This window comes from Pseudophryne corroboree, chromosome 2 (assembly GCF_028390025.1).
Source record: "Pseudophryne corroboree isolate aPseCor3 chromosome 2, aPseCor3.hap2, whole genome shotgun sequence".
NCBI classification, from domain to species: Eukaryota; Metazoa; Chordata; class Amphibia; order Anura; family Myobatrachidae; genus Pseudophryne; species Pseudophryne corroboree.
Genome location: NC_086445.1, coordinates 215,613,479 through 215,685,567, shown reverse-complemented (window position 1 = coordinate 215,685,567; position 72,089 = coordinate 215,613,479). Strand labels below are relative to the sequence as shown.

Here is a 72,089-nt window from a genome sequence, read left to right as displayed (position 1 = left end):
TTGATTCTGACTATGCGATATGGACTCTCTTTAAAATGTTTGATATATCTCCCCTACATCTGGAAATTTGCATCACATCGACTAAAGATAGAAAGCATATTTTCATTATTTTTTTAGATATGTACAAATAATTTTCACATTCGGGATAGATATGAAAATATACCGGTAGTTTAATGGAAGCACAGATGGGGGTTCTCCTGCTATTGAGTGTCCTTATCCATTTACTTTATACAGGTTGGAAGTCCATTGTACAAAAATTAAATTCTTAACTGACAATATATTTTCCCACAAAACTGCTCATAAATTGAGGTTATTATTATTACTAAATAGGTATTTTTAATATTAAAATAACTTAGTAAAAAAAATATATCTACGTGGTGTTTTGGATACCCCCCATCCCCTAATGTCCATAGGCACCCATTATAAAAATAACTCCCCCCCCGTGGCAATCGACCCCCCCTCAGTGGTCTTAAATCCTAATAATAGTACCCCCACCCCACCTTAGTAGTAATAAAAGAATCCATGTTTTATAAACCAAACCCCCCCCATTAAAAGCCCCCTTTTTTTGTACCCCCCCTACCCTGTGGTCAGTGTATTATTTTTTATTATTTTAACCCACCTCCAGCATAATTTAACTTTCTGTTACCCAACCCGCACTAGTGATTGATCCCCCCAGTGGGTAGATATAAGCCAAATAGTTCTTGGAGGGGAACTAAGTTCCCCTCCCTTCACTGTGATCCCTGGCACATGTGCTCCATAATGCCCGTAAGGCATTCTGGAGGGCAATTTTGGCAGTGAAGTCGGCGGCCACAGGCCCGGGGAGCCAGAGGAGATCTGTTCTGGAATGGATCTCCCAATCTAAAGTGACGCACACACAGGGGCAGCGTGGTCGCATGTCATGCAACATGACCAGGTAACACAGTCCTGGCTCCAGTCGCACGGCATGGCAAGTGGTTAATAAGTGTAAATATGTTTTTGTTTAATAGGTTCAGCATGTTAAAATGGAAATATCCCGACTTCCGGTTCCGGCATGAGAGCGTGAGCAGCGTCTCTCATCAGCTCCACATCTCACCCCGTCTTTGCCTACTGTTAAAGCTGTCTACCGCACGCACTCATCGCTCCGATCCCCGCGCCGCACGGCGGTCACTATGGACAAGTATTTGGCTGCGTCCCCGGCTCCGAAAACACCGTCTTCGGTCCAGCAGCCGCGTCAGGAGAAACGCCGCGGTGACCACAATATGGCGCCGGGTACAGATTCAGCTACAGGGACGCCAGCGTCTAAGAAGACAATACCAGACCTCTTTTCTTAGTCCCCGGCGGGCGGAGATCGAACGGACAGTTCAGGTACATTAACCTCAACATATGCAGATATGATTGCTGCCATTCAGGCCACTGTAGAACCCCTTTTAAAGAAAGCTGTGACGGATATCACTTCCCAGCTGCACCATCTTAACAGCAGAGTGTCTGATACTGAGAGACATATAAGTAATGCTAAAGATGATATTGATATTCTTCAGAAAGCAGTTCATACTTTAACTGTTGATAATACACGCCTGTCTGAAAAGCTGGATAATATCGAAAATAGAACAAGGAGAAAAAATGTAAGAATTATTGGTCTCCCTGAATCCCTTGCTGGGGCCTTTCTTGCACATTTTGTACGTAATACGCTCCCTAAGATATTACATATTGAAGCTGCCTGTGTTGATCTTATTATTGAGCGGGTGCACAGAATAGGAGGTACAGCGAAAACAACCCCCAAATCGTCCGAGAGCAGTCATTTTCAAGACTCTGAACTATTTACATAAGCAGGAAATTTGGAAAGCATCGCGGAAAGTTAAGTCACTGGAATGGGAGGGTCATTCCCTGTAGATATTTCAGGACTTTTCGGTGGAACTTTCCAAGCTGAGGAAATCATTTTCGCCAGTTTGTTCTGCTTTAGTTGGCAGTAACCGTAAGTTCTTCATGATGTTTCCAGCAAGGCTTCGGATTTTCACTGACTCTGGACATTTAGGGGTATATTTACTAAGGTCACGATTTTGACCGAGATGGTGTTTTTTCTTCAAAGTGTCATCTCGGGAATTTACTAAACTCAAATCACGGCAGTGATGAGGGCATTCGTATTTTTTTGGAAGTCCAAGAAAAAAAATACGAATGAATACACCATCGGTCAAATACGCCTGTAATTTGGTAGAACTCGGTCATTTACTAAAAAGTGTAATTCACAAACACTGCCGACAATAGCCAAACACTGCCGTGAAAAAATACAAATCGTGAAAAAGTGCTAAAATAAAACAGACCTGCTTTATTTTACCGTGTTCTGATAGGCATGCACGGATCCATGATATCCGTGCATGTTTATCAGTGGGAAGGGGTGGGAAAGTGTTAAATTTGCTAAAAAAAAAAATGCGTAGGGTCCCCCCTCCTAAGCAAAACCAGCCTTGGGCTCATTGAGCAGGTCCTGGTTGAAAAAATATGGGGGAAAAATTGACCGGGGTTCCCCCATATTTAATCAACCAGCACCGGGCTCTGCGCCTGGCCCTGGTTACAAAAATACAGGGGACAAAAAGCGTAGGGGTCCCCCGTATTGCTGAAACCAGCACCGGGCTCCACTAGCCAGATACATAATGCCACAGCCGGGGGACACTTTTATATTGGTCCCTGCGGCCCCGGCATTACATACCCAACTAGTCACCCCTGGCAGGGGTACCCTGGAGGAGTGGGGACCCCTTCAATCAAGGGTCCCCCCCTCCAGCCACCCAAGGGCTAGGGGTGAAGCCCGAGGCTGTCCCCCCCATCCAAGGGTGGCGGATCGGGGGCTTATAGCCTTTTTGTCAAAATGTGAATATTGTTTTTAGTAGCAGTACTACAAGTCCCAGCAAGCCTCCCCCGCAAGCTGGTACTTGGAGAACCACAAGTACCAGCATGCGGTGGAAAACCGGGCCTGCTGGTACCTGTAGTACTACTACTAAAAAAATACCCCAATAAAAACAGGACACACACACCTTGAAAGTAAAAGTTTATTACATACATCCACACCTCCAAACATACATACTTACCTATGTTCACACGAGGGTTGGTCCTCTTCTCCATGTAGAATCCATGGGGTACCTGTTGGAAAAATTATACGCACATAATCCAGTGTAGATCGGTCCTCTTCTGTGCTATTTGTAATCCACGTACTTTGCAAAATAAAAAAACGGACACTCGACCACGCACTGAAAGGGGCCCCATGTTTTAACATGGGACCCCTTTCCCCGACTGCCAGGAACCCCCCCTGACTTCTGTCTAAGAGGGTTCCTTCAGCCAATCAGGGAGCGCCATGTCGTGGCACCCTCCTGAATGACTGTGTGCTCCTGTAGTGTATGTCAGGCAGCACACGGCAGTGATACAATGTAGCGCCTATGCGCTCCATTGTAACCAATGGTGGGAACTTTGTGGTCAGCGGTTGACCGAAAGTAACCTCACCGCTGACCACAAAGTTCCTGTGGGTGTGGTGGCAGTTCTTTTATATGCTATTCTATACCAATGTAACCCCTTGTCACGTGAACCTATATTTAGGGTTACTAATTTATTAACTCCTATATAGTGCCTCCACCCAAGTTTATTTTAGATATAAAAATATATTAATGGGGTAAATTTGGGAAAAACCCCAGAACAACCTGTTGTTATTTATTATTATTTTCAGATACCCAAGTACCTCCGATTTCTACGATTCTCTTCTAGCACCATAAATTCAGGTAAGTAATCACAAATCAATAAATTCCGTTTAGTATTAGTAAAATTTATGTATAATATACTTTACATACATATCCTAACTCAATATATTTCTAAATATATTATTTATCTTTCTTTATAACACAAGTCATTAATACTCTATATCTCTATTCTCATCCAAGTAGGATTTATACATTTAATCAATATATATATATATATATGCATATATATCTATCTGTAGGAGCTCCTTCCATTCATATAAATTTATATATATATAACTTCTAAAATATAGCGATGACTCAATTGGTATTACATTACCTATATACCATAACTAACTGTACTTTAAATTTATAATATCACAGTTTATACTTTACTTCTAATAACTGTTTTACTCAATATATTTATACACTCTACAGCTAGTAATATAAGTTCATTAGATCATATTACACTTCAGTTATACATAACATTTCCTCTTGCAATATAAATATAACATCATAATAAGTACAGTTCATATCCCAATCCAGATGTTTATATAAATATGTTCTCCTTTCCTTTGAATTATTGTCTCAAATGTATACTGAATATAAGATATAGCCAAGGAGCTGAATGTAACTGATTCCACTAACAGTATCCTTAGTAGATGTTATGTGCAGGATAAAGATACTTGTATCACTGTCTTCCTGGTCTGCAACAAGATGAAACTAATGTATCCAAATAACTTATTCTTTCAATGGAAGTAATACTATCCAGCAAAGAGGTTATTTCCGTTTCTCTCCACTATCTGTCACTGTCGCTGTACTAATCTTTCTTTTTACAAGCGATAGGCTGTGTGTCTTCATATGCTGTTAGATGTATATATATATAATACTAATCCTTGTAATCCTCAAAGTATGGATTAATACGGTCTTTAAAGTACTATGACGAATTCTTCTTCTTGTTTGTAATATTTATAGTACAATATCTGACAGTCTGCGTGTTGTGTATTCTGTCCCTTTTTTGTATATTTATTACGCAATATGTATTAAATCACCAACCTTAGTTGTCTTCACAATGGGCTCCTGCCCATTGCCTTTGAAGTTCAATACTGGCCCCTCCCCCTTTTCATTCTCATTGGTGGCTCATGAAACCATGTAGGTTAATAATACTACTAGCGAGCCGGATGCTGTCAGTGGCTATAGTTAATTGTAATCAGCATCTGAGGGAAAGTGCGGCCAACGTAGCTGATGAAGCATACTATAAACTATTGTGAACTCTATGTGGGACGCATGCAGGCCGGGGTAGCAGAGGGGGCAGTTCTTCCAAATGCTGCTTGAGCTGCGACTATTACAGGGAGAAGATATATACACGGTGGCTCAGGCTAGCGGGGATAGAAGACTGAGGAGGCGACACCAGGCGGAGCTCCGGCAGAAACTAATAATATGCACTGATGTGGGCAGCGCCAGCGGGAGGGATGTGCAGCGGAGGCGGCTCCTAACTTTGGAGCTCCGGAGGCGGCTTGTCAGCAAAAGTCAATGTGGGCGGCTCCAGCGGGAGGGACGTGCGGCGGGGCGGCTCCTACAAGCGGCTTCAGCACTGGCTGACAGAGGGGTCTGTGACAACAGGAATCTGGAGGAGGCGTCTCCGGCTGACGGGTATCGCATCAGAGGCGGCTCCGGCTACGCAGCGTTCATACCAGCTGACGGCGGGGCTTTGACAGCGGGTCTTTGTCAGCAGGACGACGCGGGAGGCTTAAGTGTCTAAGGTGGGTAATCTTACCAGGATGTACCGAGAGATATCCTTCTTCCACCTTGATCGCCTTCTCCTCTCCTCACTTTCAGCGGCCACCCTCTCCTCGTCTTCTCCCTCTGATCAATGTTGAGCCGCTTCTCCTCCTCGTTCCTCCGCTCATCTTCAGATGCCTTCCCTCCGGACTGAGTCTCCTTCTTCTCCCCTGCTCCTACTGAATGTTTACCTCACAGCTCTTTTATGGCAGGGCAGGGAGAGAAAGAAGATATGCTCACCAGAGCGGCACCAGTGTGTCCTCATCCACGGTGATCCCCTCCCTTTATACTCTTTCAGGGAGTCTCGAGAGCAGTCCTTTTTCCCGCTCAGGTCGCGGGACACCCTCACTGGTCCTGTCTCGTGCTCCCCCAGCTGGGTAGTCATGCATAGGCATATACCAGTCTCGGAAAGAGGGTCGCGAGACAAATGCTTTTCCCGCCCCACAGTAAACAGTGCAGGGCCCAATTTACCTCACCACACTTTTATAATAATTCCCTCAACATCAGCATTATATGTACATATATATAGATTTTTAGTTAGATAATGGTCATTGGTTACCATGTTTGTTAGTATAACCTGCGCATTATACATATATTAACCAGTCAGGGTCACATTCTCCCCCTGATGATCTGGAAAATACCAACATCTACCGGAATTTTGGTTTAATTTCAAAGATCACCACAATATTCTGTTATACAAAAATAATGGGTTATATACATATATAGGTTAAAGAAGGTGTATTTGCTAAATAGTTACAGTTCTACTCTGTTCAGTATACCCAAAATAAGGCCAACTATGTACAATATTGGACTGAAGAGTTAGGGGTTTATGAGTTGGATATCCTAACCGGTCATAAGTAAAAATAGTGGGAGGTCTACGCAGTCTTTGTGGTCTAGGACTGCATCTCTCTCCCCCAACTACTGGGGTTTCCATATCTAACCTAACAGGAGAACGAGTAACTAAGTCACTTCCTTGTGGATCTAGAGTGGGGCTATCATTAAAGTCACTCCAATCATCCTTAACAGCTATATTTTCTACATCTGGAGGTGATATGTCTTTGCATACTGGAGAGAATTGTACTTCTTTTTCAATAGAAGCACTTTCTAGACTTCTAGGACTATAAAAATATCCTAGTTCTGTTGCTGGACATTCATCCATACTATTTTCTTCAAGAGACAGAGGAGACGAAGCAGAAGGGATTGGATTACTATCCTTCAGGTCAGAGCTATTTTCCCTTTCTATGTCACTTGGGAAATATACCTCCTGTCCAATGGGTAACAAATGATTCCGGTGATAGGTGAGTATTTGTCCATCACCTTGTTCTGGAGTAAGTCTATACACCGGAATACCAGGTAACTTTTCCACAATGCGGTAAGGATTCTCACGCCACTTATTCAGTAATTTTTGACGTTTTGGACTTCCAAGTCTTCTAAGGAGTACTCTGTCTCCTGGTAGTAAAATATGTTCAATGACGTTCTGATTGTACAGTCTCTGATTCTTTTCTCCTTGTTTTTTAGATGCCAAGGTAGCAACTTCAAAAGCTTCATTAAGTTCTTTTCTGAGTTTCTTGACATATTGAGTATGCGAGGATGAATTTACCTTATGGGGAGATATTCCTAGACTAATATCGATTGGTAATCGGGCTTCCCGCCCAAACATAAGTACATAGGGGGAATACCCAGTGGCCTCATTTTTGGTACAATTATATGCATGGACAAGGTGAACTATATGCTGTTTCCACTGCAATTTGGATTTATGATCCTGGGTTCCCAACATGTTCAATAGAGTTCGGTTGAACCTTTCAGGCTGAGGGTCTCCCTGGGGATGATAGGGAGAGGTACGTGACTTCCGTATCCCACAGCATTCACATAACTCTTTAATGAGATTACTTTCAAAGTCACGTCCCTGATCCGTGTGAATCCTGGCTGGTAACCCATAATGAACAAAAAATTTTTCCCATAGGGTTTTAGCAACGGTTATAGCTTTTTGGTTTGGGGTCACAAAGGCTTGAGCGTATCGAGTGAAGTGATCGGTTACAACTAGTACATTGCTGTCTTGTCCATTTGGGCCTTGAAAAGATAAAAAATCAATGCATACCAGTTCTAATGGTCCAGTACTGCTTAAAGTTACTAATGGAGCTGCATGCATAGGTAAGGTTTTTCGTAAAATGCAGTTCCGACATCGCTTGCAATATTGTGCAATTTGGGCATTCATTAGAGGCCAATACATTCTATCAGCTATAAGTGCTTGTGTTTTATCATAGCCTACATGGCCATGTTGATCATGTAATGAGGATAAAATTAAAGGAACAAATACTGCAGGAAGGACCAATTGATATTTCACTTCTCCATTATCTCTTAGAGTCTTGCGATACAATATTCCTTGTCGAAATATTAGTTTCTTTCTTTGGTGTATCAATGTCTTTAGAGATTGGGACAGAGAACTGAAATTGCTGTTTAAATGACCTGTCTGCAGATACTTGATTATCACTGATATAGAGGGATCCTGACGTTGTTCCAGTCTCATTTGTTCCTTGGTGACCATGGGCAGATGTTTTATTTCGGCTTTATTTATCCAACAATACATGGAAGGAAGGGCTGTTTCAGATGCTCCCAAGGTGCAAACAGTTGCCTTGTTGGATGTATTTATAGTTAAAATCTGCTGACACAGACTATTAAGGGCTGGTGCAGGTACCTCCACCCAGTCATCATTATCGCTGGTAGTTGGAGAATGAGGTATTCTTGACAAAGCATCAGCGTCTGTATTTTGAATTCCAGGCTTATATTTTAGGGTGAAATTATAGTTGGATAAGGCAGCCAACCATCTATGACCTGTGGCATCTAACTTGGCGGTTGTATTTATATATGTAAGCGGATTGTTGTCCGTATGAACTGAAAAGTTGGCCCCATATAAGTAGTCGTGGAACTTATCAACTATTGCCCATTTAAGTGCAAGAAATTCAAGTTTGTGCACTGCATAATTTTTCTCACTATTAGATAGTCCTCGACTGACATAAGCAATAGGTCGACATTTATCCTGCTGTGATTGATACAAGACTCCCCCCAATCCTTCAAAAGAAGCGTCAATGTGTACTTCATACGGTAACTCTGGATTGGCATAAGCTAGTACCGGCGATGTTGTTAAACAAGACTTTAGTTGTTGAAACGCAGCTTCACACTCAGGCGTCCATCTATTACCAAAATTTTCTTGTGGCTTAAAGTACAATCTTTGAGTAGTAGCACTTTTACTGGTCTTGTTTTTTCCTACAGGGGGATATCCTTTGGTCAATTCAGTGAGGGACCGAGCTATTTTGGAATAATTGGGTACAAACCGCCTATAATACCCACAAAATCCCAAAAAAGAACGTAGATCTTTCAGATTTGATGGGCGAGCCCATCCCTTCACAGCCTCCACTTTGCCAGGGTCGGTAGATATTCCTTCTCTGTTCACGACATGGCCTAGATAAGTCACTGTACTTTGGCACATTTTGCATTTGTCTATTGATAACTTCAACCCGCGTTGTTGTAATCGGTCTAAAACTTTCAAAAGTCTATCATTATGTTCTTCTAGTGTTTTTCCAAACACAATAATGTCATCCAAGTAGACAATCACTTCTCTGTAGCACATATCCCCAACTGTTTGTTCCATGGTGCGTTGGAAGGTAGCTGGGGCTCCTTTAATCCCTTGGGGCATCTTCAGGAATTCAAAGAAGCCAATGGGACAAATAAACGCAGTTTTAGCGCGATCCTCCGGATGCATCGGAATTTGATAATATCCACATCTGAGATCCAGAATAGAAAACCATTTGCTTCCTTGTAGGCAGTCCAACGCTTCTTCTATTTTAGGAACAGTATATTGATCTACCAAAGTCCGATTATTCAGGGTTCTATAATCAATACATAACCGGATATCTCCGTTTTTCTTTCTAGCTACTACAATTGGCGAAGCGTAAGGACTTTCAGAATCAGCAATGATGTTATTCTCCAACAGATGCTTTAAATGCTGCCTAACGTCATCAAAATCAGCAGGAGCCAATCGACGAGACCGTTCTCTAAATGGACTCTCATCTTGTAGTTTAATTCTATGTTTAATGCCGGTAGCTGTCCCTAAATCCCAATCTCCAACTGAGAACACGGATTCACGATGAATGAGACGCTGCAATAGTTGGTCTCTTTCTACCTGGGAAATGTCACTGTCTAGAAAACAATTTTTTAACTTATTTAGGAAAGGTTCATCATCTACCGAGAATGGTATATTATCTTCTGGAACTATCAACGGAGTCGCCACCTTCATTGTTATTCCATGGAAATGGCAGACAGCTCTGTTCTGGATGTCCTCCTCAAGTCTTGCCTGCTCCATACACCAATCAGATAATGTCCTGAATAAATGGGAGTTGGTCCCTACAATAACAGTTACCACCCCTTGATCAGAAGGAGGGTCAGGACAAACTAAAGCCAGAAAGGGGAATGATTGCTTAGGACTTCCTGATTCCACGGGAAATTCAATTTGTGTAACAACATATCCTAAGTAGGGGTATTTTTGATTGCTTAACCCCCATATTACTAGTCCATCAAATGCTAAAATTGGAAGGTGGGATAAATATTGATGATACCAGCTTTCAAAAATAATAGATACTTGGGATCCACTATCCAGTAATACATTGCAGGGCTGTCCATCAATAATTGCTTGTACCATGGGAGCCTTTCCTATAATCCCATCTGGAATTACATTAGACCACTGGGTACTCCCCATTGCACACACTTTTATAAGTTGGGAGTCGATGCGGGGTTCATCGGCGTCCCAGTGGAGTTTTCCGTCGGTATTGAAGATCTTTCTACCCGAGAGGTGTTCCTTCGTATACTTCCTCCTTGAATGCATTCAAAAGCTCTATGACCAAACTGTCCACAATTATAACAGTTGAAGTTGCTGTAATTACTCCTATTATCATTCCTCCTATTGATTCCTCTTCCTCTTCCCATGGGAGATATAACCGGTGAGGCAGATAGATTGGTTTGTAGAGTAATCAATTGATCTATTTTCTTATTTTGTTCTTCCATTAATTTATATAATTTTTCAGATGCTAAATTATTTTCAGCTGTTGGCAATACTACTTTGACACGTTTCACACTTTTTTCCCGATTTTCAATCTGTACTTCCTCCAATTTCACTTCCTTAATCAATTCTCCTAACGTGAAAGGAGGACTCTTGGCCATACTACATCGTAATCTCTGGGCTACCGGATTGCTGGTGAGAGCTCCACGCAAAAGATGTTTCATCCTCCATTCATCTATATCTTTAGGTTCTATTCCCCCTTTATCCAATAGTTTATACAGTATTTTATCTATTCTATAGATATACTTAGTAAGAGATTCATTGGGTTCTTGATAGGTATGATTTAATCTTGCCAGAATATCACCAACATCCTCTAATGTTCCGAATGAGTAATCTAAAGCCTCAAAGTAATCTTTCAGGGTGGAATTGGGATTACTTCTTCTTGTAGCATGGATAATGCCCATAGCTGGACCCCTCAAACTCTCAACAATCCTTTGTTTTTTTTATGTGTTCGGGGCATCGCCATTCTTCCGACTGTTGAGTAGCTGTTTCTTTCCAGGTATCATAGTTTTCCTCTCCTGCGGGGACTGGCATAATTCCCGAAAATATTCTTAACCTTCTATATCCTCCCTCGTAGTGCCATCGTTCAAAATGACTAACTACTTTGTCCATGACTGCATCTACATTCTGTTCAGTACCATCTTCCCCTCTAGGAATGTCTGTCTCTGGCTCTCCAGCTATAGAATAACTACCTCCTGTATTCCCTCCTTCTCCTATATTTGTTCTACTATCACACTCTACTGTGGCTTCTTCACTAAGATCATGGGGAATCATAGGCCAAAGAATTTTCAATCTTCTACCTGGAACGTTCTCTAGCATAATGTTAGCAGGGATTAATGACGGATCTAATTCATTACTGTTAGTTAATAATACAGCAGATATCGTTCCCAAATTACCTCTCCATTTATCACATATGTGTGGGTCCTTAATCCCATACCATTTCTTCACTTCTTTAAGTACCTCCTCATCAGATATATCTACTAAATTTCCTCCAATACCCACACTACACTTAAGATCCACCCTGTTCCTTTTACCCCAGTTATATATATCCTCTCCATTTATACACTCCATGTTCGATCTCAGCAGTGGTCTCCAAATGTAACCCCTTGTCACGTGAACCTATATTTAGGGTTACTAATTTATTAACTCCTATATAGTGCCTCCACCCAAGTTTATTTTAGATATAAAAATATATTAATGGGGTAAATTTGGGAAAAACCCCAGAACAACCTGTTGTTATTTATTATTATTTTCAGATACCCAAGTACCTCCGATTTCTACGATTCTCTTCTAGCACCATAAATTCAGGTAAGTAATCACAAATCAATAAATTCCGTTTAGTATTAGTAAAATTTATGTATAATATACTTTACATACATATCCTAACTCAATATATTTCTAAATATATTATTTATCTTTCTTTATAACACAAGTCATTAATACTCTATATCTCTATTCTCATCCAAGTAGGATTTATACATTTAATCAATATATATATATATATGCATATATATCTATCTGTAGGAGCTCCTTCCATTCATATAAATTTATATATATATAACTTCTAAAATATAGCGATGACTCAATTGGTATTACATTACCTATATACCATAACTAACTGTACTTTAAATTTATAATATCACAGTTTATACTTTACTTCTAATAACTGTTTTACTCAATATATTTATACACTCTACAGCTAGTAATATAAGTTCATTAGATCATATTACACTTCAGTTATACATAACATTTCCTCTTGCAATATAAATATAACATCATAATAAGTACAGTTCATATCCCAATCCAGATGTTTATATAAATATGTTCTCCTTTCCTTTGAATTATTGTCTCAAATGTATACTGAATATAAGATATAGCCAAGGAGCTGAATGTAACTGATTCCACTAACAGTATCCTTAGTAGATGTTATGTGCAGGATAAAGATACTTGTATCACTGTCTTCCTGGTCTGCAACAAGATGAAACTAATGTATCCAAATAACTTATTCTTTCAATGGAAGTAATACTATCCAGCAAAGAGGTTATTTCCGTTTCTCTCCACTATCTGTCACTGTCGCTGTACTAATCTTTCTTTTTACAAGCGATAGGCTGTGTGTCTTCATATGCTGTTAGATGTATATATATATAATACTAATCCTTGTAATCCTCAAAGTATGGATTAATACGGTCTTTAAAGTACTATGACGAATTCTTCTTCTTGTTTGTAATATTTATAGTACAATATCTGACAGTCTGCGTGTTGTGTATTCTGTCCCTTTTTTGTATATTTATTACGCAATATGTATTAAATCACCAACCTTAGTTGTCTTCACAATGGGCTCCTGCCCATTGCCTTTGAAGTTCAATACTGGCCCCTCCCCCTTTTCATTCTCATTGGTGGCTCATGAAACCATGTAGGTTAATAATACTACTAGCGAGCCGGATGCTGTCAGTGGCTATAGTTAATTGTAATCAGCATCTGAGGGAAAGTGCGGCCAACGTAGCTGATGAAGCATACTATAAACTATTGTGAACTCTATGTGGGACGCATGCAGGCCGGGGTAGCAGAGGGGGCAGTTCTTCCAAATGCTGCTTGAGCTGCGACTATTACAGGGAGAAGATATATACACGGTGGCTCAGGCTAGCGGGGATAGAAGACTGAGGAGGCGACACCAGGCGGAGCTCCGGCAGAAACTAATAATATGCACTGATGTGGGCAGCGCCAGCGGGAGGGATGTGCAGCGGAGGCGGCTCCTAACTTTGGAGCTCCGGAGGCGGCTTGTCAGCAAAAGTCAATGTGGGCGGCTCCAGCGGGAGGGACGTGCGGCGGGGCGGCTCCTACAAGCGGCTTCAGCACTGGCTGACAGAGGGGTCTGTGACAACAGGAATCTGGAGGAGGCGTCTCCGGCTGACGGGTATCGCATCAGAGGCGGCTCCGGCTACGCAGCGTTCATACCAGCTGACGGCGGGGCTTTGACAGCGGGTCTTTGTCAGCAGGACGACGCGGGAGGCTTAAGTGTCTAAGGTGGGTAATCTTACCAGGATGTACCGAGAGATATCCTTCTTCCACCTTGATCGCCTTCTCCTCTCCTCACTTTCAGCGGCCACCCTCTCCTCGTCTTCTCCCTCTGATCAATGTTGAGCCGCTTCTCCTCCTCGTTCCTCCGCTCATCTTCAGATGCCTTCCCTCCGGACTGAGTCTCCTTCTTCTCCCCTGCTCCTACTGAATGTTTACCTCACAGCTCTTTTATGGCAGGGCAGGGAGAGAAAGAAGATATGCTCACCAGAGCGGCACCAGTGTGTCCTCATCCACGGTGATCCCCTCCCTTTATACTCTTTCAGGGAGTCTCGAGAGCAGTCCTTTTTCCCGCTCAGGTCGCGGGACACCCTCACTGGTCCTGTCTCGTGCTCCCCCAGCTGGGTAGTCATGCATAGGCATATACCAGTCTCGGAAAGAGGGTCGCGAGACAAATGCTTTTCCCGCCCCACAGTAAACAGTGCAGGGCCCAATTTACCTCACCACACTTTTATAATAATTCCCTCAACATCAGCATTATATGTACATATATATAGATTTTTAGTTAGATAATGGTCATTGGTTACCATGTTTGTTAGTATAACCTGCGCATTATACATATATTAACCAGTCAGGGTCACACCATTATTATGCTGGTGGTGAGAGGAGGAGCTGTGTCAGTCTTTCTTATTTTATTTGTATGTTTATGTTGAATTTCCCTATGTCTGGGACCCTGGAGGTGCAGACTGGGGATGGTTACTGGAGGTCCTATTTGACAATATTGTTATTCTGCTCATGCTATTTCTTTACTGATATGATCCTGTTTGTCTATGTGATGTTTTGTTTTTGTCTCCTGTTGTTTTTTCCTTATTCTTCCCCTCTATATCTTTTCTATCTGGCTCCACGATTCAAGAATTTATTTCATTATATATATACTAATTGTACTAATGTCTTTTAAAATTGGATCGCTAAATATTTGTGGTATTCATACACCGGCCAAACGTCGGAAACTATTGATGTATCTAAATAAATTATCTGTGGATATCATTTGCTTACAAGAAACCCATTTGTTGGCCCCTGAAGTCAAAAAACTACAAATGTTGATTTGGGTATTACTGGGTTCATCCTCTTATACTAAATACTAAATCGAGTGGAGTGGCAATTCTTGCCAAGCACTCTCTCAATCTCCAGGTTACGGATTTAGTTACAGTGGTTACGGATTTAGAAGGCCGTTATGTTATAGTGGAGACTGTATTTGAAGGTACCATATATAATATTTGTAGTATATATGCCCCTACGCCTTATAAAAAATCATTTATGACAAAACTGCTAGCCAAGCTTCATTCCTATGATCCATCTACACTGATAATTTGTGGAGCTTTTAATTTGATTGCTTCCTTTTTAGATCGATCTCCTCCTCCTCGATCCTCCTCTTTATTACGACTTCCTAGGTTAGTTATCGATTCCTTTACTAAATCATTGAATTTGATAGACTCTTGGAGAGCACTCAACCCCATAGAGAGAGAGAGTATTCTTGTCTTTCCATGACTCACAACAGATGGTCACTTATTGATTATATTTTTGTTGCTAACTCCTTATTTCCCAGAGTTCAATCTGCGTCTATTGAGCCCCCGGTTTTATCTGATCATGGCCTAATTTGTATTGTTTTGCGTTTTAAAAAATCAGATAATATTAGCCCTAAAGCAGTTTTAAGGGGTGAACTTATACAGTTTCATTCCCAAATGGTAAAAAAGAGAAATTACTCTTATATTAGTCTTCAATCTCAACTTTCTAATGCATTTCAATTATTTAAGCAATCCCCTTCCCCTCTTACTAAGACTCAATATATTAATGCCCAAACACATTTTCATGAATTACTTCAAATGAGTGGAGATAAATATTTGTTTTATGTAAACTCTAAATTTTACAAATTCGGTTATAAGACTGGAAAGCTTCTTACTAATCTTCTGTAAGGTTCTAGACATAAGACAGTGGTGCACCCTTTAAAAACCTCGGATGGCTCTCTTACTACGTCGGATCATCACATAGCGAATACTCTGAAGTCTTTTTATGAAACTTTATATTCTTCTCCTTCAATTACTACCGTCTCTAGTTCTTCTTCTTCATCCCTTTGGGATTTTCTTTCTTTGCCTCAGCTTTCTGATTCTTTCTCACAAACTTTGATAGCTCCGATTACCCCAGAGGAAGTATCTAAAGTTATTAAACAGTTGAAATTGGCAAAAGCTCCTGGCCCAGATGGCTTTTCTACTGAATTCTACCACTTGATGAGTCCGCTTATAGATAAACCATTAGCGGATTGCTTTAATCATGTCATCGAAAGTGGAAAACTCCCTTTACATTTTTCGGATGCGATTATTAAGGTTTTACCTAAGAAAGGCCGAGATTTAAATCTTCCTGGTTCATACAGACCTATTTCACTCCTAAATAATGACTATAAGATATTTACAAAAATCTTAGCGGGACGTTTAAAACCTATTCTGCCTTTGTTGATCCATAAAGATCAAACTGGATTTATTACAGGACGTCACTCGGTGGTAAATGTGCGGAGGGTTCTAGCTGCGATACATTTGTTCTAATGCTATTTCTCCATCTTCGTCTCATATTGTGGTTACGCTGGACATGGAAAAAGCATTTGATTTAGTGTTATGGCCCCACTTATTTAAAACTTTGACTAATTTTGGTTTTCCTTCCCAGTTTATTAATATTCTCCGCATTCTTTACTCTAACCCTAAATCTCAGGTGGCTTGCAACAGTATTCTATCTTCTGCTTTTTTCTTAAATACGGGAAATAGACAAGGCTGTCCTTTGTCCCCTCTCCTCTTCGCTATTGCGATTGAACCACTAGCGGTTGCTATCCGAGGGTCACCATTAATTAAGGGTATTAAAATTAATTCAGAGGAATTAAAGATAGGATTATTTGCTGATGATGCCCTTCTTTTTCTCACAGAACCTTCCAGTTCCTTGCCAGCTTTGTTTAATTTGATTGATTCTTTTAGTATAGTATCAGGGTATAAAATTAATATAACAAAATCAGAGGTGCTACTTTTGGGTACTACTGATTCGGACTTTTTAAAATCTTTGAATATTCCTTTAGATCTTGCCCCTTCCCGTATTAAGTATCTAGGAATACAAATTTGTTCGGACTTATCTCTGATGTATTTGGCCAATTTTACTTCAGTAATATCAAAAATAGCTGTGAAGCTTGAGTCATGGAAAGACTTGCCTCTCTCTCTCTTGGGCAGATTGGCTGTTGTTCAATCTATATTATTTCCGAATTTGTTTTATTGTATGCAAAAAATACCAATAGCTTTATCTGTTTCAGATTTTAGGAAATTAGATGCAATGTTTTCCAAATTTATCTGGCAGGGCAAACGCCCACGAATTTCTAGGGCAAAAATGGTTGTACACAGACGAAAAGGAGGCTTAGGGTATCCTGATTTGCCAGCCTATTCACTTTCTATCTTTTTTAGATATATTAATGCTTGGATTTTAAATAAATCTGAATATGTGGATTTATCTTTAGAATCGGCAATATTTTTTCCATATGTTCCAGGCGCTCTTTTACAATCTAAATTATCATTACTTCCTCATTGGATTAAGACTCATGTCCTTTTTGTAGATACCTATAAAGCATGGCTTGCCATCAATAATCATTTAAAACTAACCCTTACGTGACCCAATGTGTACCTTTATGGGGAAACCCCTCTTTCCATCCAACATTATCTAATTCAAGATTTACAGTGTGGAAGATGAAAGGGTTAGATTTATCATACAAAGTTTTTGACCCAGGAGGCTCGATCTCTGCATTTTCTGATATTTGCCTTACTTATTCTATTCCACGAAATCATATGTCCATGTATTTCCAAACATGTCATTTTTTGACTTCTATTGGAGCGTCAAAGCCTTTTATACCTAAGACGGGTGTTCATTTATCCCAAGTGAAATCTGTTGATATGTTGTTTACTTTTCTCTTGACTAAAAATTACAAAGTTAAATATTTGTATAAACTAATTGTGGGCGATAATGAACATGTACAATGGGATATCTTGTTGCGGAAATGGAAAACAGATATTCCCTCTTTAATCGATTTTTCATAATTGACTGAATTATCTGTTATATCTTCGAAGGTTCTGTCTTCTGCATATTTGCAAGAAGTGTATTTACGGATGTTACATAGAGCATATATCACTCCATATCAAAGGAGACATATGGTTAAAGAAGAACAGGGTTCATGTATCAAATGTGGGACTGCAATTGCAAATTTTATACACTGTACATGTGATTGCTATAAATTGAGAATCTTTTGGTGTAAGACGATATGTTTTCTAAATTCAGTGTTTGGTTTGCAGTTGAGTCCGGATCCGAAGGCTTGTCTTGGGCTTAGTTTTTCTGCTTGGTGTTTGGGAAACAACAAAAAACATATTTTACCACTTCTTAATACTATTCTTACTATATGAAAGAAATGTATATTACTTCATTGGACTAAGAAATCAGCCCCTTCAATTTTAGAGGTCAAACTTAAATTGACGCATATTTTATATTACGAAAGGAAATATGCCTGTTTAAATTCAGGTACGACTGTGCAAAAAATTAATTTTAAATGGGCTCCATTTATAGACACTTTGGATCCGGATGTTCAGATACATATCTATAGAGTCTTTGGAGATTTTTCTCTTTAAGATTTTTTAGACTTGTGTCGTTTTGATTTGAGACCCAATTTATTTTTGGTGGTCTTACTAGGTAAATGTACAAATATACTTTTAGTTTTTTGGAGAAAAATTTGAATCGTGGAGTATTATCTACTATCTCTTTTTTCTATCTTTATTCTATTTCCATCTTACTTCTTCTTTTCTACATCCTTCCCATCCCCCCCTCCCAGGTATTTTATTTTATGTTTGTAGCCCAAACTTAGTCAAGATGTTCTATTTGTTTCAAGGTTGTGTCTCGCAATTTTTTGTAATATGATAGAGGGTGAGAAATGTGCCATTGTTAGGCGTTAAGTATGTATAATCTTTGAATAATCCTAGTTCTTTTTAATACTGGCACATATTTGGCGTTTTGTATTATAACGAGACCATTGTTATGACTTTGTATATTATTTTCCTTTTTGGAAAGTATGTTTCTACTAAACTTCGTCTGTTTTCAACTCTTCTGATTTGTATGATGAAAAATTTTAAAAAAAATATCTTTCAAAAAAAATGAAAAAAATGGAAATACCCCAGGGTAAAGTAAAACAGATAATTGAATGTTACGTGTAAGATTTGTAGTTCCCTGGAAAGTATTCCCAGAAAGTGAGAGGAGCCCAGAATAAGAGGGAATAAGGTAAGAGAATGGGGAAAATTTGCATATAGGTGGAATGATTAATCACTTAACTGGTGAATTTTTGTTCCAAAAATCGCTCAGATTTTTTTTTTTTGGGTGGGGGTGGGTTAGGATTGAATTAGGTCAAGAACATATATTTAAAACTTATCTAAAACGATTTTATTTTAAAAGAAAAAATTTACATTTGCAAAATATTGTTCCACCCAACAATGGACCACCGGGGGCCATCTGAGCAGCCACCAGGTACACACAGGGAGGCCGAGGGGGGGGGGGAGGGGGTCATTTACATTTCCCGTAAAGCTGCTCCACTGTGCAGCCACCGGGTGGGTGTCCTGCTGTGCTGACCAATCAGCAGTGATTGGTAGCACAGCAGTCACTGGGGAGAGTACAGGGATGCAGAGGAACCAGAAGGAGCCTCTGTGATTAGCGGCTACTAGTAGGATCTCTTCTGGCAGCCGGCCACTCTGTTTCTGATTGATGGCATTGTTTGCGAATAGGTCAGATAACGCAGATAACGACCATGTCAGGCAAGTGGTTGAAGATATCCCAGGGGAGATTTTAGACACTGTTTGGGAGTAAATAGGACACAGAAGCAAATACATGTAAGCTGTGATGAAATAATGGAAAGACGGAGAAAGTAAAATAAAAGTAGTGGAGCAAAAACTAAAACATAGCACAGTGAGGACGATACTGACCAGACAGGTAACAACTGCAACAGAGAGTAACAAACATCAAGACTTGTACGCAAATAAAAGACAGGGAGCAGAGCACAGAGAAGAGACTGTGAGAGGGAGACAGATGTTGGAGGCAAAGGTGAAAATGGTTACTGCTAGGAAAGTAAAATAGCTTGAGAGCGAAGGGGGGGGGGGAGCATTAGAGAGTCACTGAGGTTATTAAGGAAAGTTAGAGATGTCTCTATGTACAGTACAGACTGTTCAGAGCAAATGAATTCAATGAAACATGAGACCCATTTTGTACATTTTGTCAAAGGGATTGATAGAAGTGCTGAAATGTTATCAGGTTTCCATGATAATGTTCTTATAATAACATTTTTCCAAGTGATTTTAAGTGGGTTTCACGAAAAAAAAAAATAATTAACAATAGTAAATAACTACATAAAAAGCTGTCAAATTGAAACAGAAATGGGACACAAGCATATGCAAATGGAACATATCAATATCAATAAACCAATAAGGCTCCTGGGGCTAGAAACACAGCGGCATGAGAATCAAAAGCCGACCAGCACATCATAATTGCCTGGAAGAAACATGCAATTATGAATTATACATAAATGAAGCATACATACATGATGTTTGGGGTATAGAAAAAGGAATGGGACAAGGGTTGAACTAAGTAGGATAGTCTAATGCAAGCCTGCCTGACACCAAAGTGAGCCCAGCATGCGGCGTGCGCACTGCGCATGTGCAGCCAGTGAGATGCGATCGTCTCTGCCTGATTGACAGTCAGAGGCGGTCGCAGTTAAAACGCTGTTGGTGGGGTGCGGTCCGGACAACGCAGGCATGTCCGGACCACTGCGGGGGCTGGCCGTGGTGATTGCGTGCAGCAGCTGCGACCTAGAACGCGAAGTGTAGCTTCCTGCCAGCGAAGCCAGGCTGCGCAGACAGGGAGCTACTTGGCGGGTGTGAAAGAATCGCTGCCGTGTGATGCTTTCGCACCCGTATGTGTTTGTGTGGGGGGGGGGGAGTGTAGGGCCTCTGACAAGTGGGGCGGACTAGCTCTGTGCTGGGCGTCCCACCGCATGTCAGAAACTGATCGTAGATGTGCTAAATTTAGCACATCTACGATCAACTCTGAATCAACCTCTGAGTTTGGTCAAATACAGGCAGCCCATGTAGGGACTGACAGAGCAGAGCAGTAGAAGAATAACATCTCGACAGAAAGATCAGTCTGGCAGCAGCATTCAAAATAGATTATGGGTGGGATGTAATGAAGTCCGAGTTTGGCAGTAGTGCAGGATGCCGGTCGAACTTGCACATTTTTTTAAAGGAGCAATCATGTACAAGGCATTTAGGGGTCTATTTACTAAGCCTTGGATGGAGATAAAGTCGCTGGAGATAAAGCACCAACCAATCAGCTCTTAACTGTCATTTTTCAAACACAGCCTGTGGCATAGCAGTTAGGAGTTGATTGGCTGGTACTTTATCTCCAGCGACTTTACCTCCATCCAAGGCTTAGTAAATAGACCCCTTAGCATTGTACATGATTGCCCCTTTAAAAAAATGTCCAAGTTTGGTCGCACAATCGCTGAACTCAAACTCCCTTACATCGCGCCCTATAAATCAAGAAAAAAAATCACCCACAGCAAGGGAAGAGACTAATGTGTAGGTCCATTTAATAATAACAACAAGTGGTTCATCCAAACTGCTGTTGGGTGGTTGCATCCACAGCAAAAAGATCAAACAAGAAAACCACAATGCTGCAGTCTAACATATGATAAACATGAGAAACAGATGTGTCCTCATACACTCTTGCTGTAGTCACGCCATGCCAGGCGCACCAGGTTATTTTTTTTTGCTTGAATATGCATCTTAGTCACACAATTGAAACCACTGTATGCAACAAAACAGCTTAAAGAGACTGCACTGATTAATTTGATATGCAACACGTCCTAAAGCCCTGGGTGTAGAGTATGATGTTTCCAAAGTGCAAATAACAGGGGTATGATCCAACCACATAATGAAACCTGGAAACTACTAGAATCTAGTCTTACACGGAGGTGTCTATGGCCAATAAACAGAGGAAGATCATTTTGAATATACTCGATTATGAGGGAAAAGGTTAAAATTACTTTCAGTTGGGTGTTGCAATCTCTAATTGTCAGTCATCTGGTGGTTATGGAAAGCTCGTCTCACCTTGCGATGCATGTGAAGGTGATACAGAGAAACAGTTCAATGAGTTCATGAGAATGATGAAATAGAAACATACCATGGTTTAACAAGTTTGTAAAGGAAACAGTCATTTGCAATCTTGCACTTTGAGATACTGTGGCAGGTTGAGCTCAAGCTAATTACTGTGTCTTGGTAATGTGGCACTGCTGTGTATGCAGCCTTTGTGGCTAGTTTCTGCACATTGAACTAGCCCCTCCTCTCTTAATGCAACTCTGCACTGGCACCCGGGGCACTGATGGCAATGTGAGCTGGGTGCAGGGAATCAGGCCCTGAAAGTGGGCTCCTGAGATGCTGGGACCTAAAATAATGGCACCCCCTGCACCAACTATTGTTAAACTATTGCCTCTGCAAAATGTTGCACCACAAAAAATGCACTCAAGTTTATACTAGGGGACCAGAGGCCAGATAGTTGTTGGTGTCCTTATCTGCTCACATTCACTACCAACACCCCAGTCCCAGAAACACTTGTCACCTAGGGCAAAGATTCAGCCACCTCTTCACCCAGTAGATAGAAGTCATCGTCTACATATATGACCCCTCTATACAATGCCGAGAACATCACAATGACCACCATACAACACATACAGCATCGCAGTGAGCATCGCATTGTAATCTTTGTAGTGTACTCAACGTGGCTGCCTCACCTGGTGTACTTGTAGATGGGATGGAAAATACATGGACCTGACAGTTATGTTGGGACCCTACTCTTAGCAGGTATCCAGTCAGATGGTCGACAATGTTAAGGTCGACACTCATTAGGTTGATCACTATTGGTCGACATTGACATGGTCGACATGGGCAAATGGTCGACACATAAAAAGGTCGACATGAGTTTTTAAAAATGTTTTTCTTTTTTGGAACTTTTTCATACTTTATGATCCACGTGGACTACGATTGGGAATGGTAATCTATGCCGAGCGCAGTGGTAGCAGAGCGAGGCACCTTGCCCGAAGCATGGCGAGTGAAGCGAACCATGCTAGGGGACACGGTGCACTAATTGGGTCTCCCCGTCACTTTACGCAGAAAACGACACCAAAAAAAGTAAATAAAAAACTCATGTCGACCATTTTCATGTGTCGACCATTAGTCCATGTCGACCACATCAATGTCGACCAATAGTGGTTGACCTAATGAGTGTCGACCTTAACATTGTCTACCATTCATATCGGAACCCTCTTAGCATTAGGGCACGGCAACCACCCATTTTGTATAGGGGTATATGCAATAGCGGGCGAATCGCGTCATTAGATCCGCCTCTGTATGATTCGCCCGCTATCGCCAGCCGCAGCCCTGTCGCCGGGACCCTGAATTCGCAATATTCAATGAAAAACTGATTCGCCCCTCCCGCAGGCGGATTCCGGCCAATCGGCGAGCAGTGGGCGTACTGAATTCGCCTTCCCGCCCAAAGCAGCACTATATTAGGGCTTGTTTGTTGCATGTGCTCTGCAGCCATTTTGTGAACCTGCAGAGAGGTGTGAGGAGGTGCAGAGCTAGCAATTTGGTTGTTTGCTGTGGATATCTTTGGACACCCCAGCAGGCTTTATTCCAGGACAGTCAGGAGGATTCCTGTTACCCCGGAGCAGAGCCATTTTAGGAGCTTTTACTACAGTTGTAGGTAAGTACCACATGTGTGTCTGGTGTTGCATGTATGTATGTGTTTGTGTAGTGGGGGTTGCCATGAGGTGTACATGGGGTGTTTGTGTATGTGTGCAGGTATGTGTATAGCCCCTTGCTTGTGTTGCTGCATTTTTAGGGGGAGACTTGTGTTTTGGGGTAGTTTTTCACGTTTTTTTTTTTTCTTTAATTGACTTTTTTGGGTCTTCTATTAGCATTGGTGTACCCCCTGAGTGTGTTGGGATGCTTTCTGGCCATTTTGGGGTGATTTGGAGCAAGTTTAGTCGACAGCCTGGTCGACATGTGCTGCTGACTGTTTTGCAAACATGTGTTTTCCCGCCTAATTTTGCTGTGGGGTGCCTCCTGAGTGTGCAGGGATGCTTTCTGGTCATTTTGGGGTGATTTGGAGCAAGTTTAGTCGACAGCCAGGTCGACATGTGCTGCTGACTGTTTTGCAAACATGTGTTTTCCCGCCTAATTTTGCTGTGGGGTGCCTCCTGAGTGTGCAGGGATGCTTTCTGGCCATTTTGGGGTGATTTGGAGCAAGTTTAGTCGACAGCCAGGTCGACATGTGCTGCTGACTGTTTTGCAAACATGTGTTTTCCCGCCTAATTTTGCTGTGGGGTGACTCCTGAGTGTGCAGGGATGCTTTCTGGCCATTTTGGGGTGATTTGGAGCAAGTTTAGTCGACAGCCTGGTCGACATGTGCTGCTGACTGTTTTGCAAACATGTGTTTTCCCGCCTAATTTTGCTGTGGGTTGCCTCCTGAGTGTGCAGGGATGCTTTCTGGACATTTTGGGGTGATTTGGAGCAAGTTTAGTCGACAGCCTGGTCGACATGTGCTGCTGACTGTTTTGCAAACATGTGTTTTCCCGCCTAATTTTGCTGTGGGGTGCCTCCTGAGTGTGCAGGGATGCTTTCTGGCCATTTTGGGGTGATTTGGAGCAAGTTTAGTCGACAGCCAGGTCGACATGTGCTGCTGACTGTTTTGCAAACATGTGTTTTCCCGCCTAATTTTGCTGTGGGGTGCCTCCTGAGTGTGCAGGGATGCTTTCTGGCCATTTTGGGGTGATTTGGAGCAAGTTTAGTCGACAGCCTGGTCGACATTTTGTGAGGGGCAGCCATTTTGTAAGGGGCAGCCATTTTGTGAGGGTCAGCCATTTATACATGTATGTATTTTTTTTTTTATAACCGAGATGTCAAGGGACAAACAAACCCGATCCGCCCCTTCCCCCACCCCCTCGGATCTATCCCTGCAAAGCAATGAGGAGTGGGAGCCAACCCAGGAGGCGGATGCGACCGACCAGGCATCTAGTGACCAGCCGCGGTCGTCAAGGGCCCATGAGAAGTCCAAGAAAAAGCCTAGTAAAAAGGTACTTAACCACACCTGCAGACACAAATAGCATCAAACTTTACCCACTGTAGTTTGTGCAATGCCATGCACACCTACTGTAATAGGTGCGCAATGCCAGGGATACTGACACTCACAGGTACATACCGATCTTAATAAAATTTATTTTTATTTTTTTTAATCCCTAAAGGCAAGAAGCCAGCCAGAGGAGCAGTCGGAGGAGGAAGCCTCTGGTGAAGAAGCAGGACAGAAAAAGCCGCGTGGACCCAGATACACTGAGGCGGAAAACTGTGTCCTAGTGGATTGCGTCGACAGGTCCTACGACGTTTTGTATGGATCAAGGGCACAGAAAACAGCATTTAAGGTAAAGCGGAACATCTGGGAATCCATCGCCAGTCAAGTAACTGCAATTTCTGGAAACCGTCGGAGCACCCAAAATTGCTTGAAGCGGTACAGTGATTGCCGCAGACAGACCAAGAAGAAGATGGGGATTCAGCGCCGACATGAGACAGCTACGGGAGGTGGCCCGGCTCTCAATTTGAAGTGGCTACCCTGGGAGAACGTTATTAGAAGGCGCTTGAACCCTGCCATGGTCGAAGGAGTTCGCGGAGGTGTGGACTCCAGCCGTCCTGCTGGCTTTCTCGAGGAGGAAGAACCGCCCAGAAGACGGAGGAAGGCGGGAGACCAGCCGTCCAAAAGGAGGTCTGATGGTAAGAATACATTCACATGAGCTGTAGTTCCCTTTAAAATTTTTGTATGTGCTAATGTGTTTTTTTTTTTTCAGACAGACCTGCCCAGAGGACATCACCTGCGCACAGGACATCGCCAGCGCACGGACCGTTACCTGTGCAGCAGGCATCGGCAGCAGCGCGCGGACCATCAACTGCGCCGCAAGCATCGCGAGCACACAGATCGTCACCTGTGCGCCACAGTTCGTCATCGCGCAGTTGGTCACCTGTGCACCAGACGACATCAGTGCACAGACTATCACCTGTGCACCAGACACCGTCGGCGACCACACCACAAGATGGGCGCCAAACTACAGCTCCTGCGCGCAGGCCATCACCAGATCGTCGTCTCTCCAGGAGCTCTGGGACTGTGACTGAAGAGCCTCAAGACACAACCCTTGTGGACCCATCACTCGATCTGTTTGAGTCTACAGGGTTAACTGACGAAACTTTTCTTGGGTTTGAGGACAGCCGTGCAGATGTATCCAGCCAGACCCTTGAAAAGTCTTCCGAAACGAGGACAAGTGGAGCTCCTGGAGCAGCGGCATCACAGGATGGAGAAGGTTTGTTTGTTTTTTTTGTGGGGGGGGGGGGGGGGGCAGTAGTTGTGTAAAGTTTATCAACTTTTCCAAAATTTATTTTGCAAACAGTGGTGCCACGAACCAGCAGCGGACTAGCTTCGGGGATTGGTTCGTACTTCAGGCCGGATCTCCTACAGGGGTCGTCAGAGGATGACGAGGTGGAAGTGCAGGATGATCCAGTTGCTACATCCCTGCGTGAGTAAATTGAATTGTGAACCTTCCAAAAAATGTATGATGAATGTGGATAATATTGTCTAATTTTCTTTTCAGCTGCCCAAATGAATGTGGTGGCAGACATCCAGAAAGGGCAGAATCCCTCAACTGTTCAGAGGGTTCACACCCTGGCATCAGAGATTGGGACACGCCAGGATACATACACAAATGTTGTGGGAAGCAGACTGGACAACATTGAGAGGACAATGGAGAAAATGTCCAACAATCTGCATGAACTGCAGAAGACTATTTCCGACAGCACGGCCACAATACTACAGATCATAATTGAAGATCGTAGGGAGAATAGGAACATACTTAACATCATGTCCGATTCCTTGGTCAAGCTTGTGGAAAAAACCACATGTTTGGCAGAAAGCAATAAGAACATGTCGGATAGTCATCGACACTCCTCTTCCAGCCAACAGCTCATCGCAACCACACTGCAGATGATCTATGATAAGCTCCCAGTACCAGCTCATCAACACGCTGGTGATCCACCATATCCGCCGTCTCAAGCCACAAGGACGCATCGTACCCTTCCTCAAGTCCCATCCCAGTACAGTCAGTCACAGATGTACCAGGGATATACAGGGATGTACCCCACCCCCCAGATGCCTCCACCACCAGCCGCACATTCTTCAGCAGCATGGGCACCGAGGGCCAGTCGACATACTCCCCAGCCTCCCAGGACATCCACGCCCTATCAGGGGGAAGAAGAGGATCCGGACAGACTTCCACCATAAACCCGGTCGTATTATTTTATTTTATTTTAAATGTTTTTCATGTATCCCTGTCTTCCCCTCCCATTAGTTTGTTGTTTTTCTTACTATTGTTTTTCTTTGTTGGGCTTCCCCACCCGTGACCGGGTACTACCAAGGAGCTTTGTGTAGGCATACATGCGCGGGCATGTATGCGGGCGCGTGTGGTAACGGATGAAAGCTCCTTGCGGCTACATGTATGATGGGCCAAAGAGCTATTCTGATACCCCCTTTTTCTTCAAAAAATCCTTTTTGTAATGATGTACAGTAGACTTTCGTTGTGTGAATTTACTATTCACTAGTCTGTGTTTTTGACTTATTCATAGGATTTGTGAGGAAAAATGAAGTGGACGGCATAAGATTGTGTTGAGCGTACCAAGGTGAGTAGAACCATGTTTAATTCAAGAAACTTTGAACCGCATGCCTTTGTAGAACAACACCGCCCAGCAATGGCTCATGCTGGGCTGTGTTGTTCCACAAATGTTAGCATGTCAAAGTGCTGACCACTGACGCCACTCTTTCACTTTGAACCGCATGCCTTTGTAGAACAACACCGCCCAGCAATGGCTCATGCTGGGCTGTGTTGTTCCACAAATGTTAGCATGTCAAAGTGCTAGACCACTGACGACATTCTTTCACTTTGAACCGCATGCCTTTGTAGAACAACACCGCCCAGCAATGACTCATGCTGGGATGTGTTGTTCCACAAATTTTAATTGGAAAAAAATGAACATGAATTTAGTGTGTTTTTACTTTAATATACTTTTTTTTCTTTTCCCCACAGATATCTATATACACAAGAAAAGAATGTAAAGAAGAACAAACTACTTTTTTGTTTTAATTAACTTTCAAACTTTATTAAAAAAAAATTTTCTTCAATAAACTTTTAAAAATAGAAGTTTCCTGTGGTTTTTATTAAAATTTGTAATGCAGTTGAATTGTATGTAAGTAGATTGCCCAGGGAACATCAGGGGATCTGTCTCTTCACATCCACGCCACTTGGGAAGATACACCGCAGGACCTGTGGAAGAGAACAGTATGAGCTACCAGATGTGGGTAATAGTGTCACCCTGGGACTGGAAAGAAGAGGTACATACAGTCCACACAACACAAGCGGGGAACAGTGGGTCCAAATGCAAACCTCCAGCACTTGCGTCACTACACATCCAAACATTCCCTGACCAGCATTGCTGTTTCATGGAATGTTTGGATGTGTAGTGACGCAAGTGCCGGAGGGCTGCACTTTGGGCATGCCAGGGTGATTTTGGATAAGGGAGTTTTGGGCAATACATCTCACCTGAGGGGGTTGTCTGCTACATGGCGGAGGGTCAGGTCCACATCACCAGTAGGGTCTCCCATGGAACATCAGGTGAAATGTCGTGTCTCCTCACATCCACGCCACTTGGGAAGATACAACGCAGGACCTGTGGAAGAGAACAGTATGAGCTACCAGATGTGGGTAATAGTGTCACCCTGGGACTGGAAAGAAGAGGTACATACAGTCCACACAACACAAGCGGGGAACAGTGGGTCCAAATGCAAACCTCCAGCACTTGCGTCACTACACATCCAAACATTCCCTGACCAGCATTGCTGTTTCATGGAATGTTTGGATGTGTAGTGACGCAAGTGCCGGAGGGCTGCACTTTGGACATGCCAGGGTGATTTTGGACAAAGGGAGTTCTGGGCAATCCATCTCACCTGTGTTGACACGCCGACTGCAACGATCTCCGACGAACCGAGGGTACCTGTCAAAAAATCATACTCACCTTCCAGCGTCCAGAGGTACATCCAGGTCCAGAGAGATAATCCACGTACTTGGCAAAACAAAAAAACGCACACCGATCCAGCGGACTAATGAAAGGGGTCCAATGTTTTCACATCAGACCCCTTTCTCCCAAATGCCGGGACAAATTTTAAACATGTTTTTATTGGTGTTTTTTTTTTTTTGGAATAGCAGATCTATTTATATTAGAAGGGATTAGGAACTTTTTTTTTTTGGGGGGGAGGCACAAATATTATTTATATATTTTTTAAAATAAATTTTTTTTATTTTTTTTTTATTGCTGGAACGGTAAAATCAGGAAAAAAAATGACGTGGGGTCCCCCCTCCAAAGCATAACCAGCCTCGGGCTCATTGAGCTGGTCCTGGTTCTAAAAATGCGGGGGAAAAATTGACAGGGGATCCCCCGTATTTTTAAAACCAGCACCGGGCTCTGCGCCTGATGCTGGTGCCAAAAATACGGGGGACAAAACGAGTAGGGGTCCCCCGTATTTTTAACACCAGCATCGGGCTCCACTAGCTGGACAGATAATGCCACAGCCGGGGGTCACTTTTATGCCGTGCCCTGCGGCCGTGGCATTAAATATCCAACTAGTCACCCCTGGCCGGGGTACCCTGGGGGAGTGGGGACCCCTTCAATCAAGGGGTCCCCCCCCCCCCAGCCACCCAAGGGCCAGGGGTGAAGCCCGAGGCTGTCCCCCCCCATCCAATGGGCTGCGGATGGGGGGGCTGATAGCCTTTGTGATAAAAAAAAGATATTGTTTTTTCCATTAGTACTACAAGTCCCAGCAAGCCTCCCCCGCAAGCTGGTACTTGGAGAACCACAAGTACCAGCATGCGGGAGAAGAACGGGCCCGCTGGTACCTGTAGTACTACTGGAAAAAAAATACCCAAATAAAAACAGGACACACACACCGTCGACAGTAAAACTTTATTTCACACTACCGACACACACATACTTACCTATGTTCACACGCCGACATCGGTCCTCTTCTCCCTGTAGAATCCACGGATACCTGAAAAGCAAAGTTCAATATACTCACCTTAACCAGGGTCCAGAGATAAATCCACGTACTTGGCAAAAAAATAAAACGCATTTACCCGCACCAAAAACGGACTGAAAGGGGTCCCATGCTGACACATGGGACACCTTTCCACGAATAAGACCTGTCAGTGACAGCTGTCACTGACAGGTCTCTAAGCCAATCAGGAAGCGCAACTTCGTTGCGCTCACCTGATTAGCTGATCGCTGTGACAGCGCATCGCACAGCTCCCTCCATTATATTCAATGGTGGGAACTTAGCGGCTAGCGGTGAGGTCACCCGCCGGTCAGCCGCTGACCGGCGGGTGACCTCACCGCTAGCCGCTAAGTTCCCACCATTGAAAGTAATGGAGCGGCTTTGCGAGGCGCTGTCAGAGTACAGACGGCGTCCAACCAATCAGGTGAGCGCCACGGCAGTAGCGCTTCCTGATTGGCTGAAGGGACATCAGTGACAGGAGTCACGTGATGTCCCGGCATTCGGGAGAAAGGAGTGTAATGTGAAAACATTGGACCCCTTTCTAGTCCGGTATGGCTCGGTGATCGTTTTTTTTTTTTACAAAGTACGTGGATTTACCTCTGGACCTGGACCTCTGGACGCTGGAAGGTGAGTATAATTTTTTGACAGGTACCCTCGGATCGTCGGTGATCGTTGCAGTCGGCGTGTCAACACAGGTAAGTATGTGTGTGTCGGTGTATGAAATAAAGTTTTACTGTCGACGGTGTGTGTGTCCTGTTTTTATTTGGGTATTTTTTTTCCAGTAGTACTACAGGTACCAGCGGGCCCGTTCTTCTCCCGCATGCTGGTACTTGTGGTTCTCCAAGTACCAGCTTGCGGGGGAGGCTTGCTGGGACTTGTAGTACTAATGGAAAAAACAATATCTTTTTTTTATCACAAAGGCTATCAGCCCCCCCATCCGCAGCCCATTGGATGGGGGGGGACAGCCTCGGGCTTCACCCCTGGCCCTTGGGTGGCTGGGGGGGGGGGACCCCTTGATTGAAGGGGTCCCCACTCCCCCAGGGTACCCCGGCCAGGGGTGACTAGTTGGATATTTAATGCCACGGCCGCAGGGCACGGCATAAAAGTGACCCCCGGCTGTGGCATTATCTGTCCAGCTAGTGGAGCCCGATGCTGGTGTTAAAAATACGGGGGACCCCTACTCGTTTTGTCCCCCGTATTTTTGGCACCAGCATCAGGCGCAGAGCCCGGTGCTGGTTTTAAAAATACGGGGGATCCCCTGTCAATTTTTCCCCCGCATTTTTAGAACCAGGACCAGCTCAATGAGCCCGAGGCTGGTTATGCTTTGGAGGGGGGACCCCACGCCATTTTTTTTCCTGATTTTACCGTTCCAGCAATAAAAAAAAAAAAAAAAAAAAAAAATTATTTTAAAAAATATATAAATAATATTTGTGCCTCCCCCCCCCAAAAAAAAAGTACCTAATCCCTTCTAATATAAATAGATCTGCTATTCCAAAAAAAAAAAACACAAAAAAAAACATGTTTAAAATTTTTTTATTTGTTTTCACCCTCCAAAGTGTGGCGGATTGAAAATCGCGAATTTGCTGTCTAAAAGCACTGCAGGCGAATTTCCAAACTTGAATTGAATATGCTGGAGGCGAATTGCAGCATCTGTACCATTGCAGAAAAGGCGAATGCGGAAAAAGGCGAATTGAGAAAAGGCGAATTTTGACGGTCCGTTTTTTTGCGAAAAAGTACTGCACTGCATAGGCGAATTGATTTTTTGAGGCGAAAACGTTCCGGAATTCGCCTTTTTTTGAAATTCGCCCGCTATTGCATATACCCCATAGGGGTATATGCAATAGCGGGCGAATTCGCGGCAATTATCGCCGTTTTTTCAATTCGACCAAATTCGCCAGGTGAATTCCGGAAGGTGGCTTCCGGAATTCACCATATGCAATGAAAAACGGATTCGCCAGAGTCGCGGGCGAAAATCGGCCGATTTGGCGGATTTTGCCGCGATTTTAAAAAACGGGAAAAAACGGGGAAAAACCCGAAAAAAAAATGGCGTGGGGTCCCCCCTCCAAAGCATAACCAGCCTCGGGCTCATCGAGCTGGTCCTGGTTCTAAAAATGCAGGGGAAAAATCGGCCAGGGATCCCCCGTATTTTTAAAACCAGCACCGGGCTCTGCGCCTGATGCTGGTGCCAAAAATACGGGGGACAAAAAGAGTAGGGGTCCCCCGTATTTTTAACACCAGCATCGGGCTCCACTAGCTGGACAGATAATGCCACAGCCGGGGGTCACTTTTATGCCGTTCCCTGCGGCCGTGGCATCAAATATCCAACTAGTCACCCCTGGCCGGGGTACCCTGGGGGAGTGGGGACCCCTTCAATCAAGGGGTCCCCCCCCCCAGCCACCCAAGGGCCAGGGGTGAAGCCCGAGGCTGTCCCCCCCCATCCAATGGGCTGCGGATGGGGGGGCTGATAGCCTTTGTGATAAAAAAAAAGATATTGTTTTTTCCATTAGTACTACAAGTCCCAGCAAGCCTCCCCCGCAAGCTGGTACTTGGAGAACCACAAGTACCAGCATGCGGGAGAAAAACGGGCCCGCTGGTACCTGTAGTACTACTGGGAAAAAAATACCCAAATAAAAACAGGACACACACACCTTGATAGTAAAACTTTATTTCATACGCCGACACACACATACTTACCTGTGTTGACACGCCGACTGCAACGATCTCCGACGATCCGAGGGTACCTGTCAAAAAATTATACTCACCTTCCAGCGTCCAGAGGTCCAGGTCCAGAGGTAAATCCACGTACTTTGTAAAAAAAACAAACCGAACACGATCCACCGGACTAATGAAAGGGGTCCAATGTTTTCACATTAGACTCCTTTCCCCGAATGCCGGGACATCACGTGACTCCTGTCACTGATGTCCCTTCAGCCAATCAGGAAGCGCTACTGCCGTGGCGCTCACCTGATTGGCTGGACGCCGTCTGTACTCTGACAGCGCCTCGCAAAGCCGCTCCATTACTTTCAATGGTGGGAACTTTGCGGCTAGCGGTGGGGTCACCCGCCGGTCAGCCGCTGACCGGCGGGTGACCTCACCGCTAGCCGCTAAGTTCCCACCATTGAATATAATGGAGGGAGCTGTGCGATGCGCTGTCACAGCGATCAGCCAATCAGGTGAGCGCAACGAAGTTGCGCTTCCTGATTGGCTTAGAGACCTGTCAGTGACAGCTGTCACTGACAGGTCTCATTCGTGGAAAGGTGTCCCATGTGTCAGCATGGGACCCCTTTCAGTCCGTTCTGGAGCGGGTATTTGCGTTTTCTTTTTTTGCCAAGTACGTGGATTTATCTCTGGACCCTGAGGTGAGTATATTGAACTTTGCTTTTCAGGTATCCGTGGATTCTACATGGAGAAGAGGACCGATGTCGGCGTGTGAACATAGGTAAGTATGTGTGTGTCGGTAGTGTGAAATAAAGTTTTACTGTCGACGGTGTGTGTGTCCTGTTTTTATTTGGGTATTTTTTTCCCAGTAGTACTACAGGTACCAGCGGGCCCGCTTTTCTCCCGCATGCTGGTACTTGTGGTTCTCCAAGTACCAGCTTGCGGGGGAGGCTTGCTGGGACTTGTAGTACTAATGGAAAAAACAATATCTTTTTTTTATCACAAAGGCTATCAGCCCCCCCATCCGCAGCCCATTGGATGGGGGGGGACAGCCTCGGGCTTCACCCCTGGCCCTTGGGTGGCTGGGGGGGGGACCCCTTGATTGAAGGGGTCCCCACTCCCCCAGGGTACCCCGGCCAGGGGTGACTAGTTGGATATTTGATGCCACGGCCGCAGGGCACGGCATGAAAGTGACCCCCGGCTGTGGCATTATCTGTCCAGCTAGTGGAGCCCGATGCTGGTGTTAAAAATACGGGGGACCCCTACTCTTTTTGTCCCCCGTATTTTTGGCACCAGCACCAGGCGCAGAGCCCGGTGCTGGTTTTAAAAATACGGGGGATCCCCTGTCAATTTTTTCCCCGCATTTTTAGAACCAGGACCAGCTCAATGAGCCCGAGGCTGGTTATGCTTTGGAGGGGGGACCCCACGCCATTTTTTTTTCTGATTTTACCGTTCCAGCAATAAAAAAAAAAAAAAAAATAATAATAATATTTTTAAAAATATATAAATAATATTTGTGCCTCCCCCCCCCAAAAAAAAAGTACCTAATCCCTTCTAATATAAATAGATCTGCTATTCCCAAAAAAAAAAACACCAAAAAAAACATGTTTAAATTTTTTTTATTTGTTTTCACCCTCCAAAGTGTGGCGGATTGAAAATGACGAATTTGCTGTCTAAAAGCACTGCTGTCGAATTTCCAAACTTGAATTGAATATGCTTTGGTCGAATTGCAGCACTTGTATCATTGCAGAAAAGTCGAATTTGCAAAAAGTCGAATTTCAAAAAGTCGAATTTTGAAAGTCCGTTTTTTGGTCGGAAAACACTGCATTGCATAGGCGAATTTTTTTTTTTGGTCGAAAATGACCCGAAATTCGCCAATTTCGGGAATTCGACCACAATTGCATATACCCCTTAGTGTTAACCATATGTTTTAATTCTTGGACAACCTACACCTTGTATGGAAAACCATCTGAGCTGTTCCTAAGCTTTCTTCTGCCTCCTCTGCCAATTTCCTTACAGGTTCTTATCACAAATTTTGATTAGTTTTTCTATTTTAACTAGAGATGAGCTGGTCCAGTTCTACGAGAAGTGGACCCACCCAAACATAGCGTTCTGGGACCCGAGTCTGGCTCGGGTTTTCCTACCGGATTCCGAATCCAGAACAAGGTAAAAGTCATCTTCCCACTGTCGAATTCTATAAAGGTCCCCAGTGACAAGGGGCTGCCGTGTCCGTCCAACAAGGGGCTGCTGTGTCCATTGAGGGGTGTTCTGTCAATCTGGGGGTGCTCTGCCCCAGTGTAAAACAATAAAAGCTAAAAATATAATTAAAAATATATATATTTCTTTTGTGCTATACCTCAGTTCACTAAACTATTATTTTTCAATGACACTGCCAGCCAGACTGCAGTGTATAATCATACACGTATTGTGAGACTGTATGTGGTACCCCAACTGTAGATGGTCCATCCACAGGGGTGCTTTATTGTACATAAAAGGGTGCTGTGTCCAGCCATCAAGAGCTGCTGTCCAGGGGTGCTCTGTCAATCTAGGGGTGCTCTGCCCCAGTGTCTATATATATATATATATATATATATATAAATTTAAAAATATATATTTTTCTTTGTGTTATACCCCAGTGTACTAATTTCTGTGAAACTGCCGGTCAGACTGCACATGTATTGTGACACTGTAGGTGGTATCCCAACTGTAGGTGGTCCATTCCCAAGGTTGCTTTGTTATAAATAAAGGGGTGCTGTATCATACAAGGGTCTGCTGTGTCCATCCAGGGGTACTCCTGACACAGGGGCTGCTGTGTCCAACAAGGGGCTGCTGTATCCATCCGTCCAGAGGCTTTGACCTAGTGTAAAATTAAAATAATAAAAACTGTACCCCAGTGAACTACTGTATACAATCTTTTTTATTTTCATAAGTACTGTGATACTGCCAGTCATACCGCAGTGTAATATTCTTTATCATACACGTATTGTGTGGCACTGTATGTGGAAGTAAACCGCAGTGTTATATTATTATTTCTGACTCATACACGTATTGTGTGACACTGTAGGTGGAAGTGAACCACAGTATTATTTTAATATTTTTGACTCAAACGTATTGTGTAACACTATAGGTGGAAATGAACTGCAGTGTAATATATATTCTGACTCATACACGTATTGTATGGCACTGTAGGTAAACCACATTGTAATATATATTCTTTCTTATACAAGTATTTTGACACTGTAGGTGAAACTTCAGTGTAATATTTTTTCTGACTCATACACGTGTTGTGTGACACTGTGGGTGGAAGTAACTGCCATGTAATATTATTATTTCTGGTTCATACACAAATTGTGACACTGTAGGTGGTACATTTTTTGTGCATATTGTGGGGTGTGCTGTACCCCACTTCATTTGTGTTTGTTGATAGTTATGGATGATGAACAATTGAGAGGGGAGCAGGATACACATACTAGTGCTGTAATTGCTGCAACCAGTCATGATGATACAAGTCTGTCAACATCATCAACTAAGGCCAAGAGCATAGAGGACTTAAGTGGGGGCATGTAAAATCAAAGACGCAATATAATTTCACAGTGGTAAAGAAAAAACCATCATAAGTAAAGTTAGCTACAGAGAAACATTAAATTGGCAATATGCTATTCACCACATGAAGTGGCAAGGAAAGGCTAAGGCCTTGGCCTTTATTTATGACTCACGGATCTGCCTCTTATCATGATGTAAGTCATTTTCCCTGTAGATGCGTTCAAAAAATTAAACTCGTTAAGGCACTGGAACCAACTGTTTGCTCAGAAATATCACAAATCCCTGAGGAGAGTCTAAATGTGTCCGCAGGTGCAATGTGTGAGACTGACCTTTCCAATACTGTACTCAAAAAGGAGCCTCCTCCCACCATTTGTGCTTCCTCCAAATATGAGTTTGAGCAGCATAAGTCAACATGCTGATCTAGAAATTGAGGATGCTTCTGTGAAAGTGCACCAGCATGAGGAATATATTTGTGTAGCTGATGCTAATAAGGATGTTGATGATGAGGATGTTGTTTGTGTAAATCAGCCACCATTGGAAACAGTTGTTGCCCATGATATGAAAAAGCTCATTGTCATGCCTCAATAAAAGGCATGACTGTGACAGCCTACTGGGTAGGTGTATTGCCTTCAGCAGCCCAACATCAGTAGCAGCATATAACAAATGCCATCTCATTCGGAGACAGGTTACTCTGTATATCACTGGTTTCACTAAGAGGCATACCAATGACAACCTCTTAGAAAAACTCAGGAAAATTATTGCAAAATGGCTTAACCTGCTTGGACTCTCCTCTGGATTTGTGATTTCAGACAATGGCACCAATATTGTGAGAACATTACATCTGGGCGAATTACAACTTGTCCCTTGTTTTACTCACACAATTCATTTGGTGGTGCAAAGCAAAATCTTTTAAAAAATGGCAGGGGCATACAGGCAGTGTTGGACTTGCCCACCGGGATTCAGGGGGGGGGGGGGGACCTGGTGGGCCCCAGGCCACCTCCTCCTCCTCCTCCTCCTCCTCTAAGGTTTAGGTTCCAGACTGTGCACTTGAATTATACATTATACATGTTACCTTATACTGCACAGGACTATTGTGAATTTTCTACAGTGCATTGCTGTTACTAATCTTGTACATTATCATGCATGCACTAGCAGTATTGTATATTTATCAAGGGTCCCAGACCATGCACTCTCTAATGGTTAGCCAAACCTCTGTCAGGGCTAGCCACACACCCTCTGGAGACTGGCCACTGCCCTAAGCAAAGGCCCCTACCACTGCATCCCTACGGTGGGCCCCTTATGCCCCAGTCTGACACTGCATGCAGAGGATGCTCCCTGTGGCCCAAAAAAATTTTGGAACATTTTCGACATTCAACAAGTGCATGTCAAAGATTACAGCTCCCGCAAGTACTGTTGAATTTGCCCTGCCATCAGCTGAAGCAAGAGGTAGAAACTAGATGGAATGCTACTCTTTATATGCTTCAGCGGATGGAGGAGCAGCAAAAGGCCATCCAAGGCTACACAGCGACCTATGACATAGGTAAGGATGGAAAATGTACCTTATTCAAGTGCAGTGGAGAATACTTTCCATGTTGTGCACGGTCCTCAAACCCTTTGATGTTGCCAACTTCCTCCCATGTCTGCGCTGTAGAAAAATCTACCTGAGGGCGGGTCCAAGCGGTCACATGACCTTTTGCTCAGAGAGCAGATTCTTGGCCCCGCCCTCCTATGTAGGATCAAGCTAAGCGATTCTTTCATTTTCACTTTACCTTGTTACAGCGATAATCGGGAGGCTTGCTCACCCACCCAACAGCTGTTGCTAGGTGGTAATCCTATTCTGTAGAACAAAGAAAGTTTGCAGGTCATAGATTCCTGCTAACTACTGTGTTCCTCAGAAGCAACGTAAAGATGGAATAAGTACTGTAGATTTATATTGGATGACAAAAGGGGGAAATGGCACTAGACTAGGTCTTTAGGATGTACTAAGGTCTTTGCTGGTTATGCGATATATCACCACAATATTACTGTGACATGTACAGTACCTCTTTTCCGCATTTGTCATCGCCGGTATGAACTATCAGTCATAGGGCTGCTACACCATAGCTGTCACGGATAGGCTGGCGATGCGCTCTGTCCTCTCTCCTCCTATTTGCGCTTACGCCATCTCCTTGATCTTGCACATGAGCGGTAGCAAAATACAGGACACCGGAAACAGATGCATTCCTCCACCATTATTAGCAGAGGCAGCTGCGGTGAGAACAGCCTCCGGCTGTAACTGTTTGATTGCTTGCATATTTTGTTTTTTTTTAATGTTCAAAAATAGTATATTTATATATTTATATTGATTTGCTAAGAAACAAATTAATGCTGAATTTTTGTCAGGCACAGGGATGTGGCGTGTCAGTCATTGTAATTCTATTTTATTTGTTTTCTGACTTCCATACAAATTGTAGGGGTAATTCAGACCTGATTGCTAGGATGCGTTTTTTGCACCCCTGCGAACAGGTAGTCGCCGCCTACAGGGGGTGGGTATATTTTGTGTGCAGGTGTGCGTTCGCATTTGTAGTAGAGCTGCACAGACATCAGTTTGTGCAGTCTCTGCTCAGCCCAGGACTGATGTCAGAAACTCTTCCTGTCAGTCACCTTGCAATCGCCCGTGCAATCGCTTTTTTCACACCATCCCGTAGCTATGCACCGATGCCTGGTGCAGATATCCGACGCGCCAGCGCATCGCAGTGCATACGCATGCACAGTACAGACCTGATCGCCCACTGTTCAAAAATGCACAGCAGCGATCAGGTCTGAATTACCCCCTATATTTTTTGCTGAAAAAAATTGCTCCGGGGATTCTAGAACATAGGCCCTCATTCCGAGTTGTTCGCTCGTTGCCGAGTTTCGCTATATTGCGATTAGTCGCTTACTGCGCATGCGCAAGGTTCGCAGAGCGCATGCGGTTAGTTATTTTACTAAAAAGTTAGGTATTTTACTCACGGCATAACGAGGATTTTTCATCGTTCTGGTGATCGGAGTGTGATTGACAGGAAGTGGGTGTTTCTGGGCGGAAACTGGCCGTTTTATGGGTGTGTACAGAAAAAAACGCTGCCGTTTCTGGGAAAAACGCGGGAGTGGCTGGAGAAACGGGGGAGTGTCTGGGCGAACGCTGGGTGTGTTTGTGACGTCAAACCAGGAACGTAAATGACTGAACTGATCGCAGTGGCAGAGTAAGTCCCGAGCTACTCAGAAACTGCAAAGAAATTTCTATTTGCAATTATGCGAATCTTTCGTTCGCAATTTTGCTAAGCTAAGATTCACTCCCAGTAGGAGGCGGCTTAGCGTGTGCAATGCTGCTAAAAGCAGCTAGCGAGCGAACAACTCGGAATGAGGGCCATAATGAACTAATACCAGTCTGCAGCCCAGCACAGGATTACCATTGAGGCACCATTATGGTCAAGAATCCATGGTGCAAATTTTCCTGCATCAAAAAGATTAGATAATGGTGTTCCTAAATCTATTAAGACTGCATCACAGTATGTCAGCAAACAAGCTGCAGAGCATAGCCCTGTACGGGATTGAAGATTTTCAGTCACGACTTTACATATATCTGACAACACTAATAGAATATTATTTTTAGATGCAGAATATTTTTCCCGGGTAATCTTGATCATAATGCTGTAGAATTTATAGCTGCCTGAGTTCTCAGGACAAATGGGCAGGCGTTTTGATATTATTCCTATCTCTAAGTGTGTCTGCTGCTACACAGGGGCGTAGCCTGAACGTTGTGGACACATCAGCAACATTTTGAATGGGACCCTGAGGCAGGGATGTTCCAAATGAGAAAGGGCGGGATCAGTGCCGTAACTAGACATTTTGGTGCTGTGTGCAAGAAACAGCATCGGCGGTCCCCCCCCCCCCCCCCCATACATTTAAAAGAGGGCAAGTGTGCACAACAAAAATATAGGGGCGTGGCTTCACGGGGAAGAGGCGTGGCCACAAAATAATACCAGTTCATATTACACTGCACAGTAGTCTCCATTACTAAAATTACGCAGCACAATAGCGCTACTTACACACATTACACCAGGTAGAGCCCCTGTCACACATTATGGCAGGTAGAGTCCCCTTTTACATATTACAGCAGGCAGAGCTCCCTTTTACACATTACGGCAGGCAAGTGCCCTTTTACACAGCACGACAGGCAGAGTCCCCTTTTACACAGTATGGCAGACAGAGTCCCCTTTTGTGTATCAGGATGCCGGCGTTTGGGGGTCCCGGCAGTCAGCATCTTGCTGATCCTGGTCGAAGAATACCGGTGGGGGGAGAGCACAGCAAGCCCCTTTCAGGCTCAGTATCATGGACACCCAGGATTGGGAATAGTCCCTGCTGGTCTGATGTAGAGGTCACAGAACTATGTCCCTGTACGTAAATAAGCGATTAGTATTGCAATGCGACGTGTGAGCACCCCTGCAATCCCTATAGTGCCGGGTGAGAGGGTTGGCATGGGTCTCCGTCACTTACCAGCCTCGGGGCTGGCGTGGACACCCAAAAGGGGGCATGTCCAGTGTAGTAGAACCCCTAATACTATCTAGTACTGGTGCCCCTTTCACCTTATAGCACACGGTACGAGCTGAAATTCACATTATAGCACACGGTACGAGCTGAAATTCACATTATAGCACACGGTACGAGCCGAAATTCACATTATAGCACACGGTACGAGCCAAAATTCACATTATAGCACACGGTACGAGCAGAAATTCACATTATAGCACACGGTACGAGCCGAAATTCACATTATAGCACACGGTACGAGCAGAAATTCACATTATAGCACAATGAATAAGCCAAAATTTTTCACATTTTAGCACACTGAATCAGTGCCGTAACTAGGCATTTTAGCGCTGTGTGCAAGAAACGGCATTGGCGCCCACCCTATGCAAGACCTGGGCAGTGCGCGCCGCAGGCGCACGGAAAATATATAGGGGCATGGCTTCATGGGGAAGGGGAGTGGCCACAAAATAATACCAATCCACACTGCGGTGCACAGTAGTCTCCATTATTCAAAATACGCTGCACAGTAGCGCTATTACACCAGGTAGAGCCCCTTTTACACATTACAGCAGACAGTCCCCATTTTTACACATTACAGCAGACAGTTCCCCCTTTTTACACATTACGGCAGACAGCGTCCCCTTTTTACACATTACGGCAGGCACAGTCCCCCTTTTTACACATTGCGGCAGGCACAGTCCCCCCTTTTTACACATAAAGGCAGACGAGAGAGAGAGAGAGAGAGAGACTTACCATCTCTCCCGCTGTCAGTCAGGCTCCTCGTGCTGGCAGCTCCAGAGGCAGGGGAGAAGGAGGAGGAGGGAGGGGGACTGGAGCTGCAGCAGCGCTATTTCATTGGTAGTAAGCGCCGCTGCAGCTGTCTCCTCTCCTTCCGTATTGGCTGCCCGGCGCTGCTGTGGATGCTGGGATGAAGGAACTGCATCCCAGCATCCACAGCAGCCAATACGGAAGGAAAGGGGACTGCTGCAGCGGCGCTTACTACCAATTACATTGTGCTGCTGCGGCTCCAGTCCCCCTCCCTCCTCCTCCTTCTCCGCTGGCCGGTGCTGCTCTCTCCTCCACAGCGCTACGGCGGTGCACGGCGCTCACAGCAGAGGCGGCATGTAATGAGTCAATTTGACTCATTACATGCCGCTGGACGTTGCGCCCTCAGGGCAACTCCGCTGTGTGCCAGGCACACAGGTAGTTACGGCCCTGCACTAAATGAGCCGAAATTCACATTATAGCACACTGAATGAGCCGAAATTCACATTATAGCACACTGAATAAGCCAACATTCACATTATAGCACACTGAATGAGCCGAAATTCACATTATACCACACTGAATAAGCCGAAATTCACATTATAGCACACTGAATAAGCTGAAATTCACATTTTAGCACACTGAATAAGCCGAAATTCACATTACAGCACACTGAATGAGCTGAAATTCACATTATAGCACACTGAATGAGCTGAAATTCACATTGTAGCTCACGGGATGAGCCGAAATTCCCATTATAGCACACTGAATGAGCTGAAATTCACATTATAGCACACTGAATAAGCCAAAATTCACATTATAGCACACTGAATGAGCTGAAATTCACATTATAGCACACTGAATAAGCCGAAATTCACATTATAGCACACTGAATAAGCCGAAATTCACATTATAGCACACCGTATGAGCCGAAAGTCACATTATGCCATACACATGTACATACTCACAGCCACATACAGTATACTCACACACATATATACATATATATATATATATTGTAACACTGTAAGCGAACAAGGTGCCGTTTCGTGGGGTAAATGTTAGCAAGCAGCAGCTGAGGAATCACACAAGTCCAGTGTGTGGTGCAACTGGCCACGACCAGTTTTATTAGGCAGAAAACAAAACAAACATCAAAAGAAAAAACCTTGCCTGTCCGGCACTAACTAAACACAAGACGTTCCTAACTGTCTCTAAACAAAAAAAAACACAGAGTTTTCCAGTCAACACTGTATGGCTCACATGTATAAGGAAGCATACTTCTCTCACAGAGATCCTGCAGTCTTTCCAGGCAGTCTGCCCACACTAATCAGGCTAGCAGCCCTATAACCCACTTACACAGCTGAAACCCTGATTAGCCCTCTGTGAGGTCAAAGACCCGAACTGGGCCCAATGTCTGGAACTTGCCCTATCTTTCTTTCAGGGCCCTTATCCAGTTTTTCCAATAAACTGAAAAGGTTCTGAACTTCTGACAAAACAAAACATTTTCCTAATACAGGTTAGACAAGAACCTGGGACAAACATACCTGCCCTCAAACACTATTCCAGTGTTCTTGTCACATATCCCCCTCCCCTGTTTCGACCTAGGGGCCGGAACACTTGTAGCCCCCAAACAGAAGATGCGGGACAATCCATCTGCGTTGGCCAATTGTGTACCCGGTCTATTTTCAACAGTAAACTTAAAATCCTGCAATGCTAGAAACCATCTAGTTACCCGAGCATTCTGACCTCTATTTACATACATCCATTTTAAAGGGGCGTGATCTGTCACTAGTCTGAATTGTCTACCCAAGAGGTAATATCTCAAGGTATCTAGTGCCCACTTAATGGCCAAAGCCTCCTTTTCCACAATGGCATACCTTTTTTCATGCTCATTGAGTTTCCTACTCAAATAAATGATAGGGTGGTCGTCCCCATCTCTGGTTTGGGACAACACAGCCCCTACCTCTGAGGCATCTGTCTGTACAACAAATTCATTTGAGAAATCTGGTGTCATCAATACCGGTTGTGAACACAAAGCCACTTTTAATGTTTGGAACGCTTTTTCTGCATCAGGGTTCCACTTCACCATATTTGACTGCTTCCCTTTGGTAAGGTCTGACAACGGCACTACTGTGGTCGCAAAATTGGGAATAAACCATCCATAGTACCCAGTTATTCCCAAAAAAGCCCTTACCTGTTTTTTATTCACTGGACGAGGCCAGTTTTGAATAGCATCAATTTTATTCAATTGGGGCCTAATCAGACCTCTGCCTATGGTGAAGCCCAAGTATTTGACCTCCATTGCGAGGCAGCACTTCTTTGGGTTAGCAGATAACCCTGCCTCTCTGATTGAGTCCAGTACTGCTTGCACTTTAACCAAATGGGACCCCCAGTCTGTACTGTGAATTACCACATCATCCAAATAGGCAGCTGCATATTTTCTATGGGGCCTCAAAATTTTATCCATCACCTGTTGAAAGGTTGCTGTAGCCCCATGCAACCCAAAGGGTAACATCTTATACTGGTATAGCTCCTCCGTAACCGAAAAGGCTGTTTTTTCTTTTGCGCTATCAGTTAAAGATATTTGCCAGTACCCTTTGGCCAGGTCCAACGTGGTGAGAAACCTGGCTGTTCCCAGCCTTTCTATAAGCTCATCCACACGGGGCATGGGGTATGCATCAAATTTGGACACCTCATTTAACTTACGAAAGTCATTACAGAAGCGTATGCTACCGTCTGGCTTCGGGATGAGAACTATGGGACTGGACCACTCACTGTTAGATTCCTCTATGACTCCAAGTTCTAACATGGTTTTAACTTCTTTAGAAACAGCTTCTCGCTGAGCTTCAGGAATCCTATATGGCTTTAAATGGACCCTGACCCCTGGTTCTGTGACAATGTCATGTTTTATTATGGTCGTTCGGCCAGGCAGCTCTGAAAATATCTCCCTATTTTGGATGAGAAATTCTTTAACCTGATTGTTCTGTTCAGCTGATAATGTCTCTGACACCTTTACTGCGGGAAGCAACCGAGGTGAAGACACCGAAGGGCAAGGCTCCGCTGACAGAGACATCTTTCCAGGGTTTGATTAAGTTAACATGGTAGATTTGTTCGGGTTTTCTCTTTCCTGGTTGGTATACTTTGTAATTAACCTCATTCACTTTTTCCCTAATCTCAAATGGACCCTGCCATTTAGCTAGGAACTTGCTTTCCACAGTGGGTACCAAAACAAGAACTCTATCTCCGGGAGCAAATTCCCGTATCTTGGCACTCCGGTTATATACCCTCTGTTGAGCACTTTGGGCCTGTTCCATGTACTCTCTGACAATAGGTACCACGGCTGCAATCCTATCCTGCATTTGTGTTACATGTTCAATAACGCTTCTATAAGTGTTAGGCGCCAGGGTCCGCTCGTCGGTGCGGCCCGGCGCCTAGCAACCAGGGACGCCGTACGCGGACAGCCGCCGGCTCCCTGGCAACGCTGGACGCCGGGCGCACTGAGCCGCACGGACCCTAGCAACGGGGACGCCACTGACGGACCGCGTTCCCCGTTGCTGGGTCCAGGGTTTAATGAACCTACACCTGTTTCCTGGCCGTGCAGCAAGGCAGCTGCACGGCATGTAGGTAATTAGCCCTGTCAGCACCTGATTGGAGGACTCCTGTTCATATGCACTCTCAGGGCTTCTCACAGACGCCGGTAATAGCTTCCTGCATGCTGTCTCTGTTTGCTGAGAGTCTGTTCCAGTCTTGCTGTATCCAGTCATTCCAGTATTCGGAAGTCCTGAACTCGGAAGTTGTCATCTTATTCCTGGAGTCCTGACTAATCACCGTATAACATCCAGTGGTGTTCGTGAGTCGCGGCTTTGCCGTGTGTTGCGGCTTGTCCGCTTTATTATTTATTATTTGTGTTTTGGAGCATTTCGCGGAGGGTTCCGCTTCCACAGGTCCACTCTGGTATCCAGCGGTGCTGGGTAGGAGTATTGGACAAGTGGATTTTGGTTGTCCTTTTCCCTGGCGGGTTTCCGCACATACTTCAGGTTTTGTTAGTTAGCTTGTTGCCCCTGGCCTGTTGTCAGTCAGAGGTCCTCTTGTTATCATCCTGCCTCGGATTTCCCTTTGTCTCTCACTAAGACCGGGGGGCACCGGAGTTGGGCAGACATAATCCGCCCTTCAAACGTGGCTGCCAGGGGCTCAAGAAACCATAGTCTCGCAGGGGATTTCCGATAGCACGGGTGAGACAATAGAGTTAGGGCGCCAGGGGCAACTAGTCTTTCCTGCTCCCGTTACCTGCATTCCATTCCAGCGCTCTGGTCCTTGTCATAAAATCTCCTCCGGTCAGGAGTGCTGGAATCATAACATTATTACCGGCCATACCAAAACTTAAAATTAAACGGAGTTTAATTTTTTCTTATTTAGTTTTTGTAAGAAATTGTCGGCCTCATGAATCCAACAGGGTTAGGACCAAATCCTGGTCAGCTCTTAGTCAGTCAGATTCAAGAACTTACTCAGATGGTTCAGGATCTTTCCCTTCGGGTGAAGTCGCAGGAAGATCTTTTACGAACTTCCCCGAGGGTAGTTCCTGAACCAAAAATGCATTTGCCTGACCATTTTTCTGGTGATAGAAAAGAGTTTTTTAATTTTAAAGAATCCTGTAAACTTTATTTTCGTTTAAGACCGATCTCCTCGGGTACTGAATCTCAGCGGGTCGGGATTATTATTTCTTTGCTCCAGGGGGATCCCCAGACTTGGGCATTTGGTTTAAAAGCAGATGATCCGGTGTTTTTGTCAGTAGACGCTTTTTTTGGGTCTTTAGGACTGTTATATGATGACCCTGATAGAGAGGCATCCGCTGAAGGTCAATTGCGCGCTCTCAGACAGGGTAGGAATCCTGCAGAGGTTTATTGTACGGAGTTTCGCCGGTGGTCGAACGACTGTGGCTGGAATGACCCAGCCCTGCGCAGTCAGTTTCGCCTCGGCTTCTCAGAATCTATTAAAGACAGTCTCCTCCAGTATCCCGCTCCTGAGACTCTCGATAAACTCATGGAGCTTTCTATTAAGATTGATCGTCGTCTCAGAGAGCGGAAGGCTGAAAAAGGAGCATCGGTCAGGTCATCTCCATGTGTATATTCCATCCCTGAGGACATAGAGGAGCCCATGCAGATGGGTCTCTCCCGGTTGTCTCCTGAAGAGAGAGCCAGAAGGCAAAACTCTGGTCTTTGTTTGTACTGTGGGGGTAAGGGACATTTTGCTCGTAATTGTCCGAATAAGTCGGGAAACGCCTTGACCAGGTGAATTGTGAGGGGGTTCACCTAGGTCTGCAGCTTATCTCCTCGAATAACTCCCTTTTAGTCCCAGCTAAGGTTTCCTTTGGCAGCCTCAGTTCCTCGGTGTCGGCTTTTGTCGACAGTGGAGCCGCAGGAAACTTTATGGATTTAACTTGGGCTAAGGCCTTAGGCATTCCTCAGTTATCTTTGGGTAGGTGTGTCACCATGCATGGCTTAGATGGGAGTCCACTGTCCAATGGGGTTATTTCCCTCTGTACACCCCCTGTACTACTTACGGTAGGAGCTCTTCATTCTGAAAAAATCGAGTTCTTCCTTACCCATTGCCCAGCAGTTCCAGTGGTTCTGGGTCACCCTTGGCTGGCCTTTCACAATCCCACCATTGATTGGCGGTCAGGGGAGATTTCTCAATGGGGTGCCCTCTGTGATAAGGAATGTATTTCGTTTCCAGTCAGAATAGCTGCTGCCATTCCTGAACTCATTCCCGTGGAGTACCAGGAGTTTGCTGATGTGTTCTCCAAGGGCAATGCAGACATTCTGCCTCCCCATCGGCCTTATGATTGCTCCATTGAGCTAATTCCTGGTGCCGCATTGCCAAAGGGAAGGTTATATGCTTTATCCAGGCCAGAAACTGCGGCCATGAATGACTATGTTAAAGAGAGCCTAGGGAAAGGATTTATTAGGCCATCTAAATCTCCTTTAAGTGCAGGCTTCTTCTTTGTGGAGAAAAAGGATGGCTCGCTCAGACCTTGCATTGACTATAGAGCCCTAAATAAAATCTCAGTTAAAAATACTTATCCTCTGCCGCTGATTTCTGTCCTCTTTGATCAGCTGCGTTCGGCTGTGATTTTTTCCAAAATTGATCTAAGAGGAGCGTATAACCTCATCCGAATCAGGTCCGGAGATGAGTGGAAGACAGCCTTCAGTACTCAGTCGGGTCACTACGAGTACCTAGTGATGCCGTTCGGCTTGTCTAACGCTCCAGCAATTTTCCAGGACCTCATTAACGATGTGCTCCGTGACTTCCTAGGGAAATTCGTGGTCGTTTACTTAGACGACATCCTGATTTATTCTGACTCTATTGAACAACATGTTACCCAGGTGCGTCAGGTTCTTCAAAAGTTACGTGAGAATCATCTATATGCCAAACTGGAAAAATGCGAGTTTCATGTCACGGAGGTATCTTTTTTAGGGTACATTATTTCCCCTCGGGGATTTTTCATGGAACCAAAGAAGCTCCAGGCCATCCTTAGTTGGGCGCAACCCACCAATTTAAAAGCAATTCAGCGCTTTTTAGGGTTTGCGAATTATTACAGGAGGTTCATTCATTCTTTTTCCGACCTGGTTGCTCCCATTGTGGCCCTGACAAAGAAAGGAGCGGATCCTACCAACTGGTCGCGTGAAGCGGAGTTGTCCTTTCGGGCCTTGAAACAAGCTTTTGTCTCGGCTCCAGTCCTCAGACATCCCAATCCAGGATTGCCCTTCGTTGTGGAGGTTGATGCCTCGGAGGTCGGAGTAGGGGCTATACTATCTCAAAAGGATCCAGAGTCTCTGGAACTACATCCTTGTGCCTTTATGTCCAGGAAATTCTCCTCCGCTGAATCCAACTATGACGTTGGTAACCGGGAATTACTGGCAATAAAATGGGCTTTCGAGGAGTGGAGGCATTGGCTGGAGGGAGCAACACATACCATTTCAGTATTAACTGACCATAAGAATCTGCAATACATCGAATCAGCTAAGCGGCTGAATGCCCGGCAGGCTCGTTGGGCTTTGTTCTTTACTCGTTTCAAATTTATTATAACTTTCAGGCCAGGTTCCAAGAATACCAAGGCAGATGCTCTGTCACGCAGTTTTCTTCCGGTTCATGATAACAGTCCTGTTACTCCCATACTTCCATCTTCAGTCATTTGGGCAGGCCTCACACAAGATTTATTTACCCAGCTAAAACAGCTTCAACACCAAACTCCTGGAAATACTCCTGCTGGTCGTCTTTACGTCCCTGAGTTCTTGAGAGCTACTGTTTTGACTGAGTTCCATGATAACAAAGTTTCCGGGCATCCAGGGATCTCTAAGACATTGGAGTTAGTCTCCCGCTCAGTATGGTGGCCTGGTCTTTCTAAAGACGTTAAGGAGTTTGTTTCTTCATGTCAGGTTTGTGCACAGCATAAGGTTCCCCGTTCCTTGCCTATCGGGCAACTTATGCCCTTGAATGTCCCTCTCAGGCCATGGTCTCATATTTCCATGGATTTTGTGGTGGACCTTCCCCTTTCAGCTGGATGCAGAGTCATTTGGGTGGTAGTAGACCGTTTTAGCAAGATGGCTCATTTCATTGCCCTTCCCCGACTGCCATCTGCCCAAGGATTGGCAGTGTTGTTTCTCCGCCATGTTTTCAGACTTCATGGGTTGCCCACTGATATTGTTTCTGATCGGGGTCCACAATTCATTGCACAATTCTGGAAGTGTTTTTGTGCTTCATTAAAGATGAGATTGTCATTAACATCTGGTTACCACCCACAGTCCAACGGGCAAACCGAGCGAGTTAACCAATCATTGAAACAGTATTTGCGTTTGTACTCAGCCAAACTCCAGAATGATTGGTCTGAGTTTCTTCCATTGGCGGAGTTTGCTTACAATAATTCTTGTCATTCCTCCACCAACGTTTCTCCATTCTTTTCAGTTTTTGGTTTTCACCCCAGAGCTAATTCTTTTTTTCAACATTCCTCAGTTTCCTCGCTAACCTTAACCTCCCATCTCAGAGCCATTTGGAAAAAAGTGCACCTTGCTCTCAGAAAAGCGGCCTTTCGAGAGAAAAAATTTTCTGACCGGCTTCGACGTCCTTGCAATTTTAAGGTGGGAGATAGGGTATGGTTGTCGACTCGTAACATTAGACTTCGACAATCTTCAGCTAGGTTGGGACCCAAATTTATTGGACCATTTCATATCATTAAAAAAGTTAACCCAGTTGCTTTCCGGTTACGTTTACCAAAATCTCTTCGGATTGGTAATACGTTTCATTGCTCCCTGTTGAAGCCATACATTTCTTCCAATAAATTTCCTCGGAAGATCTCTCAGGGAAAATCTCCAGTGGATGTACAGGGACAACAGGAGTTCCTGGTGGAGAAGGTTCTCGATTCCAAGTTGTCCAGGGGCCGGCTTTATTTTCTGGTTCACTGGAAAGCTTATGGTCCAGAGGAAAGGTCCTGGGTCCTGGATAAGGATCTTCATGCCCCAAGGCTCAAGAGGGCATTTTTTCGGGAATTTCCTTGGAAGCCTGGCTTTAGGGTTCCTTGACCCCTCCTCAAGGGGGGGGGTACTGTTAGGCGCCGGGGTCCGCTCGTCGGTGTGGCCCGGCGCCTAGCAACCAGGGACGCCGTACGCGGACAGCCGCCGGCTCCCTGGCAACGCTGGACGCCGGGCGCACTGAGCCGCACGGACCCTAGCAACGGGGACGCCACTGACGGACCGCGTTCCCCGTTGCTGGGTCCAGGGTTTAATGAACCTACACCTGTTTCCTGGCCGTGCAGCAAGGCAGCTGCACGGCATGTAGGTAATTAGCCCTGTCAGCACCTGATTGGAGGACTCCTGTTCATATGCACTCTCAGGGCTTCTCACAGACGCCGGTAATAGCTTCCTGCATGCTGTCTCTGTTTGCTGAGAGTCTGTTCCAGTCTTGCTGTATCCGGTCATTCCAGTATTCGGAAGTCCTGAACTCGGAAGTTGTCATCTTATTCCTGGAGTCCTGACTAATCACCGTATAACATCCAGTGGTGTTCGTGAGTCGCGGCTTTGCCGTGTGTTGCGGCTTGTCCGCTTTATTATTTATTATTTGTGTTTTGGAGCATTTCGCGGAGGGTTCCGCTTCCACAGGTCCACTCTGGTATCCAGCGGTGCTGGGTAGGAGTATTGGACAAGTGGATTTTGGTTGTCCTTTTCCCTGGCGGGTTTCCGCACATACTTCAGGTTTTGTTAGTTAGCTTGTTGCCCCTGGCCTGTTGTCAGTCAGAGGTCCTCTTGTTATCATCCTGCCTCGGATTTCCCTTTGTCTCTCACTAAGACCGGGGGGCACCGGAGTTGGGCAGACATAATCCGCCCTTCAAACGTGGCTGCCAGGGGCTCAAGAAACCATAGTCTCGCAGGGGATTTCCGATAGCACGTGTGAGACAATAGAGTTAGGGCGCCAGGGGCAACTAGTCTTTCCTGCTCCCGTTACCTGCTTTCCATTCCAGCGCTCTGGTCCTTGTCATAAAAACTCCTCCGGTCAGGAGTGCTGGAATCATAACAATAAGGAGTGGGCTGTCCTTCCCACGTCTCTTTGGCAATGTCCAACAGCCCTCTGGGGTGTCTACCATACAACAAATCAAATGGAGAAAACCCCGTAGAGGACTGAGGAACTTCTCTGATGGCCATTAACAAGTAGGGCAACAAACAATCCCAGTTTTTCCCATCTCTATCAACAACCTTTTTTAACATACTTTTTAATGTTTTATTGAACCTTTCCACCAACCCATCAGTTTGGGGATGGTAGATGGACGTCCTGAGGTGAGTGACCTTAAATAATTTGCACAATTCTTTCATGACCCTTGACATAAATGGAGTACCTTGGTCAGTCAAAATTTCTTTTGGTATTCCCACTCTACTAAAAACCTGCACCAGCTCCCTAGCTATCACCTTGGTTGTGATAGTGCGTAAAGGGACAGCCTCAGGATATCGAGTGGCATAGTCCATAATTACCAGGATATACTGATGGCCCTGAGCGGACTTTAACAAGGGCCCCACGAGATCCATGGCTATTCTTTCAAATGGGACCTCTATAATAGGCATGGGAACTAGTGGGCTCCTGAAATGGGGTCTAGGGGCATAATACTGGCATTCAGGACAGGAAGAACAATATTCAGACACTTCTTTATAAAACCCTGGCCAGAAGAACCTTTGTAAAACTCTTTCAGTGGTTTTTTCTGCCCCTAAATGTCCTGCTGTAACGTGACTATGAGCTAAATCCAGTACCGTTCTCCGATAAGGCTGGGGAACTACCAGCTGTTCCACCACATCCTCACCCTTTTTGACAATGTGGTACAAGAGCTCATTACAGATGGCCATGTGGGGATACGTAACCCTGTCACCTGGTACCACAGGTTCCCCATTAACAATCTTAACATTCTCTCTAGCCTTTATCAAGGTAGGATCCTTTAACTGTTCAGATGCAAACAGATCCTTCTTTACCTCCAGGTCAGGCACGCTTTCAGTTCTAACTACTATGTCTCTTTTCCCAGCAAGAGGGTCCTCACTCATTGTGCTATATGAAATCTGCCACAGCCAATCAGTAGCGCCGCTGTCAGCTTGATGCGGCGGCGGCCTGGCGGGGAACAGTGCTCGAATAAGTGCCGGTATACCATACCATTGTATAACGGCCCACTTCGAGCATGGTACACAGTATATATAATAGAAGGTTTGCACAATACAAATAAACATTAAAAAAAAACCACCGGGCTGGAGACACACACACACACGTCTGTGTATCTCCCTCCCTCTGTCCAGGGGCAGCAGCCTGTAATGTCTCCCCGTACAAAGCAGATCACGGAGCTGTCCGCCTGTCCGCTGTGTGTGCAGGGCTGACAGTCTCCTGGAGCAGCAGCCGCAGCTTCGTGAGGGAAGCCGGCTCTGAGATCTCGCTCCCCGTCTCTCCACTGACAGCCTGTCAGACACGCCCCCGCATGGACGCGCGCATACCAAGCTCTTGAGTGGCAGGGGTTGCTGCAGGGAGCGTGTGTCGTCCGGCGTTCCGGACTCTGGTCCAATCCCGGAGGAGCGCAGAGATCCCGGCGCTGAGCGGCGCATCCCGGCCTGGGAGGGGGAGAGGAGATTGCGGGGAATATACAGCAGTGTGCGCTGCCGCTGCTGCACTACAGTGCTCTGAGTCCTGCTCCTCTCCCTGCAGAGCGCAGGGAGCAGGAACTTCTGCTGTACCGGTGGTCGGGTGCCGTGTCACAGCATGGCACCCGGCCACTGGTACAGCAGAAGCTCCTGCTTCCCGCGCTCTGCAGGGAGAGGAGCAGGACTCAGAGCACTGTAGTGCAGCAGCGGCAGCGCAACTTACTTGGTGTATGCGAAGCGGCAGGACCCGGGCAGCCTGGGCAGCCCCTGGGCCCCTGACAGCCTGGGCCCCATAGCAGCCGCATCCCCTGCACCTATGGTAGCTACGCCTATGGCCCTAGCCTAGCATCTGTGTCCTTCCTTCCTCCTGTGTCCAGCTAGAGCTGGCCTTACCCTGCGTGGTGGAGACCCAGTGAACAGAGTTAAGTACATATGCAACTGTGGTAAACACCCTGAATAAGGGGCGTGTACCACATTTTCACATTAGTACGTCCCACCCATGTCCCCAGATCATATTGTGCCATATTACAATTTTGCCCCCAGTTCATAATATTCCACACTATAGTGCCTCCAGTTATTGTACCACATTTACTTGCTAATCTGGGTGAGACGGTGTGCAGGGGTGTTCTGCACCTCCTACCCCATTGGAGGTGTGTCTGCAGGGAGTCCTGGGTTTCCTACTCCACCTCCCTGCTGCCGGAAGGACAGCTGGTTGTGTTGCGGGGGTGGAAGAGGTTTTGGGGACCTGGGAGCATGTTGGACAACTGCAGCACAAAGGTGAGGGGGGCTAGCATAAGCAAAGCCGAGCGACGGGATGCGCTGTCGGTGGTAGGATGCTCAAAAAATACTATAGGCCTGAAAAAGCTGGCGTTACCCACCGCATTAATATTCGGGTGGCCCAGGGGTTAGTAATTTCCGAAAATACGGTAAAAATCCAGAATATGGGGGTTTTACAACATTTTTCCTTTAGTACATCCCGGCCTGTGTCACATTTCAATGCCTCAGTTCATATAATGCAACATTACAGTGCCTTCCAGTTCATTTTAGACCACATTGCAATGGGCTTGTCCAGGGATATATACTATTGTTGGCCAAGGCAAAAGTGTGTAAGGGCTCCCACATATCACCCAATGCTGTAAAATGTACATAACACATGAAACTTTAACGGGGAAAGTGACCCCTTACAGCTCTGGTCCCCATTGCAGTTACACTCCCTGCTCCTATAGTAGCTACGCCCTTGTGTATAAAACATGTAACTGTGATTCGGAAGGTGGTCCCTCTCACCTCTGGTCCCCATTGAAGCTGCTCTCCCTGCACCAATGTTAGCTATGCCCTCGTGGAGGGCAGCAGAATTTGTTTAATTATCAATGAATCAAAAATGTAATGGTCTCTTAACACTATAGATTGCTTTAGTTCAATGCAAAATATAGGCTTGATTATCAGCGATTATGTTGCCGAAACTAGCCCCGGCTGCTGGCAGAGAATTGGGAAGCAATGGACATCCCTTCCATCTCCACACTGATCTTCCCGTTGCTCCATCCTCAGATGGTGAACCTGAAGTCCAATTCCTTCATGTAACGCACACACTGTACTAAAGTAGGGTGATGCGAATCAGCATGGAGCGGTGGTGCCGCAGGTGAAGTCAGGAACTTCTCCGCGGTAACTGGCTTCGGGAATAGCAGAAGGCAGAGAAAAGTCCTGTAATCCTCAAAGCAGGACTTTTCTTTTCTTGATGTTTAGGCGGTGGAGATAGGTGTGTTCTTCTTGCTTACCTTTTGCCTGCAGGAATCTATACATTTGAATCAGCTGTTGGATTAAGTATTCTCCTACTTACATGGTCCAGTGAATAGATAACATTATGTCCCAATTTTAGTTAGTAACCACGATCAATAGCAATGCGTCTGGAAATGTAGAATGATGCTGGTGTATATTGTGTTTCGGGATGATCAATATATTTACCTTTTTTGTTTCATCTTTTTTTATCTAGATTTGTTTATATCCCAAACCTGAATCTGAGACTCAGTAGATCTGACCCTGAAAATAGAGGCTGAACAAATAGTAGCGACTGGATTCCAGTCGTTTGGCATACTGAAGGTAAATATGTATGGAGACCTTGAAGTTAAATTTTTAATTTAGCCTTTAGCTAGATTTTCCCTTTTTCAAGATGATCAGATTAATTGTAGGGTAAAGATAAACGTATTATATGTTGTTTTTTATTTTTTAAATCCAGAGGTGGTTCTACTAGTTGTTGCTGGCTAGGTAAACATATGCAGCCTACGGATATTACCAGAGCTTGCGGGCCCATTTTCCCCCACAAAAATTGTCCCAGTACAACCCAATTTCAAGGGTTAGCCGCTAATATGCATATCCGCACAGTAAGAAGGAGGCATTGCAGCATGGTATAGCTGATACCATGCTGCGATCTCTCCGTTGCTGCCCGCAGCCACATCACCCGCAGGTTTTTATGGGGGATGCGCTATCGCTAGTTTTTCCGATATCCAAAATGTGATGCATTCTCGTTAATAGCTTCCGATGCTTCCTCAATCTTGTCTTTCTGGTAGTCCAGTGCTAGTCTACGGCTTACAATTTGCAGGATGTAGTTCCTGCAGGGTGTACTACGAATGGCCTGCTGTCGGGATCCCTGCACCCAGCATACTGGCACCAGGATGCTGACAGCTGGAATGCCGGCAGCGGGGTGAGCACAAAAGAACCCCTTGCGGGCTCGATGGCGAGTTACGCGTACCACACAATTTTTCTCCCTCCAGCGGTGTCGTGAACTCCCCAAGAGGGAGAATAGTTGTTAGCATACCGGCGGTCGGGATCCTAGCGCCGGTATGCTGAGCGCTGGGATCTTGACAGCCGGTATATTGAGTGCCACCCGTTGCTGCATGGTTCCCCAAGAAACACTCTGATGTAATAGAACCAAAAGCATGGCGATTTCCATGACTGCACTTGCACAGTGGCCCCGTCTCCACAAACAACGCTTTGCAAGGATAGACTCCTTTTGGATCCTCTTTCCTTACCTGTGCTGGGCGTTAAATGCACTCAGTGATGATGCATTAATCAAAGCGATCTGGGTACATTATAAGCAAACATGTTTGTATTGTATTTGCGATCAGTGATAAATGGCTCCCTAAAGATGATGGTACTTTTGATGATAAGTGATTATAAGACTAATCTTACAGAATGTTTTGTTGTTTCCAAGATAGATAGATAGATAGATAGATAGATAGATAGATAGATAGATAGATAGATAGATAGATAGACAGACAGTATGGTCCACACTCATGTTTTCCATTCAATTTGCTGGGGTGACATCCAATGAGGAAGAATTGACCCCACTCCAATGTAGATCCAAAAAACGGGAGCACTCACCAGTCTTCAATATCAAAAAGTTTTAATCAGACCATCAGCAGGTAATGATATGCATCAACGTTTCGGTCCTAGTGCAGACCTTTGTCAAGATAACAATCAAGTGAGCCTGTACTGTATAAATACCATACATAGGCCCTATCACCAATTAATCACAAGCAACACCCCCATCACCCCACAACTGACATAAATCAAATAGCAGCAAACATTAAAAACATACCCAAATATCACAGTGTAAATCCAATTAGGTGCGCCTAGTTTTAAGTCCAACCAGGACAAGCTGCCGCCTGTGTAAATTCAAATAGAGAGTGCATTCCACAGCCTGCCACACTTCCTATCAGTGGAACGCATCTTCCGGTCAGCAGACCGGAAGTCCTGCGCTCCATAGTAACACACAGAGCGGTTCTTGGTGCATGCGCTCGGGGCACTGCGGCCTGCGGGCACAACCGCAGTCACCCTGCAGGCACCCGCACCCCGCATCCCGCTCCCCGGCTGCAGCAAGCGCCATGGGCTGTGTGGTCGCCCGCTGCAGCCGGCTCCATCGTCAGACACTAGAGGTCATAATTGACCTCTAGTGTCTGTGCGGCGCTGATATGGGAGAGACGTCATGATGTCTCTCCCATAGAGAGGACCTGGCGGCCAGACGGAGCAGCAGAGGCAGCAGTGGTCAGGAGCGGGGCTGGTAAGTATTGTTGCTCGTTTATTTTTTGTGTTTGTAAGTGGCTACTAGGGGGCACAGCAACAGGGGGCACAGCAACAGGGGGCACAACCACTGGGGGCACAGCTACAGGGGGCACAGCTACAGGGGGCAAAGATACTGGGGACACAGCTACTGGGGGCACAGCAACAGGGGGCACAACTTCTGGGGGCACAGCTACAGGGGGCACAGCTACTGGGGGAACAACTACTGGGGGCACAGCTACTAGGGGCACAGCTACAGGGGCACAGCAACAGGGGGCACAGCTACAGTGGGCACAGCGACAGGGGCACAACTACTGGGGGCATAACTACTGGGATCACAGCTACTGGGGGCACAACTGCTGGGGGCATTTTTTTTTTTTTTTGGACATATACTAGTGAAATAACACACTGTCACGTCTCTTTGGACAACATGTAGTTTTCTATGGGATTATTATTGATACACACCAATTATCCTTGTCAGGAAGTGATGTCATCTACCTTTTGCTACCTATTTGTGGTCACCTCTCTCAGTATTACTCTGAACTTTGAGAGGACCACAGTGTGTTGAACTTGTAAGTATCATTGATACTATTCTTGCTTCCATATATGGATATTGGGAATATTTTGATATAGATATATATATATATATATCACTAGCTTTATAATGGCACTCACTGTCAAGCAACAACCACTGGGGTGCCCTCCTCCACTGCTGATATACCAACAACGGCTCTTTAGGGTGGATTGCAACTCCTCTCCCCTCAGCTTGAAGAACCAGGCGGCACTCCTCGGGTTTGTTCAGCCATGCAAGGCGTGTTTTAAATCACATCAAAAAAAAATATTGTATTATGGGCTACATGTAAATATAGGGGTCCACCCTCCTTTCCGTTTGGCCTTCTCCTTCTTTTTTCTTCTTTCTTGGTTCCTGGTTCTCCCAGCTAATCTCTTTTTCTCTTGTTTCTTTTTTCCCCTTCTCATCTCTTCTTCTTCTTCTTTTCTCTTTCCCTTTCTCCTCTTCTTCTTCTTTTTCTTTTTTCCTCACCTTTTCCTTCTTTTTTTTCTTCTTCCTCTCCCTCTTTGTCTTCCTCTTCAGTGTCCTGAATCTGTGTTCTTTCCTTTGCTACACTTCACCTTTTCAATTTTTTCGTCTTGTTATGGTTGATTATAGTGCTCACTGTTCGGGGTGTGGTGTTCCCACTTGGGTTTTCTAGTTTTCTTTCCCTCCTTTCTTTCTTCCTTTTTGTTTTCCTTTTCCTTCCCTTCTCTTTCTCCCCCCACTTTTTTCCCCCCTTCCCCCCTCTGTTGGTCCGTTCTGGTTCCTCTACTCCCTGGTGTGTTTCCTTTCTTCTGCCTTTCACCCCCATGGTCCTTACTTTTCTCCCTTCTTCTGGTTTCTTTGGCCATTTTTCTTAGCAGTACTGTATATAGCCTCCTAGGATATGGTTGGCCCATGTATACAGGTCCAGCCACCTCAGGGTAGGGGGCCACACAGCCTTGCATGCATTGTGATTACCCTGTCTTAGAGGCCTAGTGTATATTGTAATATATTATAATATATTATAAAATGTAATATAAAATATAAATTATAAAAAAGTATAAAATACAAAAACTCACGTTACGTGCATGCCATCACGCCATAGTTCGTACTAAAGGGGGAAGATAAGGCATAGTACTCAGGTTTAGTACCTGTGTGGTACGCCGGCATGCCTAAACCAATCTTGTGTAGGACACTCAACAGTATATGCATCAGCCAGTAGTGTAACCACTCCGGCAGCGTTTCCCAGCAATGTTTTTAGTATATATATGTTTTTATACTAGTATAGTGTTACAGTCACTTGATCTTTGTATTTCACTCGTTGTCACTATTCACAGAGCTTAACAGCCCCTGATATTTATACCATGTGTTAGTTTACTTTCACTCTATTTTCCGCCTTCTGTGTCCTTAGCAACAGAGTCCCAGGCAACGGACGGCTGGCGGCAGCGGGCGAATGGGAGAGCACGCAGCGCGTGACGTTGTCACGCAGACCGCACCCCCCGGAAACACCGCAGCCCGCGGCCCCCGGTCCCAGGAAGACGCCAGCAGGGACGAGAGAGGGTGGTCTTATCCACATACTTTAAAAGGTAAGACTTGCTGATGTGAGGTTTGGTTGTTGTCTTTCACTATTTTTCACAGCATAGCACCTTGAAAAAAACGCCTGTGAGGCGTTGAAACGTTGGTGTCTCACTATGCCTGTCACTGTTGTATTTTTTTTGATGTGATTTAAAACACGCCTTGCATGGCTGAACAAACCCGAGGAGTGCCGCCTGGTTCTTCAAGCTGAGGGGAGAGGAGTCGCAATCCACCCTAAAGAGCCGTTGTTGATATATATATATATATGTTCCATCAGCGACAGGGGCACAACTACTGGGGGCATAACTACTGGGGGCACAGCTACTGGGGGCACAACTACTGGGGCAAATCTACTGCTGGGGGCATTTTTTTTTTGGGGGGGACATATACTAGTGAAATAACACACTGTCACGTCTCTTTGGACAACATGTAGTTTTCTATGGGATTATTATTGATACACACCAATTATCCTTGTCAGGAAGTGATGTCATCTACCTCTACCCAAAAGCCAATGATCATCACTGAACTTATCATCACTGAGTCTAATGTAAAGAAAATATTCAGAGATAATCTGCGCAAGAACAATCAATGGTGCAGCTGTAGTCTATATCTACTAGTGCTTCCCCACTGCACTACAAATCTAGACAATTTCAAAGAAAAATTCAGAAAATAGAGCACAAGCGCTCCAAAGATAAAAACCAATTCACCACAAAGTTGGGAAAAATAAGAGGATAATACCGTCTTTTTAAGATGTGTCAACTTCACAATTAGCTGATAGTATTTTCCAAATACATCTTTAAGGTGCAATCTGCAATAGAATGTGTCCCCTTCGTATAGTACAAGCGCTTTTTTTTTTGCTCATAAAGGGGAACACAATAAGAAAGATAATAGTGCAAATTATCGTTTTTAAAAGCACACAGGTTTAATGACAAAAACACACTTACAAACATAGAAGATAAAAGCGCATGTCAAACAATCCCTCTCAGGCAATAACAGCAACACGTTTGGAAAATCCTCTTTTAGCCCTCGTTGTAATTGGGTTGGCTGTTCCGAGCTCCGGAACAAGATGACAGCAGGATATCCAAAGTAGCAACCCTGAGATGGGATGGTAACAAGTGGGAGAGCAGTACGCTTAACGCGTTTCAGACAGCATCGTCCTTCGTCTATATATAAAAAGACAAGTCGCACGCCCCAATATTATCACATAACACTTAGGGGGAGATTCAAATGTTTCAAAAGTCATTTGGGAGTCTGTTTTTTCCTATCTAATAGACAGGAAAAAACAGACACCCAACCGATATTTCACACATTTGAATCTCCCCCTTAGAATTGCTTTAATTTCACTTCTCCATACCAGAAGGATCCGTTCATTAGGTCATAATTTTCACAAAAGACCAGCAAACACATATTTCAGATATATATAACCATACATTCACAAATGGTGGTATTATCAACATCCCAGCACTTTTTAGTGCCTTAATCAGAACATATAGTCCATTGCACTGTTTGTTATTGTCCATCTGTGATAACACAAATCCTGTGTTGCTGAATCAAAAAAACATTTATCCATTAAGGTCAGTAGTCATCACACAGTGTCTCTAGCATAATCACCAAACGGTGTAGGTGTCGGACGACTTCGGCTGCCTGCTGCACCGTTCAAGACAGTAAACCTGTCCAACCTGACCCATGGCGTGCATTCCACACCAATGCGTATCTCTGCAGACATGCGCATACTGATGTGTCCACGTTTATCTTGACCTTTAAAAGGATTAACTGAGACTGGCCAGTCGGACTTAATCCCCTGCTGTAATGACTTAATCCCCTGCTGTATTGTTGTCTGTATTGTATTGCAGCTGAGAACAATAGATGAAGGGTTTATGCTAATAAATCATGTTGTGCCTAGGTGCAGAAAACTAGTCAAGATAACCGTGGACTCATCTGTATATCTGAAATATGTGTTTGCTGGTCGTTTGTGAAAATTGTGACCTAATGAACGGATCCTCCTTGTATGGAGAAGTGAAATTAAAGCAATTCTAAGTGTCATGTGATAATATAGGAGAGTGCGACTTGTCTTTTTCTATATTTGGTCCTGATAAAAAGGGACATTAAGTACGCACCCTAAAAGTTGGTGATGTGTAAGGAGAGTGCAAACATGTGCCTTCTAGTTTTATATATATATATATATATATATCCCAAATGGGACTGGCACTCTCCTGGCTGGCGTTCAAGTACCCCGGTGCCTTCTGTGGTAGCAGCAATGTAGAGATCCAAAAAGAACAGCGGCACTCGAGGATTTTGATGAAGCAATCAAATTGTATTCAAAAAAATGTTTACAGAAAAGCCAACGTTTCGGGGCTTACATGCCTTGACAAAGGGGCATGTAAGCCCCGAAACGTTGGCTTTTCTGTAAACATTTTTTTGAATACAATTTGATTGCTTCATCAAAATCCTCGAGTGCCGCTGTTCTTTTTGGATCTCTATATATATATATATATATATAATTATTTTTTATTTGTATTTATTTAAAACAAAAGGAATTCATTTATCAAAAGCTATCTATAGAAAAACTAGCCTAGAAATGGACCAATTAGGAGAAATGTTCATTAATATGTTTATAATATATTGTAATACCCCCAACTATCTTTGGAAATTTTTTCATATAGTTTGGTACTTTACCATTTTTAGGAACAAACAGTAAACATTGATACTCACCTAAATCTGTTCATTATATAAACCTTTAGACAGTTTCAGATTATACTCATCAAAATTTTCAGATTATGCTCATCAAAGTTTACTTATTTTAATGCAGACCATTTATTCAGTTTACTTAAATGATTAACCAAATTATAAAAAAAAAAACCCTTTGCTCTGCCTGAGTTATGTCTGGCATCAATAGATCCCCAAAATGTAATTTTTATTAAATATTTTATCTGTTAATCTACAGGTGCTTTGCTGAAAAGGTTATTCTAAATTGAGATTTTCAAAACCATTACTTGTTTTATTTTCAAATATGTGTCAAAAAATGTAGACAATAATTCTTCAATTTATGTTAGATACTAATGTACATTACAGATTTTTATAAAGAGTACATTATTCAAACTAAAGCTGGGCATACAGTACACTATACAATTATCTGGCAGATCATCTGCCAGATCTGGCTGGTTGGAATGAAAATCTGGTTATAGGATGAAAGTGAATGACAATCGACCATTTGATCTCAGATACTAGAAAATGGACAAAACCTGTCGTTCAGACAAACTGGTTAAATCCGTAATTACCAATTTGTATGAACAACAGTTTGGAATTCCTATTACAACAGAATTTAATTGAGTGATCACTGGCTGTGAATAGCCTCAGCTTGGCATGCAATGCACCACACCATGGTGCAACATTCTGCATTGCAGCAAAGGGGAGGCAGTCAATTGACCACCAGACGGGATCCCGGTGGTCAATATAACAACGCCGGAATCCCAACACAAGCTGCAATACCGGTGGTCGGGGCTGGTTTCTCCACTTGGATGGTGGTCCATGCAACCACCCAAGGGGGTATAGAACCCCATGGCGATCGAAGGTCACCACCAGACCTGAAGCATGGCGAGGGGACACGCTGCGCTTGCCGCCAGGATCCAGGCGTCGGTCTCCTGACTGCCGGGATCCCGATTGCCAGGATCTGACCATGGCTACATCTGTTCTTCCTTCCCTCAGTGGCATATTGGAAACACACTGGTCGATGTGCGCTATATGTGGAAATGTTCTACCATGTTGGACAACGTAGTATATAGTATGTTGCAAGGATCACTGTTAGTAAGTGAGTGGATTCCGCATGAGCAGAAATTACTGTTGGTATCCAACTTGACAGCACAAACCAGGACTTACTTTTATCCTTCAATGAAATTTGCATAGTCTGTAGTGGCCAGGGTGAAAATGAGAGCTTAAACAAAAAATATTAAATATATTTCTTAAAATTGATTATTTGGGGTAATCACAAAATTCAGTAAAATGTTAATGAAAATAGTCTTTACTTTGCAGGAAATTTGAAGGTTAAAAATGAAATTACTAAGAATTGTAATAAAATTAAAATGTTAATTTTTGGTTTATCAATATTTTTATATTTCAAAGAAGGTTTTTATATTACTCTCCCAAACTATGGAGTAGCGATGTTAAATTTAGGCAATTAGCTAAAATAAATTTCTACGTACTATGTTTACATGTGTGGTATTTTCCGGTCAGTGATCTTCAGCTACAGGAATATGTACATTCTGAAAAATATTTCTCGGATTCAAAGGTATGTTGTCGTTTAGGCAGATATTATGCAAGATACAGCAGGTTGTGAAAATCTTGCAGACTTTGGCAGCCAAATATTGCGAGGCATCTTATGATTTGGTGAGACACCGAAACCGGGTTTTCAAAAGTCCAAAACACCTTTCAATAAACCCCTTTAGTGGATATATGGGATATGTTATTCTTTTTTTGTGCTCTTCCTTTTGGCTTTCCATGGGGTGTCATTAACCAAGGAAAAAAAAAGTTTACAAACGCTTATCAAACTACAACTGTAGTTTTTAGAATAAAAAAGCTTACCAAATCTGACTTACCCAGCAGTCAACCATCAGATAATTACTTGTTTTCAAATTCATTATACAATGCAGAGTGTCGCAGAATATATGCATCATGTGTTCCTCCAGGGAACGCAGCAAAAACATTAATAATTCCGTAATTGGGGTCACAGACTACCTGCATATTCATAGAATGGAAATTATTTATATTCCTGCATATGGCATCCAAATCCTGTATGAGAGTAAATTACACATGTGTGCAGTCTATGGCCCAGATAACCTTGGGAAATCTAGCAATTTTATAAAAACCCCTTTTTAATTTAAATTGCCTCCTGTGAATTTCTGGGGGGAGGGGGGGGAATTTTGGCTATGTATCAGTATAGCATCTAGTACAGTGTTAAATGCAGATTGGCTGATCCCTCCGACATCATATACTGTGCTTTGAAACAAACCTGAGGCCAAAAAATTTAATGTGGCTAAAAGTTGGTCATCCCTGAAATGGCTCTACTTCGTTTGGTTTTTGGGGTTATCTCATGTTGAATTTTAGTACACAGGTCTAATATTGCTAGGTAGTCTATACCTTTTAATTACGTTATAAATTTATAATCCCTTAAACTGGTAAATTCCTTCCTTTTGTGGAAAATTCGGCATCTTCGAACTCTATAAACATTTGCTCGATTTTGCATTTGATATGAGCTAGATCTCATACTTGCCCTTGCCAGGATTATTGATAGGACAAATGTCAATATATAACAGGCTAGAGGCATCTAGAATATAAAAAAAATTCAAAATATAGTTATAATCATAAATGTTATACTGCACTATATAATAATTACTACTATACTATCCTATATGAAAATTGAATTATCATTTACCACTTCATTTTAAAAATAATCAAAAGAAAAATGTGGCAACAGTTGCCTCAAAACCCATATTGGCATGTTCAGACGGAAGTAGCTGCTGGAGACAATTTACAGAAAACGTTATTTTCTTGAGTTTTTTGTGAATTAGGCAGTATCACAACCCTCATATAATTCCGTTGGGGATACGTCTGCAGGTGGGAGGAAAAGGGTCGCGGCAGCTAGCGGTGAAACCAGCTGGCAGTCCATCCTGTATACATTAAGGTGGTACCTAATTTTTGCGGCATAGTTCCGACAATAGGTACTTTTCAGGGAAATAACTGCAAATACACTAAAAATAATGAGCCCCTAATTGTTTGGAAAATTGACCTAAGCGGAATATATTAATGGGTACATACATTAAAATTCCCATTTATGGGGTTTTTACCGCTTTTCCAAATGTGTTGAGCCCCAAAAATGCCAGGCTTATGTGTGGAGGGTAACGTCAGTAAAGGCCGCTGTGATGGAAGCTGGGAGGAATCCACTCTAAACCCTCACAGCTGGAGCCTTTCGCTATTCTTCGCACCGAGGAGATTGCCAAGCTTTGTACATACGAAAATACAGTAAAAATCCCCAAAACTGGGTTTTTACGTGTAAATTCTGTGTAATACTTCCTGCACCATGTGAGGGATCCACTCGAATTCCAGCCCCACAGACTATGCATCCTTCTGCGCCTGTAGGGATCATAATTTAGTAGATATGTGATTGGCATGTATGCGAATGAGGCATTAAAAATATTATATTGCTAATAAATCCCCCTTGTAAAAACCCTGGGATCCAGGGCTTATAGTCATATAGGGTGGGCTGTACTCACCTTGCTGTGTACATCCCGCCACACATTGCATCAATACTAATCACATATGTACTAAGAGAAGTGATTAGTTTTGCGAAGGACATCTCTTCCAGTGTCGTACTGGGGCTTAAAGGGCCCACCGGGGAAATGCAGTGGTAGGGGCCCATGCTTAAGAGTGTGGTCAGGCAATAGTGGAGGTGTGGCCAACCACCACAGAGGTTTGGCTAACCTTTATGACAATGTACCAGATTAATAACAGCAATGCACTGTGGAAAATACACCATAACCCTGTGCAGTATAATGTAACATATGTATAATGTATAATTAAAGTACACTAGGATAGAGTTTGGAACCTAATCCCTAGAGGAGGAGGTGGGCCCACAGGCAGAGGAGGTAGTCCCACAGGCAATGGGGCCTACCGGTGGTTTCCCCTGTTCCCCTGTGGGCCAGTCCGAGCCTGATCTCTTCCGATAAGAACTGTCCTACATAATGCGCTCCGGTCCCTGGACTTTTGTGTTTATGACCTGGTAGTGCATCTGCACATGCGCAAAATGAAGTGGTGGTACCAGGACCAGGCGCAGAGCCCGGTGCTGGTTGATGAAATATGGGGGAACCCCTGTCAATTTTTTCCCCATATTTTGTCAACCAGGACCGGCTCAAAGAGCCCGAGGCTGGTTGTGCTTAGGAGGGGGGACCCCACGCAATTTTTTTCAGATTTTTTAAGACTTTAAACAACTTTTTAAGGTACACAATGAAGCCCTGCACGGATCTCACAGATCCGGCCGGGATTCCTTGTGTTTTATCAGGCAGTGTTTTACTCATCACTCCCGTAAAACACTGCCTGATATTACGAATCACATCGACATCGGAAAAAACGAATGTGCAAAACTCGGCAGCTTAGTGAATGATCGTATCAGGATTCAAAAAGTTGCAGTAAAATGCACCCGATACCATTCGAGTTCAAACACCCTTCAAAACGGCCAAAACACGAATCTTTGTAAATATACCCCATTGTGACAGTTTATAATTAAACAGACATGTGAGCTTGGCAATATAACAATATCCTTAATACCTCAAGATTCATACATAAAATAATTATTAATATATGACAATATATATAAAATTAGACTATATATATATATATATATATATATTTATATATATATATAAAAACAAAATATATATATAAAAAAATTGTGAATAAACACTCAATCCATCTCATTCACAGGAAAGAAGTGGGCCATATAGGAGACCAAATTAATATAACATAAAAACCATTTTGTCTCAAATTGACAATTTAACCCCGTAGGGTTAAGGGTTCTCATTTGATGAATGGTTTGCAGAGAGAAGAGCTCTGGTCTCATCTCCATTTGTCTTGCTTAATGCACATGTGGGGTGAATTTATACCAGTGTAGTAGATAGCGTAAGGGGTATGAAATTGGTCTGCGATCACTGAAAAATCACTTTATTAACATTTTTCCGTACTGCAAATTGCTGTTATTTGCTGAAAATAAACTTTCTAGTTGTAATTTTCCACCATTAAAAAATCTCACATTTTACCCAGTTTAATAACCTCCAGTACTTTATGGCCACTAACATACTATATGGTCTTGCAACAGTATCTCAATTGCTTCTTTTTCAGAGTTTATTATGATTTCCGCACTTTCTCATACACTTCTTCCAGGTCGTGTATTGAAGAAAAGTCATGGGTACGCTGCCAGTGTCGCAAATCATCTATTCCAGTAGGAGCTGTCAGTTTTTAGGTACACACATTTTCGCAATGTATGAGTTTAAAATGGGGATTTGCTTTTGCAAATTTGCATTATTGATCCCTTTCTATTCTTTCATTTTATATCTGCTATTTATATTTCTCTTACGTCCTAGAGGATGCTGGGGTCCATATTAGTACCATGGGGTATAGGCGGGTCCACTAGGAGCCATGGGCACTTTAAGACTTTAATAGTGTGGGCTGGCTCTTCCCTCTATGCCCCTCCTACCAGACTCAGTTTAGAAAAGGTGCCCGGAGGAGCCGATCACAGCTAGGGGAGCTTCTTTGGGGTTTTTTTTTTTAAGACAATTTAGGCACAGGGAGGCTGCTGGCAACAGCCTCCCTGCTTCATGGGACTTAGGGGGGGAGTAGTGTCCAACCCTCTGAGGTTAATGGCCACTATCTTCGCTGACAGGATACTGAGCTCCTGAGTTTGATGATCATTAGCCCCCGAGGCGACCACTCACTCCTGCAGCATGCCACCACCTCCTAACAGATCCCGAAGATCGCGGTGGTGAGTGTGTCTCTGGTGACCCGACAAGCAGGGAGCCGGTGTGTATGGTGGCTACAGGGTTAGGAGCGCAGTACTGACACTGCGTTCCGGAAGGCTCAGCGGTACAGATGCGGCGCTGTGAGGGGCGCCCTAGGCCAGCACGATACCCTTTCAACTGGTCACTCCAGCTATCAGGGGCTTCGGTTACACAGCTAGCAATATTACCTCAGGCCAGTATAAATACTTGAAACCGGATGGTTTGGTCAGACCAATTTTGAACCTGAAGTCACTAAACCCTTATCTGAGGGACTTCAAGTTCAAAATGGACTCTCTGAGAGCAGTGATTTCAGGGCTGGAGGAGGGAGAGTTTCTGGTGTCCTGAGACTTCAAGGATGCGTACCTCCACATTCCGATTTGGCTGCCACTCCAGGCTTAGCTCAGATTTGCGCTGTTGGACTGTCACTATCAGTTCCAGGCACTGCCATTTGGCCTCTCCACAGCACCAAGGGTATTCACCAAGGTAATGGCAGAGATGATGATTCTCCTCCGCAGGCAGGGAGTGAATATAATTCCTTATCTGGACGATCTGCTGATAAAGGCATCATCCAGGGAGAGGTTGTTGCAGTCCATTGCTCTCACGATTCGACTGCTTAGGGAACATGGATGCTGAATCTTCCCAAGTCATATTTGGAGCCAACAAGGAGATTGTCTTTCTTGGAGATGATCCTCGACACAGAAGTGCAGAGGGTATTGCTACCGGTGGAGAAAGCGTTGGTGATCCAAACTATGGTCTGGGATGTCTTGAAGCCTTCCCGGGTATCGGTTCATCAGTGCATTCACCTTCTGGGGAAGATGGTTGCCTCCTACAAGGCTCTTCAGTACAGAAGATTTCATGCACGGCCCTTCCAACTGGATTTCCTGGACAAGTGGTTGGGGTCTCATCTGCACATGCACCAGAGTATATGTCTGTCACCAAAAGCCAGGATTTCACTCCTGTGGTGGTTACAATTGCCTCACCTTCTAGAGGGCCGAAGGTTTGGGATTCAGAACTGGATCTTTCTAACCACGGATGCAAGTCTCAGAGGTTGGGGCTCAGTCTCCCAAGGGGAAACCTTCCAAGGAAGGTGGTCAAGTCTGGAATACATTCTTCCAATCAACAGTCTGGAACTAAGGGCCGTGTACAACAGTCTTCTACAAGCGGCACATCTTCTACAAGATCGGGCTATTCAGGTGCAGTCGGTCAATGTAACGACGGTGGCCTACATAAACCGACAGGGCTTAACGAAGAGCAGAGCTGTAATGTCAGAGGTAAAAAGAATCCTCCTCTGGGCAGAAATTGACATGTTGACGCTGTCAGCAATCTTCATTCCGGGAGTGGACAACTGGGAAGCAGACTTACTCAGCAGACATGATCTCCATCCAGGAGAGTGGGCCCTCCATCTGGAGGTGTTCATGGAGGTGACAAATCTTTGGGGTGTACCTCAAATAGATATGATGGCCTCCCATCTCAACAAGAAGCTTCGGAGGTACTGTTCCAGGTCAAGAGACTCACAAGCAGTGGCGGTGGATGTCCTGGTAACTCCATGGGTGTTCAAGTCAGTGTACATATTTCCTCCACTTCCATTCATTCCAAGGATTCTAAAACTCGTATAAAGAACAAGAGTTCAGGCAATCCTCATTGCTCCAGACTGGCCAAGAAGGGCTTGGTACGCAGATCTTCTGGATCTACTGCTGGAAGACCTGAGGCCTCTTCCTCTTCAGGAGGACCTTCTGCAACAGGGGCCGTTCGCTTATCAAGACTTACCACGGCTATGTTTGACGGCATGGGGATTGAACGCCAGATATTAGCTCGGAAGGGTATTCTGAACAAGGTTATTCCTACCCTGATATAGGCTAGGAAAGGAGTAACGTCTAAACATTACCATCGCATTTGGAAAAAGTATGTATCTTGGTGTGAATCCAAGACGTTTCTTATGGTGGAGTTTCAACTGGGACGGTATCTCCTCTTCTTGCAAGCAGGTGTGGATATGGGCCTGAGTTTGGGATCCATAAAGGTCCAGTTTTCAGCCTTATCCATTTTCTTCGAGAAACAACTGGCATCCCTCCCTAAGGTTCAGACTTTCTTAAAAGGGGTTCTGCACATCCAGCCTCCCTTTGTGCCGCCTACGGCACCCTGGGATCTTAATGTGGTGTTACATTTCCTCCAATCAGATTGGTTCGAGCCTTTACAGGAGGTTGAGGTCAAGTTTCTCACGTGGAAGGCTGTCACTTTGTTGGCCTTAGCTTCTGCTAGACATGTGTCGAAGTTGGGGGCTTTGTCTTGTAAAAGCCACTACTTAATCTTCCATGAAGATAGAGCTGAGCTCCGGGCATGTCAGCAGTTCCTTCCAAAGGTTGTGTCGGCTTTTCATATCAACCAACCTATTGTGGTGCCAGTTGCTACTGATTTCTCGATTTCGTCAAAGTCCTTGGATGTTGTAAGGGCTCTGAAAATCTATGTGAACAGGACTGCTTGTCACAGAAAATCGGACTCTCTGTTTGTCCTGTATGATCCCAAGAAAATAGGGTGTCCTGCATCTAAGCAGGTGATCTCTCACTAGATCAGGGTCATTTTCCAGCATGCATATTAACCAAAATTAAAGTTAGTGATCTCCTACTGTAATATTTTTAAGACTAACAGGTTGAACTCAGTGGACAGTTTGTCTTTTTTCAACCTCAAAAACTATGTTACTATGTTGATTATAGTGTACAAAGTAGTAGTAAAACTGTATCTTTTTTTCATACGACCTGTGTAAATAAAAGACGTTGCACCAGCCGATCTTTGAATCTCCCTACAGTGGAACTGACTGGCCATTTGCCTGCTGCTGGATGGAAGCAAATCTTTGTGTCACTGTACAGTGGAACTCACTGCCCATTTGCCTGCCTTTCATAGACTGAAGCACGGTACGTCACTCTCCTAAATATACTTTAAAAAAAAAAGTGTCATATTGGCCCTCATTCCGAGTTGATCGCAGCATTTAATCGCATCGCAAACGGCAAAAAAACGCACACTGCGCATGCGCGAAAGCAGAAATGCGCGTGCGCAAAGGGAGTGATACGACGCTTGTGCAAAATTACTAACTGAAATTCAACTCGTACTACATCACCGAAATCAGGGAGTGACGGAGGCGTGGCAGAGGCACGGCTACGCTATCTTACGAAATGGGCGTGAAAGTGGGCGGCTAGTGTGGGAGTATGCAACCGGCAGTAGGTGTGTTAATAGCAGAAATGCGTAGCCGATGGTAAAAAGTACACAACAAATGTTTGCTATCTACACGCAGCCGAGGAGTAAGGGTGCATACACACGGTGAGATTCGGACTTATCCGATTCTCACCGTGCGACAGGGGGCCGGGTCGGCACTTAGCCAGTATCGCAAGCACATAATGAGTGTGCTTGCGATGCTGGCTATGTGCGATTTTGGCTAAGTGTCAATCCTGACTATCTCTTCTATAGAGATAGTCAGGATTGACTTGCCTGCACAGCCTATTTTTTCTGCCGATGCCGACCGCGCGGGGCCGCGCATCGGCATCGGATCGGGATCGCAAGGTGACTGTCACCTTGCGATCTGCACTATCTTTTCATCCGATTCTGACTATATAGTCAGAATCGAATGAAAAAATCTTACCGTGTGTACACACCTTAAGTCTGCAGCTACTCAGCACTTGCGAAGTATTGTTACAAGTGTGTCTGCCCTATTTAGCAATTAATTAGCAAATGAATTCACCTGTTCAGCAATTACTTGCCAAACACTGCAGTTACAAATGACTGCAAACAGCAATTGTATGCCCACATAATAAATGTACATTTACCAAGTATAAATCTGACATACTCACAAATAAAGTGCTTTAATTATGTGGTAAAATACTTTTATGTTAACTGCATGTTTCAATTATTTGCTGAATACTTTGCAATTTAATCAAGTGTGACTAAACCAACTAATAAACTACATCAGCTAAATGTTCTCGCCATAGACATATTCCTTTGTACATACCAAATAACATGAGCAACATAATGCAGCCTACACTTAATGTTACTTACTAACACTTTTTTTTTGTGAATTGTGGAGTATGTGTCCATATCTAATACTATGCCATGTTGCCCCTATTAACCCAAGTTCAATTCCAAGTTTTTGGAAAATTAATATTCCCAGTTAAGTGTTGTGCAAGGCATACATTTTTTACATTATAATATTCAGTGTTTGTAAGAATATTCTGTTTGTTCCATTGTTCCACAAAAGTAAATATGCCATGTTACATTTCACAGGGCACAGTTTTCAAGAGTGCATAACCTTTAATAAAACACACAAACAAGTGTTTGCTTATTTTTTTTTTACTACAATCAATAAATTAAAGCAGCAACACAACATGGCTACAAATGAGCATCACATACAAAGATGGACATGGCAACAAGCAGCTGCCAGTGGGAAATTTGACATAGCAGTACCCAGTACTATGGTAACCCCATCTACTGGCAAAATATTAAGTATACTATTTCCAAAGTATATGTTGTGAACCCCCAGCCAGACGATAATTTTAGGGGAACTGAGGTCAATTCTGGACCCAAAACACCAACCCTAACATACACAGCATGCTAGGAAGAGGAAGATGGCTCAAGTGTCCTGGAAAATAACTCACAGGCTACAAATCAAAAAACAACACAACCCCCTTTCACCTTGAGGGTGTTGTACATTCTGGCCACACAAGCCCAAAAAAAAACATAGAGGCAATATGTCAAACATGGGTGCTGGGCATCTGGAGAGACATCACTTTCTCTTCTTTTTTCCCTCCTGATGTTCTTCACGGCTCGGTC

The 72,089-nt window shown here is 44.2% G+C and overlaps 1 protein-coding gene and 1 long non-coding RNA gene across 2 annotated transcripts; both read left to right on the top strand.

The window, feature by feature from the left end:
* The first annotated feature begins 24,644 nt into the window (after nt 1-24,644).
* Nucleotides 24,645-27,172, top strand: LOC135009904 (serine/arginine repetitive matrix protein 1-like). The gene is made up of 5 exons (XM_063952310.1): nt 24,645-24,841; nt 25,010-25,529; nt 25,604-26,110; nt 26,198-26,323; nt 26,399-27,172. Exons 1-5 carry the CDS (start codon nt 24,665-24,667, stop codon nt 27,082-27,084), a joined length of 2,016 nt encoding a protein of 671 aa, XP_063808380.1. The 5' UTR covers nt 24,645-24,664; the 3' UTR covers nt 27,085-27,172.
* A 7-nt stretch (nt 27,173-27,179) lies between these two features.
* LOC135009920 (uncharacterized) lies at nt 27,180-27,997 on the top strand. Its single transcript, XR_010209408.1, has 2 exons — nt 27,180-27,479; nt 27,884-27,997. It is a non-coding gene; the product is annotated as an uncharacterized LOC135009920 (long non-coding RNA).
* Nucleotides 27,998-72,089: the final 44,092 nt, after the last annotated feature.

Coding starts and splice junctions, on each gene's coding strand:
- LOC135009904 (XM_063952310.1), top strand. CDS start 24,665: ATGTCAAGGGACAAACAAACCCGATCCGCCCCTTCCCCCACCCCCTCG. Junction 25,530..25,603: donor GTCCAAAAGGAGGTCTGATG/GTAAGAATACAT, acceptor TTTTTTTTTCAG/ACAGACCTGCCCAGAGGACA. Junction 26,111..26,197: donor GGCATCACAGGATGGAGAAG/GTTTGTTTGTTT, acceptor TTTTGCAAACAG/TGGTGCCACGAACCAGCAGC.